General features: G+C 35.8%; 3 protein-coding genes and 1 long non-coding RNA gene across 6 annotated transcripts in view; all 4 read right to left on the bottom strand.

Annotated features, from left to right (window-relative positions):
- Positions 1–30040: 30040 nt before the first annotated feature.
- On the bottom strand, positions 30041–30784 carry LOC131601556 (non-specific lipid-transfer protein 4-like). The gene is made up of 2 exons (XM_058873409.1): positions 30377–30784; positions 30041–30277 (listed from the first exon to the last, which is right to left on the bottom strand). The coding sequence occupies exons 1-2, from the start codon at positions 30718–30720 to the stop codon at positions 30265–30267; spliced, it is 357 nt and encodes a 118-aa protein (XP_058729392.1). The 5' UTR covers positions 30721–30784; the 3' UTR covers positions 30041–30264.
- A 20322-nt stretch (positions 30785–51106) lies between these two features.
- On the bottom strand, positions 51107–51866 carry LOC131601557 (non-specific lipid-transfer protein 3). The gene is made up of 2 exons (XM_058873411.1): positions 51463–51866; positions 51107–51358 (listed from the first exon to the last, which is right to left on the bottom strand). The coding sequence occupies exons 1-2, from the start codon at positions 51804–51806 to the stop codon at positions 51346–51348; spliced, it is 357 nt and encodes a 118-aa protein (XP_058729394.1). The 5' UTR covers positions 51807–51866; the 3' UTR covers positions 51107–51345.
- Positions 51867–57858: 5992 nt separating this feature from the next.
- Positions 57859–59960, bottom strand: LOC131601559 (uncharacterized). 2 transcript variants are annotated; one of them, XR_009283693.1, is made up of 4 exons: positions 59909–59960; positions 59724–59794; positions 59193–59606; positions 57859–58504 (listed from the first exon to the last, which is right to left on the bottom strand). It is a non-coding gene; the product is annotated as an uncharacterized LOC131601559 (long non-coding RNA). The 2 variants fall into 2 exon arrangements; XR_009283694.1 differs by having other exon boundaries at positions 59193–59502; positions 59909–59956.
- A 421-nt stretch (positions 59961–60381) lies between these two features.
- The window catches only part of LOC131601558 (uncharacterized), a 15658-nt gene continuing 3950 nt past the window's right edge, over positions 60382–72089 (bottom strand). The window contains exons 5-17 of one of the 2 annotated variants that reach the window (XM_058873412.1): positions 70995–72089; positions 70605–70916; positions 69802–70518; positions 67705–68550; positions 65556–67628; positions 65175–65293; positions 62853–62927; positions 62559–62628; positions 62133–62249; positions 61727–61834; positions 61487–61599; positions 60786–61322; positions 60382–60424 (exon numbers count right to left, since the gene is read on the bottom strand). The exon at positions 70995–72089 is cut by the window's right edge and continues 1205 nt beyond it. In XM_058873412.1, the coding sequence (XP_058729395.1) occupies positions 70314–70518; positions 70605–70916; positions 70995–72089 (1612 nt within the window). In that variant the 3' untranslated portion in view covers positions 60382–60424; positions 60786–61322; positions 61487–61599; ... (6 more) ...; positions 67705–68550; positions 69802–70313. Of the gene's footprint in view, positions 60425–60785; positions 61323–61486; positions 61600–61726; positions 61835–62132; positions 62250–62558; positions 62629–62852; positions 62928–63065; positions 63581–65174; positions 65294–65555; positions 67629–67704; positions 68551–69801; positions 70519–70604; positions 70917–70994 lie in introns of those variants that run through there. The other variant, XR_009283692.1, reaches the window with a different exon arrangement.

Consider the following 72089-nt stretch of genomic DNA (forward strand, 5'->3'; position numbering starts at 1 on the left):
GACGAAAGGAAGACGAACATATCTGCCACCTGCTGTTTACACTCTATCTAGAAAGGAGAAGAAAACATTGTGTAAGTTCCTCAGTGAAGTTAAAGTTCCAGAAGGCTACTCTTCAGATATTAGAAGACTTGTGTCCATGAAAGACCTCAAGTTAAAGAGTTTGAAGACGCATGATTGTCATGTTATAATGGAACATTTTTTACCAATAGGTATACGTTCTATTCTACCAGAAAAAGTAAGAAGCGCAATAACTAAGCTGTGTTTCTTCTTCAGGTCAATTTGCAGTAAGGTGGTCGATCCCGCGATCTTACCAACATTGCAAAAAGAGATAGTTGTTACTTTATGTGATCTTGAAATGTATTTTCCTCCCTCGATTTTTGACATAATGGTTCATCTAGTCGTTCATCTTGTGAAAGAGACACAATTGTGCGGACCAGCTTATATGAGATGGATGTACCCTGCTGAACGTTATATGAAAATATTAAAAGGGTACGTGAAAAACAGAAGTCGACCGGAGGGTTGTATTGCCGAACGATACGTTGTTGAAGAAGCGGTTGAGTTTTGTACTGAATATCTGTCAAATGTTCAATCAATTGGACTCCCCAAATCTCATATTGTCGAAAAAAAAGAAGGAAAGAGGCTAATTGGAAATAAAGTTGTGACAGTATCAATGGTCGAACGGGATCAAGCGCATTTGTATGTTCTGCACAATGAGATTGAGGTTGAGCCGTATGTTAAAATGCACAAGGTTGTTCTCCGAGATTTAAATCCAAATAGAAATGAGAGCTGGATAGTACGAGAGCACAATCGAAGTTTCATACCGTGGTTTAGGGTCATGGTGTGACTCCAACCTCTTTTTACAAGAGTCCTAGGAGAAGAAATCCTTCAAATGAAGAAGTGTTGCAAAAGTTGGCGGAATTGCAAGCACAAGTCTCTGAATTGCAAAGAGATAAAGAAGTGTATATGAGAGAAAAGTGCAACACTTCATCGGTGAAAGAAACTAGTGATAAGGCTAGTATCAACTATCAAAGGAAATTTCCCGAGGTAATTATAATTTTTTTTCCTTTTAAATTGTTCTATTTTATTAATGATAACGACTTTATATTTACTATTGGTTTAGGGCATTTCATCTTGCCAACTATACTTATCGGAACCGAATTATCGACTAGTTGGCAAGGGAAAAGTGCACAACACTTTGGGAGATTTACTTCACCATATACCGCTCCCGGATGGACACCTGAAAGTATCGGTGGATGTTGTAGTAGATCATGATGCGATGCTACCGGTACCTGACATGGTCTCAGAGACGACATTGCTGCGAGATGCAATAGGATCATTTGTTGCATGGCCCTCGGAGCTCATTACCATTAGTGATGAGGTATATTGAAAACGATTATGAATCATTTAGTTTTCGAATGTCAATTCTAAACCGTTTATTAATTATTTTTTACATTTTAATTTTAGACTGCTCCTATAAAACCCACAGTTAAGGGTAAAGGGATTTTACAGGAGGAGGAGTCCGTTGCATCACTAAAAGAGGTACATTTAAAGTGTTCATAATTAATCTGAATCTAAATCTGCATGATTTTATATTTTACCTAATACTTATATGATTTTTAGGCATCCGCTCGGGAGTCACAACAAGTGACGCAGCAAGTTCGTACCGTACCACCCACTGGTCCTCCGAAGCCAGCGGGAAAAAAAGGCGGTGCTTTTGTGCCTCGATACCGGTCGACGCTCGCAACAATGGTTGATATGTCCGATTTGAAAGATGGGGCTTTACGTGAAATCGATATGGATGAAAGTGTCTTCGGTATTGAATTCAAGTCACATATTACAATTGATGACTTGGAGGAGATTTTTAGGCATGATCAACTAGGCGTCACTAACATGCACTCATACATCCGGTAATATTCACTCATCCGATATATTATTTAATTAGTCCCACAATATAATTTATTTACACATTTCAATGAAAATAATCTAATGTTTATTATGTTTTTATTTAAGGTTGTTGTATGACAGAGTGTTGCGCGGGAATCCATTGTCTAACAGATTCCGTTTCGTGTCTTCCGCCCATTGCAGCGGAATGGCAATTGCTTCGGAACCGGAATCAGTTAGACAGCACTTAGTCGATAGATTCATGTCCACCGGCAATACAGAAAGTCTGCATCTTTTGGCATATAATACCCGACCAGTAGGGTTAGTTTCTCATTCTTTGTTCACTTAATCTCTGTTTCTTTTGTGTATAGCAAAGTTTTCATATAACCTATTGTTTTAATTTATAGAGCACACTGGTTGCTGCTTGCTATCAACCCTATAAGGGAAGTCGTGTATTATCTGAATTCGGTAAATGGTGAATGGACCAATTATCCGGCCATGAAGGAAATCGTTGATTTGTAAGTGGGATCGTTCTAAATATATATTCGTGTATATTTATATATTTACTTATTTGTGGGATTGATCTAAACATATGCTTTTATATATTTGTTAATTAGATCAATACAAGTGTTCCGAAGTCAACGGGACGCACAGGTATCCCGAACTAAATCTAACAACATTACTTGGATCCAAGTGCAGGTACATTATTTTTCACAATGTTGCTTATAATATATTTATGCTACTTGATAAAACAAGACAACTATAGAATCTTATTTGTTTTTCTATGTAGTGTCCGCAACAGCGAAACAGTTACGATTGCGGATACTTTGTTTTGAGGTATATGAAAGAAATCCTTCAGGCGAATCAATTAGAGATTCCGCTCACGGTATGAATATATAACTTAAGATAATTTCATATAATTTATTACATTTAACTAAATATATCATTCATATTATGTTTTTGTTTTGTAGTACCTTGACGAATTCCGTGCTGCTGCGTACCCGAAGCTTAAGTTGGAAGAAATCAAAGAAGATTTGTGTCAATTTTATATTAAGCGCTTTTTCATGTAGGATTTGTGTCGATTTGAACTATAATATTATTGATGTTGTAATGATGTATATATATAATTTTGGATATTATAATGGTATTATATTAGTATATATATTGTCTTACTGATGGCTGAAATAATATCGTCGAAAATAAATTACAGGTCGAAAATATTACAGGTTGAAAACATATTACAGGTCGAAAATATTACAGGTCGACTGGGAGGATTAAATTACAGGCTGCACATTAAAATACCTCATTTAGCAACGAAAGCGCTTTTGAAAAGCACTCTTAAAGGCCCACCTACTAAAGCGCTTCTTTGTAAAAGCGCTGCCAAAGATTAATAAAAAAGCAAAAAAAAAAAAAAAAAAGCAACATACTAAAGCGCTTTTGGAAAAGCGCTCTTATAGGGGGGGCTATCAGAGCGCTTTTTCCAGAAAAAGCGCTCTTAAAGCCCACCCTATAAGAGCGCTTTTCCAAAAGCGCTTTAGTATGTTGCATTTTTTTTATTTTTTACTCTCACAGGGGGGACTATCACAGCGCTTTTCTGGAAAAAGCGCACTTAAAGGGGGGCCTATCACAGCGCTTTTCTGGAAAAAGCGCACTTAAAGGGGGGCCTACAAGAGCGCTTTTTCCAGAAAAGCGCTCTTAAAGGGGGGCCTACAAGAGCGCTTTTTCCAGAAAAGCGCTCTTATAGGGGGGGCCTACCAGAGCGCTTTCTTAAGCGCTTTTGTTACCTTTGCCAGCGCTGCCTTTCACAGCGCTTTTAAGCGCTTTTAAAGCCCAGAAAAAGCGCTTTTATTGCCCTTCCGTGTTGTAGTGACCGTTCGTGATGATGGAATTAGATCTCGTTCGTGATGATAGAATTAGATCTTTGAGCGTCGACCGTGTTAGTATCGTTCGTAGTAACTGAATTAGATCTTTGAAAGTTGGAGATTTTGTTTATCTGCTTGTACCTGTATCTTGGAAAAGTAAAGTTAGTCTTTATGCGATGTCATGATGCATGTATTATATGAGAAGCCTGTATGTTTATCATGAAGTAATGTATATAATGTATGAACGTATGTGATATATATGATGTATGAATATGATTTATCCTGTCTTGATTGTGAAAATAAATCTCTGTGTCATTGTGATTTTGATGTCTGATCTTGTTTTGAAGATGCTCAGCTGGGGATTTATGATTTCTGCTTGGGGATGAAAGCGATTTGGATGATTGATCTTGATGTACCCTGATCGGGGATAAGAGAGATGAATAACCCTCTTTAGAGGAGAGAATAGTATCGGGGAACTGGCAGTGTAGAAGATGTAAACTCAGTTGAGGAACTAAATCTTTGTGGGACGAGAACATTTGGAGATGATTACTCTGTGGGGATATGATCCTGTGAAACCGGGTTTGTGGGAAAGCAATGGATGTCTTGGACGTTGCCCCCAGTATTATAGTAACTACCATTCCTGGATTTGTATTGATTAGGACACACCACTGAGTATTGATCAAGATGTCAAACTAGACTTGCATAGATTTGCCCCTGCTAGTAGGGACTTTGGAAAGATTCGTCTCGCGAGGACTTCATGAGACGTGCACTATGGGCGTCATGCCCCTAGTAATCATAGGCCCAGGACAATGCCCCATGTTGATTGGGAAGTAGCTTCAGATCTACTTGGATGCATGCCCCTAATTGTTTTAGCATCCTTGAGAGATTCTCGGAATCTTGACTTGGTTGCCCCTGATTGATTGAGCAAAACGTGTTATGCCCCTTGTATACATAATAGACTTTGCTTCTGAAGTGATTTTGTCTGTCGGGATAACTTTGAGTCGTTAGTCATACCCTATGCAAGTTCCTTCTGATGCTAACATTTGAAATTATGTAGCAGAATATGTTTAATAATGAATTCATGAGATGCAATGCATACGTTTGTCTTGAGTTTTTTGAAAAAGTTTAAAACTGGAGATGTAAAAGCATGATGTTTATAAAAACGTGATGTTTGTAAAAAAATATAGGATATCAACTCAGCATTCTTGATAAACCTTTAAGGAGTCAGGATACCTTTGTTGTGACAGTACGCTTTCGAACTAACCATGCTTCAGTTAGGACTTTCAAGGGTTGTAACGTGGCTTGGTTCACGGTTTAAGAAACAAAGGATAATGGCTCAAAGTTTATTTGTACCCATCCCAATCTTCGTGATGTTCTTCGATCCTATGCTCAGTTAACCTTGCATTTAAGTTCTAGCAGCGCTTGAAGTCGTAACTTTGACATTTGATGATGGTTAAAACAACGGGAGTTCATTTGGACAGGCAGTCATCCTTGTCGGTAATACTTTCTTTTTGTCGAGGATTCGCATTGACCTCTTTTGAAATGTTTTCTTTTGTCGAGGATCTTTTAGCAACCTCCTTTTTGACTTTGTTCTCCTTAACTTTTGCCTAAACTGTTTATTTTGAGGTTACAGTCAACGGGATGTTTGATTCTCGATAAGTCTCCTTCATAGGTTTTGACTTAATTTTTATTTTTCTTTTGATAGATGTTGACTGCCTGACTTAAATGTCACAGGAACCCATCATTATTTGTGAAAACAACAGCTAGTATAATTGAGCTAACTGAGTAACTACCCTGCCCCAGGTTATGATTAGGGGTTTTAAATTGTACAAGAAAGAAAACTCCTATGCCTTAGGCTCAAAGGGGTTGACGAGGGATTAACATCCTTATATCTCCACTATTTAGGAATTGAAACAATGCCTGTACATCGTCAGCATAGTCTGTTCAAAAGCATACTGTATGAGATTGCGGTATCATTTTCGTCATCCTCCCTCAAAAGGCATACAACTTTAGCAGGGGTCCAGTATCACAAAACATATGCAAAGTAAAGACGCAATTTAAAGTGAGTGATAGCGAAATGAATTGTTCAAGAAAAACATATGCAATGCACTGACGATGATTATTAAAACAGATAATGTCTATCATGAGTCAAATGTTTAAACAAACAAAAAAGAAACTTGCAAATGAAAGTAGATCTAATGATCCAAAAGTTCGTCCGTCTAGACGTCAATCAGTCTTGTCATGACTAAGCATAGGAGCGGTGATCACCACAAGATTTTCAGGAGGGTTGAATTTAATTTCTCCGTCATTGATCAGATCTTGAATCTTATTCTTCAATGTCCAGCAATTGTTTGTGTAATGTCCAGGACTGTTGGAGTGGTATGCGCACCTCACATTGGGTTTATATCCAGGAGTGGTGGTGGTAAAATTCTTAGGAACATCCCTCAGAGTAATCAATTTGATCTTCAACAGATGTCCTAATGCTTGAGCCAGTGCCATATTAATCTGGGTGAATTGACGCTTAAGGGTGTCTAGCTTGCGTCGTTGTTATGGAACTGGTGTAGAGATTCAGAGTATCCGGGGTTCGAGCTTCCAGAATGTTCATCTGATTGGAACTTTCAGAATGTTCGGGGTTCGAGCTTCCGGAATGTATATCTGATTGGAATGTTTCAGAAGTCTGGGATTCGAGCTTCCAGAATGTTCATATGATTGGAACTTTCAGAATGTCCGTGGTTCGAGCTTCCAGAATGTATATCTGATTGGAATGTTTCAGAAGTCTGGGGGTCAAGCTTCCAGAATGTTCATCTGATTATGATTGATTTGTTGATGGTATTTGTCTGACCAGTTGGTCGACATTAAAAATGGTTTGGTCGCGTCTTTGTCTGAAGAATTCTGAATTTTGTCTTTGAATGTCTTTCTTTGAGAATCAAGCTCACCATATCCAGTGGGTCATAGCCTCTGATTCGGGATATCTCTGAATTTGAAGGTATATCGCTAGAGGAAAATAAATCCTCTTACCCCTTGATAGGTATGATGTCTCTGAACTGGAAGGCATGTGGCCAGAGGAAAATAAATCCTCTTACCCATTGATAGGTATGATGTCTCTGAACTGGAAGGCACTTGGCCAAAGGAAAATAAATCCTCTTGCCCCTTGATAGGTACTGAGTCTCTGAATTGGAAGGTATGTGGCCAGAGAAAATAAATCCTCTTGCCCCTTGATGGGAATTTAGTCCTTGATAATTAGCATCTGAAATTGGGCGCCCTAAATTCCTGAGATCCTTGAAAGGGTTAGTTAACATACGATGTTACGATGCCATGATGTCATGCAGATGCAATGCATTAAATAAGGCATAAGGTAATAAGGACGAAATATCCTACAAGCAAATCCTGCAAGGAAATAGAAAGGTTAGTAGCACACACAAGCAAGTCACACAAATGTCCTTAGGTTTAAAGGCTTGCATGGAGTTTGACTAGGTAACTACCCTTCCCCAAAGGTACTTCTACGGATAAGGGTGATATCTGCAACGGGTTCTACCGAGTTACCCGGAATTGTCATCCCCCTCTAAAGCACCCTCGAACATGGTACATGCATACCACACAATGATACTTTAGGAAGAAACCTATCTGAGCTGTAGTATCGGGTCGCGACCATAACTTGGCATGCACCAAGAATAGCCCTCCCACTACGTTCCTAAAAGTCATGATGGGTTAAAGGTGACTAAAGGTCCTTGAGCTCCGACGCACCCAAAGATACATGCGTAAACCTCTCTCATGCAAAAGAGGTACACAATAACCAGTGGAGGCCTAACTCAAGCGCGGACTTCATTTTGACCAATCCCAAGCATGCACAAGGGAGGTCTCCATGACTATGCCGCTCCTATATTAAGGTGCACTCGAATCCGGGTGTAGGATTCATCTTCCATTCAATACCCAAAACAACTTTGAAAAATAAAGCAAGCAAACAAACAATTATGTGATCCTAAACTTTAAGGTAACCCCTCTTTTAATTCGAAAGAATCCCCAGCAGAGTCGCCAGTTCTGTAATACGGTGAACTGACTTTCTTTGAAATGTGCGGATAGCAAGAGTCGCCACCGACTTTTATTTTATCCAATTGGAAAGGCTAAAAGAACAAGAAAGACCTTTTGAAATATTTTGAGTTCGGGGGGTAGGTTATACAAAGGGAAGGTGTAAGGCACCCTTTGCATCCATGGTTATCCATGGGCTCTTAATTGCTTAGCTCACTTTGTTTTCAAAATGTTTGAATTGTTTGAAAAGTATGGTGTAAATAGGAATAAGAACTTTAGCTTGTAAATAAGCGTAGTCTTTTGAAAAGTTTCTTTGAAAAGAAGTGGGAAAAGATTTTGAATCTTGAATTTGAATTCGAATAGAGCAAGCAATCAGGAGCACGTACCCTAAGTTTGAAAAATCTTTCTTTTAGCCTTTCGGGCGAAAGGATCTATCCATGCCATAAGAGGGCAGGAAGTCTTTCAATTGGATGTTTAAGGGTCATCGAGATATCGTTCGCCATAAGACTGTCCCTTGCCATAAAGAAGTCAGGTAGTCTAAGGGAATGATATAATAGTCATTAATCTGTATAGGCATCATTCGAGGATACCTTAGCAATTGGAACAAATCATTTTTATAAGGCAACATCGAGGGAGTTTCAATAACTTTGAAGGAAACACTTGCTTTAGGTATCCTCGGAATCGACGGACTTGACTATTTTTAGGCAATAAAATAAAGGCAACAAGGCAACTATATAAGGCAACAAGGCAACCAGAGGGATTACCCTAAAGGTGTGTGGGTGCAACAATCACGTGGTTAAATTCATATATATTATCTTGTAATTAGTGATCTAATTCATTTAACGAAGCTTGCACTCCCTAGGATTACTAACCACAGCAGAAAAATAAAGGCAGAATTAAAACCCTACGCTATTACAATAAACACCTGCGGGGATGGGGGAAATTAAAAGGCGAAAGAATAAGAGAAATCAATAATTAGTTTTATCATCTTGATCTTGAACCTTGATCTTCTTCGAACCCTTGATTGACTCTGATCATCTGAGAATTAACAGAAAATAATGGGGATGAGTGTAGGAGGAATTCATTAACATATGAAGTAAATCCTAATTTAACCTATAAGACACAAATTAAAAATAAAATGATGTTTAAATAAAAAGAATTAGAACTTAGCTTTTCTATTGGTATGGCGCGTGGTCGGAGGATTTTTAATTAACCCTGAAAAGTCGAACACAAAGAAGAGAAGTGTTAGTCCATTAACTGATTTAAACCCTAATTGATTACAAACCCTAAAAAGTTTACAAACCCTAAAGGGTTATTTAAGAAAACTTATTGTGACCCAAAAGGTTTATAAGGCTTAAAAATGCGTTAGTGGAGAACACCTACCTGAGGATTCTAGGGTTTATAAATGAATCAAGGTTAACAAAAAATTAATTATTAATTTTCAATTAATTAATTAATTAAAAGTATATACAAAAATAACAATTTTTATTGTTTAAAAAATGATTATTGATAAAATTAAAAAAACAAGTTTTCGATTAAAATAAATAACTATGAAATTATTATATATAAAAACTAATTTGGTTAAATAAATAAAAGAAAGAAATTAAATAAATAAAAATAAATAAAAGAAAGAAATTATAATAATAATAAAAAAAAGAAAAGAATATATATAAAAAGTTTCATGCAATTAAAAATAAAAACAAAAAAAGAAACTTAGCTCAGATTGGGTGTTGTGCGCTCATGAGAGTACATGGTGTGGTGGCTTAAGGAGGTACCTGCAAAAATAAGATAATAATAATAATAATAATAATAATAATAGTATGATAGTAATAATAACAATAATATAATAATAATAAAAGTAATTAACAAAAATGATTAGTAATAATAATAATAAAAAAGTTAGTAATAATAATAGTTACAATAATAAAATAAAAAATATTATAAAATGGGTTTGACCTCGTATCTAAATTTTCTCAAGAAAGGTTCAGAAAGTTAGATTATGGCTAAAAGGGCAAAAATTCCCAAGAGTTAAAAAAAGATTATGATTGTAAAAACATAAATTTAAACTAAAATGTAGCAACAATGACCAAAGCAATGATTTAAAAAAAAGGCCTCAGGTATCATCATTGGCCAAAACAAGGTTTTTTAAAAAGATTAGAAAAACTTTTGAAAAGGGGGCTCATGTTAAATCATTGGCCAAAACCTTTTGAAAGATTTAAAATTGAGAAAAACTTTTGTAAAGGGAGGCCTCATATGAAATCATTGGCCATGAACCAAGAAAAAAACAACAAAAAATTATTAAAGAGACTCTTGAAAGAAAAGAGATTGAAGAACAGTGTGTAAAAAAGGAATGTAAGTATAATGTAGAAATTAGGAATGGAGAATCAGGTTGAAGGTGTTAAAAAAAGGTTTAGTTGTGAGAGTGTGAATTGAAAAGTTGGTAATTGTTAGTTTTTAAAAGTGTAGAACCTAGTGCTATTTATACATAAAAATTAGGTTAACAAAAATATTAAAAGAATCAATTAATTAATTAATAAATCATAACTCTAAATCAAATATAATTTGATTTTGATTTTTGAAATATTTAACTAATTATGTTGATTCTTTCCTAAACTATACAATTATACAATATTTAGAAATATGAACAAAATCTTTGTAAATCTTTTTTTTTCTAATGATTTTTGGACTAGAAATACAAAAAATAAAGATTTTTATGAAAAAATAATATTTTAAAAATTCCTAATAACTAAATACGAAAATAATAATTAAATGATGAAAAAAATACTATTTTTGATTTTTTTTAATATTTTATGATTTTTGGTGATTTTTTTTGACTAAAAAATACATAAAAGTGAAAATTGACTATTTTAAAAATGCCTATTTAATTAGTGCGAAAATTAAAATGATAAAAAATGCAATTTTTGTGATTTTTGAATAAATGGAAATAAAGTTAGAACTAAAATTAAAAAGAAAGTAAAAGGGAAAATGTTAGAAGTGGGATTTGAACTCGGGACCTCGCGCTAATGTAGCTTTCACGCTCAAATTCTTACCAATTGTGCCAATTCATTTATTCGAAATAAAACGGCGTTCGTAAATATATGAGGGCAAATTTTGGGGTATGACAGCCACCGTCTCTTTATGCAATGGATGTGACTCACTAAATGCAACATCCATACAAACACGATATTCACAAATGCATCACAAATACCGACTAACAACATTACTTTTATAGTAATACACCACTTCCCAATCACGTCGCTACGTTGCATTATCATACAACAACACACCACTTCACCACACAAATCATAACATCAAACGAATTCATTTAAAGGAAGATTCAAAAATGTTTACAAGCATTCTTAGATCATATTCATCAGAAAGGTCTCAATTATAGCTTCACATAGGTTCAAACGACACTTAAAAAGGAGTTACGGTTCAAAAGTTACATCATTTCAAAGTTTGGAAAAGATTCTGCAAAACAGGGTTTGCGGCGCCAACAGGGGTCGCGGCGCGAACTGAGCGAATCCAAAAATCCCTAACTTTCTACCAAGCAGTTCGCGGCGCCAACAAGGGGTCGCGGCGCGAGCTGAGCAAATCCAGTTTTTCCCAAGTTTCTGCAAAGAGGTTCGCGGCGCCAACAAGGGGTCGCGGCGCGAACTGGCGATTTTCAGAAAACCCCAAACACAGAAAACAGCATACGAAACCCATCCAAAAATCCACAAACTCAACCCAATCAAGTTGGAAAACACCAAGCATCACGAATATCAATAAAATACATGTTATAGACACAATCATAACACCTATTATGGGTCTTCTAACATCATAACATCTTCAATCATACTTAAATCCACAATTTCATAGAAGTCTAACATAAACCCTAACAATCTCTATTCAACTTCTACACAATCATGGATAACAACATACAATCAAAACCCCACCCAAAACATCATCATACATCCCTTTAGCATGAACGAATCCCACCCTTACCTTAGGTTTTGGATTGAAGCCAACTCTATCTTCAACATTGAGATTCTCCTCTTCTCTCCTCTATTCTCTCTTCTTTCACCAAAAACCCCAAAATGAACTTCTAACTTCTATTTCCTCTAAAACCCTTGTTTTAGTTAAACCTTTACTATCTTAAATTACTAATGGGCTCTAATTAACACCCCTCACTTACTAATACCATCTTAGGCCCAATAATCGACAACACTTACTATCTTATATTATATACTAATAATTCCCAAACAAAACAACATAAAATCAATTAAGTATATAATGAACACATAGTTCACAATTAATTCACATAAATCACATAAATAAATAATTAAAGAAAAACGGTCGTTACAGAACTTCTGTTTGCTACAGCGAACTCAAACAGAACCAAAACCTTCTTCAACACAGGTAAGTTTGCTACAGTGAAATGCCAGCGAAACTCCGATTCGCTATAGGGAACGGTAGCGAGCTCCAGCGAATAAATCAAGTCAACTCTCAGACTTATTCGCTACTTAGTTCGCTAAAGTAAACCATTCGCTACCACGAACTAAAGTTTTCTATAGCGAACTCTGCTGCACTCAGTAAAATCAGAAACGCAGTTTGGGTCCCCAAGCCCCAAAATTCTATATGCATCCACTAATGATCAAATAACCAGTTATGGTAAACATACATATACCAACTACTACTAAAATGGAGAGTTAAACATGCATTTGTAAGGATCATTGAAGCATTTACTCTCAAAACCCTTAACCCTAAAGTATCATAAACCCTTAAAATACCCCAAGGTCTCTATCTATGAGACTCACCTTAGAGATGAAGAGCTTGCTGTCAGGAACAAGAATGATTGATGAATCAAAGCTGGAGATCAGATTGTGCATGCAAGAGATGAAGAATCTAGCAGTTGAACAATGTCTTATCTTGCTCCCTCCGTGTTTTACGTTTTCTTCTTCTTCTTCTTCTTCTTCTTCTTCTTCTACTCCACAAAATTCTATTTTTGGTCCAAAAAATGAAATGAGTCTCTAGCCAAACTATTCCTTAAGTCTTAGTATTAGGTGAAATGACCAAAACACCCCCAACTAGACTTTATTTACCATAGTGCCACTTAATTCCAACTAAACTAAATGAAATTCCTAATATTTAATCTCTTGAAATAAAATTTGGATATTACATTCTCCCCCCCTTAAATAGAATTCGTCCTAGAATTCAAAAACTTACCAAAATAGGTGAGGATACAACTCCCGCATCTCTGATTCAAGCTCCCAAGTAGCCTTGTCAGGACGCGACTCTTCCCACAATACCTTGGCAAGAGGTATCTCCTTGATTCTCAAAGATTTACTAACATATTTATGTCACATTTGCTAAAAATCGAGGGAAAAGATTGATTGTTTTTTAAATAAAACATGGAGCTCCAAGTAACTATACCCTCGTTTTTTTATTGTTCGAGGTCAAAGCTTCATCATAAAATATAATATTTGTAGTAGTCACTACTACTAAAAGAGATTCTAACATCGGACGTGAAATGCATCTTACATCGGCAAAAGAATCGAGGTAACGAAGGACGTGATGAAAAGTAGTGACTTAACACCTCAATTTTTAAATTACCGAGGTAAAGGGTTAAATATGGCATGGGTTCGAAACCCAACTTCTGCACTTTTATTATTTACAAAAACTAGCGCCTTTTTTATCTCAGTCTATTATAAAAACCGATGGGTCATTAGTTTTTTTTATAAATCTCATTACAGTGTTTACACAGAACATTAATAAAATAATTTTTTTAAAAACTACAGTGTTTACCTAGAATAAAAAATTAATTGTCCATGAAGATCATATGTTGGATCTTCAATCCTTTAATATTCTGCAAATCAAAAAAGGGTATTCTCTATGGCTTTTGTTTGCATTTGTTTCTGATGTGAACAAAAAAAGGGTTAGAGAAAAAAATGGTTAGAAAAATAAATAATTTTCTGCTCAAATAAGAGCACAAATTTTATACCCAAATAATCTGCTGCTCTAGCAATCCATCGTAGAGAACTATTCATGGCAAACACTCTTGCAAACCTTAAACTCTTCATCATGTTGGATCTTCAAATCCTTGACATTCTGGAGAATATAAAATGATGGGTGCATAATATTCTGGAGAACAAAAAATGGTTAGATAAATAAATAAAATGGTGTTGCAAATCTTAAAGTGGAAGATAGTTTGGGCTTTATGATGTTTCAGAATGCTTTTATAATTGAAGTTATTTTTGTTTCACGCAGATCACTAATGGTAATGTCTTGAGCGTTGATAGTTATGAAATGGACGACAAGGATTTGATTACGGATGGATTAGAATATTTATTTACAAATTAAAAATACAATTAAAATAGAGGTTCCAATGTTTCATCGGTTTTTTGGAAAATGGACGGGTTAGAATATTTATTTACAAATAAAAAATACAATTAAAAAAGTGGTTCCAATGTTCCCTCTATTTTTTCTAAAACCGACAGATTTGAACATTTATTTACAATTAAAAAATGTAATTAAAAGAGAGGTTATAAAATCGACGTGGCGCACATGGATTAGAATCATATGATTCATATCACTAGAATAGCAATGATCAGCTATATTCTAGTTGTAGCGTCTCTTTTGGATTATTAAGGAGGCTTTTGAGCTATTTAAATGTCTCGTTGTGATCTTAAACATTGTTTCGAAATCTTTTCCTATTTTCAACGTCTCATTATCAACTATTTGTTTCTTGCTTCCTTGTTTCAAAGTCTTATTATTTCAAAAATGGATGCAAATCTGTTGTTCGTTATCAATGAGAAGTATGTAGATTTCAATGATTTCGATCGTTTTGAACTAAAGAGAGCTGTTAACAAACAGAGGTTGAATGGTTACTTTCAAATTCTTCATGGCCCCATATACACTAATCTCGTTAAAGAGTTATGGATGAATGTCTCCATTGTGCCAGCTGGTCATGATGAAATCATCCAGTCCTATATCAAGGGCTCTCATTTCTTTATACTCCATCACTGATTGCTATGACAATTAATTGTCAAGAGTCATGTAGTTGTGTTGAACACTTTGAAAATAACAATGTCCACTCAACCCAAGTTCACCGAATTAATGCCAAAACAAAATAACCTCTATAGTATCGCTTCTCTACTCCGTATTGCAAAACTTTGGTTTCAACTTCTAGTGGAAAATCTCTGCCCAAGAGAGAAAGACCTAGAAACGTTTACTTGGTATGACAAGCATCTCTTGTTATTCCTCATCTACAACATGAGAGTTAATCTTTCTCTTACCATTTTCAACTTCTTGAAGAAAATAATAAATACTTCTCGGGAGGAAACGACTTTTTCTCATACCTTATGGAAGAGTTCTTTCTAAACTTTTCAATAAGTTAGGGATATCTAGAGCTAATGTTGAAGTTGAGTGAACTGAGAAGTTTGAATTTGTTCAGTAGTTTTCTTTGTTGTGTTTTTTTTTATTATTATCAATGAAATACTTCGTTTTTCTATTATTGCCTATTCATGTTTATTGATAACAAAGTTTTAAATGCAGAAACGGGAATTTGAAGCGAGGTTCTTTTAGCTATATTATCTCGGTTCTCAAGAAAATCGAGATAACAAGTTTATTAATTTTTTTAGGGAAAATACCTTTTTTTTGTCCCTTATCTATGCCTCTGAGTCCATTATAGTCCCTTAAAAAAATTTAGATTTAATCCTTTATCTCTTCAAATAGAGTCACGTTAGTCCTTTTTGTTAGATTTGTTAGTCAAAGTCAAAATCAGGATCCAATTGGCATACATGTGGTGCTGATATGGATAAAACATTATATTTATTTCAAAATAACAAAAAAAAAATTACTCAAACCCAGAAAATTCAATTTTCATGATTTACCATTCATCTTCATCCACTTCAATACATTCCTTAATCCAAACCCATAAAATTCAATCACCCTAACTAAAAAAAAATCACTTAACTATTTATTTTTTTTAATTAAATATGCTAATGTTTATTAGTGTATAATCATAGCATAACATGCTGTGTTGTTGATTTTGATTTTAATATGATTTTGCTTTTAATTCAACGAACAACACAAAAGCATCCCTACATTTTCCAACTTGTTGTAACCATAAACAACAACTCCATCGCTTGTTCAACTTTCCTTCTTACAAAATTAATTCAACAGGGTAATATGAGTAACAATCTATGTTACTAATAATTGTAGGCTTAATCCCACAATCAACAACTACATTATTAATTTCTTTAGCATAGAATAAAATCCCAGCATAAAAAAAAAATTGAGAAGCTTAACATATATTATCTCAGTACCGTCGTCCTCGCAGCTACAAACTAAAACATCCAAAACAACACCGTCGACTTTATCTCCATCCTTCTTCTCCATAACCCATATCGGTTGAAGTCAGGTTGCTTCTTCTTCCAACAGAAGAACCACAACTCGATCCGAGTAACCATTGAATGTAAAGGGCTCTTACTAGCTTTGTATTGAGAGATGATGGTGTGTTTCATTCCACCCTAATGGGGGAGACCACAAATCCGACAGATTTGTTGGATTCAATTTACAAGGACATCCTGGATGCCAAGTATGTTGGGAGATGTATAAGACATATTCAGTTTCAGTTATTATTGTTGTTTTGATTTCAGCTTTTATTGTTGATTTCGATTTTAGTTGTTATTGTTGATTTCAGTTTCAGTTGTTGTTGTTGATTTCAGTTTCAATTGCTGTTGTTGATTTTAGTTTTAGTTGATGTAAAAGATAACGAGGTTTTCATATTGTTGTTGACAAAAGAATCATGTTTTGGGACGATGAATGTGTTAATGGGATGTTTATGAATTTAATCATGTTTCTGGATTTTTATGGGTTGATGAATCTCATGAATTTGTTAATGAATGTGAGTTTTTGAGATTTTTCTAGGTTTGGAAATTTTGGATTTTTTGGATTTAAAAAAATGGAAAAAAGAAAGGGACGAGTCATGTCATCTCCAGACTCAAACGTCTGTTTGCAGTAAATAGACGGAAAAGATCTACATGCTTCATTTTTATAACTTAAATGATTGATTTGAAATTTTTTAAAGTTAAGGGACCATAATGGAACCTCAGGTAAAGTTAAAGGACGAAAAAAAGTATTTTCCCAATTTTTTTATGGATAAATAAAGGCGCTAACTTATAGTTGTGTTACCTTGGTTTTGTATAACATCGACATAACATATTATTTATCTGATTAAAAAATTAAAATAAAACATTGCACACCCAAGAAATATTCTCTCGATTTTTAGTATGTTGGAGATGAAAGTTTAGCCATAAAAAGTGTTATTCGTTGTAGTGAGTGCACCTTTCATGCAAATGATATATCTACTACTAAGGTTTAAATTACAAGAAATTCTAGAAATGCCATGATGATGGCCAAGTTGTTAAAGTCCATAACCCGCATGTTAGGATGCCGATCCATTTTGATTTAAAAAATAGGAAGTGATATGGGATTACTTCGTAGAAATAAAGAAAACATTGCTCTTTGTCTCACATATCTTTGTAGCAACCTGCCCTTAAAATTAATGTTTAGAGTCGCCACCTATTCTACCAAGGCGAATAGGAAACCTACGCAGTTAAGAGATCAGGGTAAGATACTATATTCAGGTCGAGGGAAGGTGTTAGGTACCCTCAACCCTTTCCTATGGCTTTGAATCTAAGGTCAACAATTTTATGGCTAAGAGTGTTAAGGTAAGGTTTATGCTTTCGAGGGTTAAATAATTAAAGGGAACGAATCGGGAAAAAATGAGATTTAGAGGGAAGGGGACTCGCCTTGGTTACCCAAGTGCCTACGTATCTCCTTAGGGAGAATCAGAGTCAACGTAGTTCGGGAGATGGGTTGTACGCCCTTTGAGTTTGACATTTGATTTGATTTGGTTTTGGAGGCCTTTGAGTAACCTATCGTAGTTTGAATGAGGATGAAAATCCGTAGTTTGATATTAAGGTTTTGAAAGGTTTGAAGAGTGATTTTGAGGTTTGGGCGTACAACCCTGATTTAATTTTGCACTATTAACCGCAACGATCAATAGATTCGATCGACATAGTTAACAGATTTGAAATTGTATCGTTACCAATTTTAATCAATTGATCTGATTATTACTAATAACGAATTAGGATATTTTTTATAATTTTTTAATAATTAGTTTGTATCGTTACCCCTCGTAATCGATTGATTCGATTAAAAAGAATGACGAATTAAAGTTAGAAAAAGAAAAGTTAATCATCACAACTAATAAAAATAGTTGCAACCATTTAACCGAATATGATTTAATTGCATTTTAATTAAATAGCATTTTAATTAAAATTATTGTTGACCATAGCGATTAATCGATTTAATCGGCACGAACAACAAATTAGAGTTTTTAATATAAATATCATATACTAATTTATTTATAAAAAAAAAACAATTATTAGTATATAAATAATATATTTAAAAGTATTTTAATTTAAACAACTAGATAATTAAAATTATTTAGTTTATTAGGGTTAGGATTTAGTGTGGCTAGTTTGAGGGTACATGATATAAGGATGAATCTGGATGCTTTGGATCTTGGCTGAGGGTGGATTGGAGGGTCAGATTTGGAAGGTGCATGATATACCATAGGGCTATAGGCGCATGTGATCATAGAGGGAATTTCAGAAAAAATATATGAAAGGGCCAGGGGTCGAACCCTGGACCCTTGGGCTAAACCAAACTCACGCACGCCAACTCAGCTGCGTTGCTAGCGTGTCAACCAAACACCCTGGACTAAACAAATAATGAAATCACACAGATATAGCACAACGCGCGCGAAATTCAAAAACAACCAACCAGGCGTTTACACGCCATCGTCTTCCCCGATGAACCTGTTTACTTTCTGGGGATTTGCTACGAAATAGCTACGCGTTTGTTCGTAGCAAACAAACCTATCAAAATAACGAACAGCACCCTATCACAAATAAATATGGCGCGACCCTCTCTTTCTCCTCGTCCTCATCATGCGAATCTAACCATGTTATTATTTTAGCCTAATTTAACCTCAAGAGAAAACCCCCAATCATAAACCCTAGGGCTCGAAACGGCCTCTAATGGCAGAACAAGATTAAGGCACGCAAACTCCACACAATTAATCCAGAAACAACCAGTGCATCAAGACAAACCAGAATATACGATCAAAGCATCATGAGAGTGCCTATAATATGCTAATCGAATCCAAGTTTGAAGTGACTTACTTTGACAAAATTGAGGTAATTCTGGGGGTGGTGATGCTATGCTATTATCCAGACCCGTTCAGAATCTTCCAGTGAACCTTTTGCAACCTTCAATTCTTGTTGAAAGCCACGAATTCTTTGAAAACGATTTTGAGTTCTTGGAGCCTTTTTGTGTTCTTGCAAGTCTCTCTCTGGGCAGAATTTGTAACCCTTATTCGTGTGCACCAGGTTCTCTACTTATAGGGAGTGGATTAGGTTTAAAGAATAGCCCAAAACTCCCTTGAATCCAATCTTGCCATGTTTGTGAAAATTGATCTTATTCTTGAATAGAAACTTTCTATTTTTTGCCAAATCTCCTGCCAATCTTTTCCAACCATTTATGCACGAAAATTATTCTATATTTTGACATCAATGTTGATTGGATTTGATCTATATGCATCTTGTAACAAAATATTTGATCTTTCCCTTTAATTAAATTATTTTAAATCATTTAAAAATGAAATAAAATTATATATAAATTAAATAAAAGGTAAAAATTCGTGGCATATGGTTTGGGTAACTTGTGGACCAAGTTTGAGTCATAAAATATAGGCCCATTTGCAAAATTTTCCACTTTGAACCTTCTTATTTCACATTTTGCCTCCAAAAATAACCCAACTTTGACCAAGCATATCTCACTCAATTTTTAAGCTATGAGGGAGTTCTAGGACTTTTTGGAAACCAATAGATGTCCTCTATAACCCACTTTGGATTATATTTTTCATTTGGAGCTTTTATCTTGATCATATCCTCCTTGACAAAAAACTGCTTTTGAAGGATGCCTGAAAATGACCTGTAATCTTTTGCATCATACCTCTCAAATGAAGCATTTCTGGCCTTGGCTTGTGAGAGACAAAGTTGTAGAGGATCCAATTTCCTTCAAGATAGGCTTTGAGTGGGGAATTTTTGATGTTCCATGCGAAAGTTATGGCCAGTCAAAGTTGAGTTGACTTTCTCCTAGAGAAACCCTAATTTGATTCTTTTTATATTTATTCATCTCTGAGTTTCTACTGATAAATCATGATCAAATTTTGATCAAATGATGGATATACTCTTCCATACTTGATGTTTGACCAAATTTTAGAGCTTTTGACTATGCTTTGACCATGGTTAACTTTTAGGTCAAACCAGTTGACTGTGGATCATATGAGTTTTTTGAACAAGTAACCTTTGGATTTGGGCTTTGACTTTTGATATGGAGATACCTTGGATCATAATGGGTCATGGAGAACTTCATTAGAGGCCTTGTTTTGCTAATCCCTTCAGGAGAGTACCAAACCCTATCTTTAGAAAGACTCTTGCTCAGGAGAATGACTGGATGAATCTCTTGAACTTTGAATCATTGTGAATGGAGTATGGAAGGCAAATTTTGGGGTATGACAGCTGCCCCTGTTCAATCTTATTAAACCTGAAGAGGTAGATTGGCTTGTTTGCCTATCGCGATCTGATGGTGGAAGAGGATTGAACACTAGAATACCAAGAAATTTGCGATTGCCGGTGTAGGAAATAGTTTTTTTTTTAGATGGGCTTAAAGATGCCATCCATTTGCCTGGCAAGATACTTGTCTAAAGCATATGCTTTTCGGACACGGATCATTTGATTGCATCTTAGGAGATACGGAGTAACGTCTTACATAAAACTACCTGAAGAGGTTCCTGAATAGGGTATATCAAAGGTTGATGCGAAGAAGCTTAGGCTTTGAACAATGTTTAGGAAGAATGTCTTGGAGAAGACTGACTGAGGAGTTCTTTAAAAGAACTAAATAGGTCTTAGAAAAGATTGGATAAGCATTTTAAGAAGGCTACCTAGAGAGGCATGATACGTCTGAAACAGGACTACCTACACAGGTTCCTATAAAGGATGTGTACGTCTTAACAAGACTATCTAGAGAGATTAGGATACGTCTTACACAAGACTAACCTAGAAAGGTTCTCGGGAATGATACGATACGCCTTAAATAATACTATAAGGGTAGCTTAGATATGTCTTACACAAGACTGACCTAGAAAGGCTCTTAGACAGGATATGGGATACCTTAAACAAGTTTTTCCTAGAAAGGCTCCTAGACATGTCACGATACGTTTTAAACAAAACTACCTAGAAAGGTTCCTATAAAGGGCACGATACGTTTTAAACAAAACTACTTAGAAAAGGTTCCTATAAAGGACACGATACGTTTTAAACAAAACTACCTAGAAAAGGTTCCTATAAAGGGCACGATACGTTTTGAACAAAACTACCTCGAAAGGTTCCTATAAAGGCCGTAAGACGTTTTAAACAAAACTACCTAGAAAGGTTAGGATATGTCTTAAACAAGACTGCTTGGGAAGGTTGTTAACCGTTTTGGACAAGACTACCTGGAGAGGTAAGAAATTCTTTGATTGCTTCTGGATTGTCTTTGAAGAAAGACTTGGAATGAGGTATTAGAATTGTATATGTTAAGAGTGAATCGTTGATACGATCGTATTTGCACTGTAATTGGATGATAACATCCTTTTGATTATGAAGTGACCTGAAAAGGCAGCGTTAGTCTTATGCAATGTCATGGTGCATGTGTCATGTAATGAGATTCTCAAAATAAATGAGAATTATGCATGTATGCCGATCCCACACTGCGGGACGTAAATAGTACAGGCGTGGGAAGATCAATTACGCAACAATGCTCCTTGTGTGATACTAGTGTGACTTCCTGAATATCAGAAATTTTGAGACATGCCCCTTAATCTGAATGAAGGACCTTTAGAGAGAACTCGAGTTTCACCATGTCTTGCCTGATATGCATTGCCCCAGTATTTGAATTCTTGAAAGATATGCCCCTAGTCAATAGGATCCTTGATTGTATGCCCCTGTTTTAGGAAAACCCTCTGAACGTGGTTTCCACATTCAAGGGTCTTTGTCAGGAATGATCGTCTTTGATTAGACCAATTTCGAGGTCTCCTTGATGCTAAGTGTTGATTTGAATGTGAAGTAGATGCTTTTCGGTTGCGCCTGACGGACAGTGATTCGCTGAGTACTCAGAATGAGATGATGTCTTCTATAAGATTACCTGAAGAGGTCCTTAGAAAGAATGGGAAATTATCTTAAACAAGACTGTGCTTTAAACAAAGCTCAAAGGGATATGTTCGTGCAGAGGGTCAAAGATACTCCTATAGAGGATAAAGACTGTTTTAAGGAATGTGGGGTTTTAAACAAAACTTAGGAAAAAACATCTTGAAGAAGATCACCCTAGAAAGGATGGTGAACTTTCTTAGAGAAGACTCTGTACTTTAAACAAAGTTTGACACGGTTCTTGGAAGCATAAGAGAAGTTTGAATATGTCTTAAAAGACTAACTGAAAAAGTTAAGAGATGTCTTACAGAAGACTACCTAGAAAAGGTTCTTAGAAAGGAATATGTCTTAGAGAAGACTGTCTGAAAGGGTTTGAAAATAGAAAGGATAAGAAGGTGAGTCTTTAAAAGACTGTCTGAAAAAGGCTCCCAGAAAGGGTAAGAAGTATTTGAACATATCTTAAAGAAGACTACATGGACAGATTGAGAAATATCCTATAAAGGCTCCTGGAAAGGATGTGAGAGTGGCATTGACGCCATCTGATACTGAGTGACCTTTGCAACGTGCCCCCAGGTAATGGACTTGCCCCATGGGCTGTTCAGCGTCCTTGAGAGATTCTACGGATCTTGATTAGATTGCCCCATGCAAACGGTATAATGACGAGTTGTGCCATGTGTACACATTATCCATCCCAGTCATGCGTAAGAGATGTTTCTTCTTTGACAAGCTTTTAAAGCTACTTCGTCAGCTAGTAGGATTTTTAGCCATTAGCCATGCCCCATGCAACTTCTCCCTGATGTTTAAACATTTGAATCCACATAGATAAGTGTACTCTATAATGAAATTCATAAGATGCGAATGCATATGTCTGTCTTGAAAGTTTAAAAACGTTTTTTTTTAGTAAAACGAAGTTTTTTTTTAAAGAAAGTGATATCAACTCAAGAGTTATAGTAGACCTTAAGGAGTCGGGATACCTTTGGTAACGATATGCTTTCGAACTAACCATGCTTCAGTTAGGACTTTTAAGGGTTGTAACGTGGCCTGGTTCACGGTTTAAAGAAACAAAGGATAGAGGCTCAAAGTTTATTTGCACCCATCCCCATCTTCGCGATGTTCTCCAGTCCTATGCTCAGTTAACTATGCATTTAGTCTCCAAAAGAATTTGGGAATTATGACGTTGACATTTATGATGGTTCAAAACCAAAGGTTTTTCTGCAAAGGCAGTCATTCTCCTTTTTTGTAATATCTTCCTTTTGTCGAGGGTATATGGTGACCTCTCTTTTTTTACTTTATTATCCCTACATTTTGCCTGCACTGCTTATTTACAACTACAGTCAGCGGGATGCCCCAATTTCGCCTAAGTCTCCTTAATAGGTTTTGACTTAGCAGGCCTTGCGTTGTTTTTTCTTTTTCTTTGCGGACATTGACTGCCAATCTTAATTATGACGGAGAACCATCAGTGATTATGCTCAAAGGAACAACTTGGGATAATCAAGTTAACTGAACAGCTACCCCACCCCAGGTTATACTTTGAGGGTTTTTATTTTGTACGTGAAGGAAAACTCCTACTTCTTTTAGGCTCAAAGGGGTTGACGAGGGATTAACATCTTTATATCTCTGTTATTTAGGAATCGAAACAATTCCTGTACATCGTCAACACGGTCTGTTCGAAAGCATAATGTATGAAATCGTGGTATCGTTTTCGTCATTCTCCCTCTAAAGGTGTATGACTCTCAACGAGAGTTGAATATCACAAATGAGAAAACCGAGTAAAAACACAGTTTTAAATATAGTGAGAACACTAGCAATAAATTAAGACAAACGTACGCAATGCATTAATGATTATTGTAAAGTACACAGCATATGTCGTAAGACTAATGTTTAAACAAGCGGAAAGAAATTGCAAATGAAAACAAAACTAATGATCTAAGAAATCCTCCTTCTAGACACCTATGGCATTAGACTTGCGAGGATCTTCGAACTCAATGAGCCCTTCTTCAATCAAATCTTGGATCTTGTTCTTCAATGGCCCACAATCCTCTGTATCATGGCCAGGACTATCTGAATGATAAGCGCACCTAGCATGATGCTTGTACCCAGGAGCGGGATTAGCTTGAGCTGAGTATGGAGGTAGCAGAGTTACCAAGTTCTGACTGAGCAGACGTTGCAAAGCTTGAGACAATGGCATGTACAACGGGGTGAATGACCGTTTTGGCTTGGACCTCCAGGTGCGTTGGCCACCCTGTTGCTTTTGCTGATCCCTTTGTTGTACTACTGGGGTCTGATTACCCAGGATTGCCCCCACAGTGTTGGATTCCTTTTTTCCGTCATATGACTTCTTCGTGTGATAGGAACCTGAGGGTGCCCCTTGTATCTTCCCATTTTTGATTTCATCTTCAATTCTCTCACCAATGACTACCAAGTCCGAGAATCCTGAAGATATGCTTCCAACCATCTTGTCGTTGTATGGTCCTTGCAAAGTGCTCATAAATATGTCCACCAGTTCTTTTTCCATTAGGGGAGGTTGGACTCGAGAAGCCATTTCCCTCCACCTTTGGGCATACTCCTTGAATGATTCATCCTTCTTCTGTGACATGTTTTGTAATTGCATCCGATTGGGTGCCATGTCCAAGTTGTACTTGTATTGCTTCAAGAATGTGTTAGCCAGATCATTCCACCTTCTGATATAGGATTTCTCCAGTTGCATATACTAGTCAATAGATGCTCCGCTTAAACTCTCTTGGAAGAAGTGTATCATCAGCTTTTGATCGTGAGCATAAGCAGCCATTTTTCGCACATACATGCGCAAGTGATTCCTCGGACACGTGAGCCCTTTGTATTTCTCGAAATCGGGAATCTTGAATTTGTGCGGGATAGTCAAGTTTGAGACTAAGCTCATTTCGAAGGTATCCACGTCAAAGACATCGTATCCTTCTACCACTTTTAGTCTCTCTTCTAGCGCCTTGATTTGTTCATTATCCTTGGAGTCTTCCCTAGAGTTGGGATTAGACTGTTGCGTCTGAGGTGCTTGGTCTGTGTTGTCCTCCTCTTGCACTCCGTACTGTAGATCCAGGTAATCATCATCCTTAGGGACATTGCTAGCAGGAATGCGAACTGTGCGGGTTGTCCCTTTCGTTTGTGGAGTGGGGACAAATCCTTCTTGGGAGGTTTCTCCTTTCTCTTGGAATTGGATAGCTCTCCTAACCGAGCGGGCCTGAGGTCTGTCCTTAGTCGGGCCAAAGCCTGAAACAAATCCTAGCGGCGGGTTTTCGTCATTGGGGATCTCATCCTGAACCAGGGTATCCCTAGACTGAACCTCTTTTGCTTTTTCTTGTTTATCCAGGAGGGCCTTCATGAATCCTAGCATCTGAGTCATACCTCCTTTAACTTCTTCCATACTAACCTTTAGTTGATCCACCTCCTCACGAAGAGCGGCTTGATTCTGTTCTAGTTGATCCATTGATTTCTTCTGCTGAAATCTTGTTTGATAATATGGTCGGGACGTTAAGTTATCCTTCCCAATGGTCCCTTGTTCTGGAGATAGAAGAGAAATCTTCTCTTAATGCCATGAAAATGATATGTATGCCATGCATGATATGCATGATATCCTTTTTTTTCTTTTTTTTTTGAATAAGATATGATGCAAGAATGCACATGATGTATGATGAATGGAAAAGGAAATAATAAAAAAAATAATGATCAACACATATATATACATATAGCACATAATCACATAGGCTATAGGTTCATAAGTTCATAGGTTCGACGTAGCGGCTCTAGGGAGCCTACCCTTTTGTGGGGGGTTCTAGACACGGGTCTCATGGGGTCGTTCGTAGCCTCCGAGACTTTTTGTCTCTTCGGATTTTAGAACAACTCATTTTATCCAATGAGGTTCGAGTTTTTGGGGTAGGTTCTCGGAGATATCAGCTGACTACCAAGTCCTGCCCTTAACAAGGTCAAGCCTCGTATTGGACATTTCCGGATATTCAACCCACTCCGAGTGGAGTTATCAATGAGACTCGTAGGCGATTCAAGTCCCCCCTGATCTCAAGGATAACTCCCCCACTTAGGTTTTAACATTACATAATATACCCAGCAGTGCATATAAAAATATAACAGCAGGTAATAAAATATAAATATATTCCCATAAATAAATAAATATAAGCATATTAACATAAACAATTAAATATTTTTAGATAAAAATAAACAAATAAACAAATTTTTTTAAAAATAATTACAAACCCTAAAAAAAGCAAATTACCCAAACCCTAAAAAGTTGTCAAACCTAAACCCTGCCAAGACCTAAAACCTATAGGAGCATAGTATTCACCATTATAGTTATCCCCAGCAGAGTCGCCAACTGTAGCAACCTGCCCTAAAAATTAATGTTTAGAGTCGCCACCTATTCTACCAAGGCGAATAGGAAGCCTACGCAATTAAGAGATCAGGGTAAGATACTATATTCAGGTCGAGGGAAGGTGTTAGGCACCCTCAACCCTTTCCTGTGGCTTTGAATCTAAGGTCAACAGTTTTATGGCTAAGAGTGTTAAGGTAAGGTTTATGCTTTCGAGGGTTAAATAATTAAAGGGAATGAATCGGGAAAAAATGAGATTTAGAGGGAAGGGGACTCGCCTTGGTTACCCAAGTGCCTACGTATCTCCTTAGGGAGAATTAGAGTCAACGTAGTTCGGGAGACGGGTTGTACGCCCTTTCAGTTTGACATTTGATTTGATTTGGTTTTGGAGGCCTTTGAGTAGCCTATCGTAGTTTGAATGAGGATGAAAATCCGTGGTTTGATATTGAGGTTTTGAAAGGTTTGAAGAGTGTTTTTGAGGTTTGGGCGTACAACCCTGATTTAATTTTGCACTATTAACCGCAACGATCAATAGATTCGATCGCCATAGTTAACAGATTTGAAATTGTATCGTTACCAATTTTAATCAATTGATCTGATTATTACTAATAACGAATTAGGATATTTTTTATAATTTTTTAATAATTAGTTTGTATAGTTACCCCTCGTAATCGATTGATTCGATTAAAAAGAATGACGAATTAAAGTTAGAAAAAGAAAAGTTAATCATCACAACTAATAAAAATAGTTGCAACCATTTAACCAAATATGATTTAATTGCATTTTAATTAAATAGCATTTTAATTAAAATTATTGTTGACCATAGCGATTAATCGATTTAATCGGCACGAACAACAAATTAGAGTTTTTAATATAAATATCATATACTAATTTATTTTAAAAAAAACAATTATTAGTATATGAATAATATATTAAAAAGTATTTTAATTTAAACAAATAGATAATTAAAATTATTTAGTTTATTAGGGTTAGGATTTAGTGTGGCTAGTTTGAGGGTACATGATATAAGGATGAATCTGGATGCGTTGGATCTTGGCTGAGGGTGGATTGGAGGGTCAGATTTGGAAGGTGCATGATATACCATAGGGCTATAGGCGCATGTGATCATAGAGGGAATTTCAGAAAAAATATGTGAAAGGGCCAGGGATCGAACCCTGGACCCTTGGGCTAAACCAAACTCACGCACGCCAACTCAGCTGCGTTGCTAGCGTGTCAACCAAACACCCTGAATTAAACAAATAATGAAATCACACAGATATAGCACAACGCGCGCGAAATTCAAAAACAACCAACCACGCGTTGACACGCCATCGTCTTCCCCAATGAACCTGTTTACTTTCTGGGGAGTTGCTACGAAATAGCTACGCGTTTGTTCGTAGCAAACAAACCTATCAAAATAACGAACATCACCCTAGCACAAATAAGTATGGCGCGACCCTCTCTTTCTCCTCGTCCTCATCATGCGAATCTAACCATGTTATTATTTTAGCCTAATTTAACCTCAAGAGAAAACCCCCAATCATAAACCCTAGGGCTCGAAACGGCCTCTAATGGCAGAACAAGATTAAGGCACGCAAACTCCACACAATTAATCCAGAAACAACCAGTGCATCAAGACAAACCAGAATATACGATCAAAGCATCATGAGAGTGCCTATAATATGCTAATCGAATCCAAGTTTGAAGTGACTTACTTTGACAAAATTGAGGTAATTCTGGGGGTGTTGATGCTATGCTATTATCCAAACCCGTTCAGAATCCTCCAGTGAACCTTTTGCAACCTTCAATTCTTGTTGAAAGCCACAAATTCTTTGAAAACGATTTTGAGTTCTTGGAGCCTTTTTGTGTTCTTGCAAGTCTCTCTCTGGGCAGAATTTGTAACCCTTATTCGTGTGCACCAGGTTCTCTACTTATAGGGAGTGGATTAGGTTTAAAGAATAGCCCAAAACTCCCTTGAATCCAATCTTGCCATGTTTGTGAAAATTGATCTTATTCTTGAATAGAAACTTTCTATTTTTTGCCAAATCTCATGCCAATCTTTTCCAACCATTTATGCACGAAAATTATACTATATTTTGACATCAATGCTGATTGGATTTGATCTATATGCATCTTGTAACAAAATATTTGATCTTTCCCTTTAATTAAATTATTTTAAATCATTTAAAAATGAAATAAAATTATATATAAATTAAATAAAAGGTAAAAATTCGTGGCATATGGTTTGGGTAACTTGTGGATCAAGTTTGAGTCATAAAATATAGGCCCATTTGCAAAATTTTCCACTTTGAACCTTCTTATTTCACATTTTGCCTCCAAAAATAACCCAACTTTGACCAAGCATATCTCACTCAATTTTTAAGCTATGAGGGAGTTCTAGGACTTTTTAGAAACCAATAGATGTCCTCTATAACCCACTTTGGAACATATTTTTCATTTGGTGCTTTTATCTTGATCATATCCTCCTTGACAAAAAACTGCTTTTGAAGGATGCATGAAAATGACCTGTAATCTTTTGCATCATACCTCTCAAATGAAGCATTTCTGGCCTTGGCTTGTGAGAGACAAAGTTGTAGAGGATCCAATTTCCTTCAAGATAGGCTTTGAGTGGGGAATTTTTGATGTTCCATGTGAAAGTTATGGCCAGTCAAAGTTGAGTTGACTTTCTCCTAGAGAAACCCTAATTTTAACCTTTTTGTATTTGTTCATCTCTGAGTTTCTACTGATAAATCATGATCAAATTTTGATCAAATGATGGATATACTCTTCCATACTTGATGTTTGACCAAATTTTAGAGCTTTTGACTATGCTTTGACCATGGTTGACTTTTAGGTCAAACCAGTTGACTGTGAATCATATGAGTTTTTTGAACAAGTAACCTTTGGATTTGGGCTTTGACTTTTGATATGGAGATACCTTGGATCATAATGGGTCATGGAGAACTTCATTAGAGGCCTTGTTTTGCTAATCCCTTCAGGAGAGTACCAAACCCTATCTTTAGAAAGACTCTTGCTCAGGAGAATGACTGGATGAATCTCTTGAACTTTGAATCATTGTGAATGGAATATGGAAGGCAAATTTTGAGGTATGACAATCTTATTATCACACACTCCCTGTGTCCCAATTTTTAAATCACTTCACATGAAAATTTTGTCTCAAATAATCACTTTACAATTTCACAACAACATTAAAGATTTTTTTCCCTAATACACACTCTACTATTTATTACTATTCTTTCTTCCAATACTATTAATTTATCTTTCCTATATAATTAATAAAAGATAATATTATAAAGTTATACATAATTTTTATTTTTCTTACTAAATTAATTAGATTTCTTAATTCGCCTAAATATCACAACACGTCTTATAATTTAGGGAAAAAGTATTAATTTTTCTTTCAAGTCTTGTGTTTGTCATATGTCAAGCAAGAATTCATCTATTTACCAAATAAATTTTTGGCTCTTTTTAAGTTTTAAGATTTTATTGATAATTTATTTTTTAGTTAATAATCTGATGATTGTTTTTTTAACGATAGAGTGATAAATATTCAAATATTATAATAAATTTCTTTTATCTAATAACCAGGAAAATAAAACTCAATTAAAAGACTTCAATATAGATAGATTGATTCAACAACACATGAAGTAAGAGACAATTCGATATAGTCTAGGTACAACAAGGATAGATATGACCACATATAAGATGAGTCTCCATCACTCTCATTACATATTATTCTTAATAATACTATTAAATGGCACTCTCATATACTAGTGACAAGTTTCCATATGATACCCTTGAAACCGCAACATCATCTTCAAAACTTAATGCTGTCAATATAACAAATAATAAAACTAGTCAGTAATTAATGCTTCAAAATAAACCAACACAAAAATAAGAGTGAGAGTGAAAGTTATAGTAAGACATACGTATTACAGTTGGTAGAGGTACTGATTTTGTAAGGAATGTTGACACCACATTTGCCAGGGAGGGCAGCAGCATTGTTAGTATTCAATTTTGAAATAGAACCGGCAGCTGATTTCAAGCAGTTACATGCAGCCTGTTTATCAGGCACGGTGGTGGCGGCAGCAAGAAGCTTCTTCACTCCTCCACAGCATTGTGGTGAAGGGCCAGGACCACCTGTAAGATAAGTAAGGCATGGACCAAGATCACTAGTTACAGCTCCACATGAGATTGCACCTTCTGCCATAGGCGCAATAACAACCATGCACATCACCAAAACAACACATGCTAACTTCATGCTTTTTGCCATTTTTGTTTTCTTTCTTTTCAATTCTTTTTCTTGGTTTGTTTGATTGGTGTGTATAACACCTTAATGGGTGTGGGTTTATATAGAAAATAAGATAAGGTGGGAGGATAAGTAGAATGATGAATTTTTGGTGAATGTACATAAAAATTTGGTGGAAGTTGTGGGTTGAATTAATGATGCATGGACACTTGTCTCACTATCATAAGTTTTTTATTTAATGATTTGGTACACCGTTATATATAATATACTATATATAACAATGATTTTACAAATATTTTTAGAGATTTTGAACTTTGCTACTTAATTAATATAGAGTTACTGTTGACAATATATCAAAATCAACTTAATTAATATATGTGACATTTTTCAAAGGCAAATATATATAGAATAAGAGTGTGGGTTTAATAGGTTCAATTTTTATTTTACACTAGTGCAAAAATAACAATAAAATAATAAGAATTACACTTTTTTTAAGAAAAACGGGGTTAAAAGCACACACGATATCAATTTAAGTTTTAGTTTATAGTAATATATATATCCTATTATTGAAAAACGGGTGTAAATTCAAAAGAATATTTAACATAAAAAGTATACTACTCCTGTTCTAAAAAATGGGTGTAAAAAGAACAAATGTTGTCAGTTTTGTAAAAAAAAGTTATCTTAAGTTTTAGGATGTAAAATTAGACACCCTAGTTTTAGAAAAAGGGTGTAATTACTTCAAATCTTATTTTTTAATTTAATGATTCATGTTTCAAACATAGACTTTTTATGCCAAATTTCATTTTCATTTATTTTTTCACTCAACAATTATACACTTAGAATATTTGTGACAACTATTTCTTTATCCTAAATATAGAAACAAACTCGATCCTATCTAAAACCACATTCACAAGAATAAAAAAATATTATAAAAAAAAATTAAAATTAACAATCCACAAGAATAAAAATTAATATTAATTTTATAATATAAAAGTTAACAATCTACAAAGAATATACATTATTATTGAAAAATATGAAAATCAATTTATTTTTATAAAAAAATAATTTACCATTTTTACATAGATCATTTCATCATTTTTGTATAAGTAATTTAATTTTTGAAATTTTTATCGGATATAATAATATATATAATTTAATTTTATCGGATGCACATCAAACATATGAAAAAAAATAATTATGCTCATTTTCTATAATACTCCATTATCGTAAAATAAATATTATGATTTTCAGGCAACAATCTTATAATATTTTTTATTGAATTTTTTTTTATTTTCTAAGCAAATGAGAATGGTGAATGAATGCTAACAAACTCTATTGATGGAGAAGAACAAAGCTCTATAACTGCAGAGAAGAAAACGAGAAAACGAGAAAGAAGAAAGAGAAACTTGGCTTTGCATTCATTGATCAGTTACAAAAGACGTTACAAAGTTTATATACAAGTGTAACTAACTAATGCTAACTGTAACTAACTTTCAGTTAGTTATCTTCAGCCAATCTCCACGTGAGAAATCTCATGCACATGTTAATCATTCTTCCACGTCAGCTTTATGCACGTACTTTGTCACCCCCCCATAAGCTTGAGGTTGATAGATGTTAATCAAGCCAAGCTTGGACAGACAAGAGTGGAACGGTTGCGGACCAAGAGCCTTAGTGAACACATCTGCAGCCTGATCTTGAGAAGAAACTGGCAACAAACGCATCATTCCAGCTTGCAATTTCTCAGGAACTAAATGACAGTCAATATCAAGGTGTTTCGTACGCTCATGAAAGACTGGGTTTGCAGAGATGTGGAGGGCACTTTGGCTGTCGCAGTAAAGCACTGGCAATCGAGATGGATGCTGATGCAAATCATGCAACAAGAAACATAGCCACTGAAGCTCACGAGTAGCGGATGCGAGAGCACGATATTCTGCCTCAGCAGATGAACAGCTAACCGTGAGCTGCTTCTTAGCCTTCCAAGACACAAGTGATTGCCCAATAAAGAAGCAATATCCAGAGATGGAACGACGCGTGTCAACACATCCACCCCAGTCAGCATCACTAAACCTGAGAGCTGCCGATCTGAAGCCTGAGACAGAAATATGCCACGAGCTGGAGATTGTTTAAGGTAACGAAGCACTCTTAATGCAGCCTTGTAGTGAGCCTCCGTAGGTGAACTCATGAATTGGCTCAGTTGTTGAGTAGCAAAAGCAATATCTGGCCGTGTGGTGGTGAGATAAAGGAGCCTTCCTACCAATCTTCTATAAGCCGTTACATCAGAAAAAATGGAGCCATCATCCTGATGCAAACGAGAAGAAGCATCCAAAGGAGTTGAAACCGGTTTACAACCAGCTAAGCCAGCATCGTGGAGCAATTCAAGGCAATATTTCCTTTGACATAGGGAGATACCTTTAGAAGAACGTGCAACCTCAAGGCCCAAGAAAAACTTCAAATGCCCTAGGTCTTTGATATGAAACGTAGCATCCAAAGATTTCTTTAACGAATTGATCATAGAGAGAGATGTCCCAGCTAAGATAATGTCATCAACATACACAAGGATGGCTGTGAATGAAGAAGAATCGGTCTTAGTAAAGAGAGTATGATCAGCATGAGCGTGAAGGAAACCTTGAGCTTGGAGAAAAGTAGTTAACTTTTCAAACCATTGTCTACTTGCTTGTTTCAAGCCATACAATGATTTGTTAAGTTTACATACTTGGCCAGCTTTGGAGGAGTGTACACCTTGTGGAAGCTTCATATAGACATCCTCATGCAAATCCCCATGCAAGAAAGCATTGTTCACGTCGAGCTGGTGAAGATGCCATCCATGAATAGCCGCAAGTGCCAATAGCACACGAATTGTGGACATTTTGGCCATAGGTGAAAATGTCTCAAAATAGTCAAGGCCTTCTGTCTGTGTGAAGCCTTGAGCTACAAGTCTCGCTTTGAACCGTTCAACAGAACCATCAGCATGCCTCTTGATCTTATACACCCATTTGCTTCCAATGGGGGAAGCCTCGGGTGGCAAATCTACCAAGTCCCATGTGTGATTACGTTTCAAAGCTTCCAGCTCAAGTTGCATGGCCTGAACCCATCGAGGATCCTTGCTAGCACACTTGTAATTTGAAGGTTCAGTGTCAGAGGAGAGGGCCATGACATAAGCTTGATACGAAGGAGATAACTGGGCATAAGAGAGATATTTGGAAATAGGATATTGGCTGGTAGATGCAGTGATGGAATTACAGACATAGTCCTTCAAATGAGAAGGAGGTTTAGAGATACGAGCAGACCTCCTATGATCATTAGATGAAGGATTAGATGATGGATGAGATGTGTCTTGATCCTGAACAATAAGATCAGCAGTATGATCTTCCAAATCATCTTGAGGAGCTGACTCAATGATAGGAGATAAGGAGGTAGATTCAGCAAGCTCAGTGGGGGCAATCTGAACATTAGAATCAGAGGAAACCATTGTTCCACTTGATTGGACACCTAACACACCTTCAGACATAGAAGAATCATATGAAGTTCTAGACTGATCAAAAGAGGTGCAAGTGGAATCATTGGTACTGGATTTAGCAAGAAAAGGAAACTCCATGTCAAAGAATTTAACATTTCTAGATATAACAATCTCAAAATTGCTGGTATCGAGGAGAATATAACCCTTCATACCTTGCTTGAATCCTAAGAAAGCACACTTCCTAGCTCTTGGATCAAATTTATGTCTATTGGTAGGCAAGGTGGATCCATAGCATAAGCATCCAAACACCTTAAGAGAACTCAACTCAGGTAACTTGCCATATAAAACTTCATAAGAAGATTTGTTCTTCAGGAGCTTAGTAGGAATCCGGTTCATAAGAAAAACAGCATGAAGAACAGCATAGGACCAAAACTTCTTAGGCAATTTAGATTGAATCATTAATGCTCTACTAATGTTCAATATGTGTTGGTGCCTTCTTTCAACTCTCCCATTTTGCTGGGGTGTGTACACACAACTTCTTTGATGAAGAATGCCCTTTGAAGCATAATAAGCTGGCATATGTAACTCAGTCCCATTATCACTTCTCACCATCTTAACTTTCTTGTCAAACTGAGTCTCTACCATAGCTACAAATTCTTGAACCCTTTGGCATACTTCAGATTTGGATTTTAACATGATCACCCAAACATGTCTGCTATGATCATCAAGTATAGTCAAGAAATATCTAAAACCATGGACAGAAATTGTACTAAAGGGGCCCCATACATCAAGATGAATAAGATCAAACACATCATGTGCATTATTATTGCTAATAGGAAATGGTAAACATTTTTGTCTTGCCATTTGACACACATCACAAGCTGTATGTACATACTTAGGAATAAAGCTATACATCTTGCTCATACTTTCCATTCTATCATAAGCTAAGTGCCCTAGCCTTAGATGCCACAAAATGGCAGGAGCTAACTCTGCAGCTCTATTATTACATGTGAAAATACTTGAAACAAAGCCTGCCTCCTTATCTTTACTGACTTCACCATTGCCAGCTTCCAAATGATACAAGCCATCAATGACTCTAGCTGAACCAATATTCCTCAAGTCCTTCTTTGCCTGTACAACACACTTATCAGTTTCAAAGCTTAAGACACACTCCTGTTCCTTACATAACTTTGAAATAGATATTAGATTCACTTCAAATTGAGGCAAATATAGGACATTATCAATAGTCAGTTCATTAGTCAACTGCACACTACCACATACAGAGGATGTAATTGAATTTCCATTAGGCAGATTAACAACCATAGGGCTTATCTTCTCATATTTAAGAAAGCATGTTAAATCATGACTGATATGATGCGTTGCTCCTGTGTCTAAGATCCATTCCACACTACTTCGAATATTGAAACTAGCAACATAAGCATAAGAATTGAATTTACCTCCCTTAGTGAGATTCACAGAACTTGTACTCTTCTCTAAGAGTGCCATCAAGTTTGAGTACTGCTCTTTGGTCAATGTCATGCTACCATTGTCACCTGAAGAAGTAGCAGCTCCTCCTTTTGCCTCTGAATCTTCAACTTCAACTTGATTAGCATATGAAGTAGATGAGTTACCCCTACCAAAACTAGGTGGATAACCATGCTTCCTATAGCAATTTTCAATGGTATGTCCTGTCTTCCCACAAAATGTGCAAACCTTTCCATTACCTCTACCTCTACCTGATGAAAAACCTCCATTACCTCTACCTCTACCAAATTGTTTTCCTCCATCCACAGCATTAACCATGCCAGATCCCTCTTCCACCATATTACCAGCAGAAAATGATATGCCACAGATCTTTCTCTCTTGTTGCATGATCATGGAGAAAACCTTATTGATTTGTGGTAAGGGATCCATCAACAATACGTGTGATACAACACTAAGATACTCTTCATTCAAACCTATCAAGAACTGTATGATTCTGTCTTCAGCTCTAAAGCTTCTGCTATTCCTCATGGCTAAACAACCACACGCGATACGACACGTACAATTTGGCATAGGTCTATATTGATCAAGCTCTTCCCATAAACTTCTCAAATCAGTAAAATAGTCAGAAATTTTCTTCGTACCTTGCTTCAGATTTGATATTTCTTGATACAGTTGTGCCACACGAATGCGATCTCCTCTCATGAATCGATCCTTAAGATCATTCCACATATCCACAGCATTATCTATGAACACCACGCTTTGAGCAATCGAAGGTGTTATAGAATTGATAATCCACGTATGAACGAGATTGTTGCATCTTTGCCACGCAACGTAGTTCAGATCGTCTTCATTAGGTATCTCTATGGATCCATCCACAAATCTGAACTTGTTCTTCATAGCAAGTGCACGCCTCATCTTCATCGACCAAGCATGGTAGTTATCACCACTCAACACCGGTGATACACACACCGTCGATGGATTCTCCGATGGATGAATATAGTATGGATCAAGTTGATCCTGATTATTGTTGTTATTATTTCTCGTCATTGATCGAATGCGATAACGCAACAACGAACAAGAAACGCAAAGCAAGAACAAAAACACAGAACGAATCACTTCTCAAGAACGAGATATGCGCAACAAAAGCAGAGTAGGAAGGACCTTCTCTGATACCATCTAAGCAAATGAGAATGGTGAATGAATGCTAACAAACTCCATTGATGGAGAAGAACAAAGCTCTATAACTGCAGAGAAGAAAACGAGAAAACGAGAAAGAAGAAAGAGAAACTTGGCTTTGCATTCATTGATCAGTTACAAAAGACGTTACAAAGTTTATATACAAGTGTAACTAACTAATGCTAACTGTAACTAACTTTCAGTTAGTTATCTTCAGCCAATCTCCACGTGAGAAATCTCATGCACATGTTAATCATTCTTCCACGTCAGCTTTATGCACGTACTTTGTCATATTTCCCCCAAAAATTTGATCCACCATTTTTTTTTTATTTTCCTCAAAAGCTAAAGTTAAAATCAATTGAATTTATCCTTAAAAAAAATCAATTGAATTTAGCAAAATTTAAGAAAGAAAAATCCAACATTCATTCATCAGGAAACTCAAATTTTCTATGCACACTAGTATAGATTAAAATAATACTTTTATATTTTTTTTATTATCAAGATTAAATTTAAAGTAAATTAGAGTTCATTATTTTTTAACACAATTTAATTCTAACAATTTTCTTAACTTTATGATGACAAATATATTTATTTTGGTGAATATATGTATTTCCATAATAGACATATATGAAGTGTGGCAATTTCGCATGTTTATTAAAATTGTGGGAGCGGTGGTGAAAGAGTCATTCATACAATGAAGAATTTTACTACGCAATTCCAATTTTGTACAGTGTAAAATTCTTGAATGATTAGAAAAAAAAAAATATTATAACCATATATTTATTTAAAATTCATTTTAGAGACAAAGAAAAATTAAAATATATAAATAGTTTTTTTTTAAAAAAAGGTATTTAAAATGGGTAGGTTAATAAATATGTGAATAATATTTTCCACCAATATAAATTAAAATATGAACTTAATCATAACTATAAACTCAAATGATGAAAAAAGAGTTTGAACACCACTTATTTTTTAAAATCACCTTCTAGGTCTAATAATAAAAAAACAGGCACCGTAATGTGGAAGGTTGCCGACCATACTGTGTGTCGGCAAAGCTAATAAATTTCACCATAGGTGTTTCTTAATCATTCCTAATGCCAGGGTTGGGGAGACTTACCATGTTGTGTTAACGATTCATATTTAAACTAATACTATTTTGCATACTAAATTGCAGTTTTTGTTTGGCAATACAGTTTACTCAACCAAATATCCATTAAATTGTAATAATTGACGGGAACATAGTTAGCTATTAAAATTATTTTCATTAAAACTATATTAAAAATTGCTATTTCTATATATCTTAAAATTGAAAACACATGAACATTTAAAAATTATTGTTTTTCTTTATGTTCTTGTAATTAATTTGTACACATCTAAAACACAATTATGAAAGAAAATCTATTTTTAAGGTTGTGAGAGACTTGTGTGATTTTTTTGGATTTAGTAAATATCATCTTGATTTTGGGATAAGACCTTTATATTAATTCTTTATTTGAGAACGTTTTTTTTCAGAGTTCTCGTATGACTTAAGATATGAGTAAATTGTGTATGTATTTGATTTATGTTCTTTTAAGATTTCTTCCTAAAGAGTTCTTACTCATAGGTTAATAAGTCCAACCATGTCCTCTTCACCTTAGTAGCACCTTTATGGGTGATTTGGAGGATGTCCCACATTTCTTTTGCAGTTTCGCAGAGAGAAACTTGCAAGAATTCATCTAACCGAGTGCAGTGGTGATAATATTTTTAACTTTCAAACCATGTTGCACATTCTATTTATCCTTTTTGCACCAATCCTTTTCAGGTTTGTTTGCTACAACACCATCGACATCGTGTGTAGGAACCAATGGTCATTCTTTCACGGCATTCCGAATACCAAGATACATTCCCTCTATGAAAAATTTCATTTTCTCTTTCCACAGTCCATACCCTTCCCCAATGAAGGGTGGAGGTTTGTTTAGCGAATAGCTTGAAGTCATCCTTCCTCCTAAGACAATTAGTCCTTAACAAGAGTTAGACTTTGGCCATTTGTTGAACAAGTGACCTTAAGCACAAGAGGGGGAGGGGTTGAATTGCAGTATTTAAAAAACGTGATTAATTTTAACATTTCTCAATTAAGATCGTATTAGTAAGTTTATAAGTGAGTAAGCATCGTGGAAGTAAAGTAAGATAAAGTAAATTGCTGAAAATAAAGAAGATAAGGATAGAAAGATTGTGTAACATCCGTAATTTCCTTAAATTAATTTAATTAGAATTTAAATTATTTTATTGGAATTATTTTGGCTTTTCTCTAAAAATTATGGAAAATGATAGAACTGGGCCGAGGTAGTGTTTAGTAAAAGGAGGGGTGTTAGTCACAAGGCCTTTTTACTAAAGTTATATTGTTTTTCATAAAAGAAGGAAAAGAGGAAAATTGGAAAGAGGAACGTGAAAAGAGCAAAAGAGGAGAAGAGAGCAAGAACGTGAAAGCGCAGAAGCAGAGAAAGAGGAAGAGTTCAAGAATTTGGCTAAGGTAAGGGGGGCTTATCTGATTAGCATCTATTATCGGGTTAGGGGTTGATAATACTGAATAGATGTAGAATTCGTATCAATTGAATCATATGATAGGTTTAGGGATTTGGTTGAATTGTGTGATGTTTGATCCCTTTGTTGAATCCATGATGTGTATGGTGTTAATTGATTCTTGAATTGTGTATTCTAATGTGCAATTTGTGTTGTATGTGTGGTTCATTTTCTGAAACTCGTACTGGTATGATTTTGAGGGCATTTGGGAGGTATAGAATGTTGTTTTCTGCAGGTTGGGGTTTTTGAAAATTACAGGTTCGCGCCGCGCACCTGGGATGGCGCCGCGAACAGATGGGCAGAAATCCAGGAAGTTGTAATACGCACAGGTCGCGCCGCGTACCAGTGTTGGCGCCGCGAAGGCGTAACTTTTTCTCGTTTCGCGCCGCGTGCATATGTTTGCGCCGCGAACAGCTTGGCAGAGAGCCAAGGATTTTTGAGACGCTCAGTTCGCGCCGCGAACTAAGATGGCGCCGCGTGCTGTTAGTGTTTGGGATATTTTAAAACGTTCAAAGATGCATAACTTTTTAACCGTTGGTCCGTTTGATGTGCCGTTTCGAGCTAAACGAACCTTATAAAATGATCTATTTGATGATTGATTTGTTTTGGAATGATGTGGATACATGTACGTTAATTATTATTGATGATGATGATTGATGCGAATACATATATATTCTTTAATGATGATGATGATGATTGGGTTGTAATTGAATGATGCTAATATATATGAACATACTTGATGATGATGATGATATTGATGATGGTGATGATGGTATAAGTATGTTAATGTATGTTGCATTCATTCATATTCATTGATGAGGCTGTATCCATGATGATGTGTTGGATCAGTGAAGGGCATGATTCCCATTGTGTGGAATCTGTGCTGGCAAGGCCGTATCTTGATGATGTTGGATCGCTCATGGGTTATTCCCATTTGATGATGTTGGTACCACATGCATAGTGTCAGTTCATACATATGCATATCTTTATAACATGGTTGGATGTATTCCAGTGTTGAAAATATTGATGATGTGTTGGTTGTTTGTTGTGATGGTGAATCTTGTTTGAATGTCTGTTTATGAAACAATTGGGTGGACGATGCAACTGTGATGTGTTATTGCTTTATAACCTTATAACATTTGTTAATTATGATGAGACTCACCCTTACATGTTGTCATTTTCAGATTGAGGATAGCGGTTGTTCGACTCGGTGAGGATTAGCTCATGAGTCAGTTATTTAGTTAGCGTCAAGTGTCATGCTCTGATAGTTGTAGCACTGGGGACGCGATGTTTAGAGTTTATGTTTTATGACTCTAGTTATGTTTTGATGTGTAGAAGGATAAGTTTTAAAGGTGTTAAACTTAGTCCGTTTGATTTAATTTCCGCTGTGTTAACATGAAACGTTTTTAATTAATGATGATTACCTCAGTGAATGCATGACATGACTGAATCATGTTTATCTTATTATAAATTGTGGCACCCTTATTTCATGTACTCTGAATGATTTTGTTTAAATTGCCGCGGGGTTAGTAAGGGGTGTTACAATAGTGGTATCAGAGCATAGTCGGTCGTTATGACCAGAGTCTTAGTGTCAGTTTTGTTTCCTGTGTATGCGACTAGTACGAGTTAACTGTCGATACTTCTGTTCTGATTAAATTGGTTGTGATTTAAGCAGAGCAATGGCTGGAAGAGGAGGAAGAAACGACGATGCTATCGCTGAGGCTATGGGCATGATTGCTGGTGTGCTGGGAGGGAATGCAAATGGAGCTGTGATTGGTGCTGACAGACAGTTAAATAGTTTTCAGAGGAACAATCCTCCGTTGTTCAAAGGCACGCATGATCCCGAAGGTGCTCAGAAGTGGATTAAGGAAATTGAGAGGATCTTCAGAGTCATCGATTGTGCTGAGAATCTGAAGGTGAGATATGGTACTCACATGTTGTCAGAAGAGGCTGATGACTGGTGGATGGCTACCAGGGCTGAACTGGAAACTGATGGTGTAGCTATTTCTTGGGCTGTGTTCAAGAGAGAATTTTTTAGAAGGTACTTTCCTGAAGACATACGAGGTCGAAAGGAAATTGAATTTCTGGAACTAGTTCCAGGTAGTATGACAGTACCAGAGTATGCTTCGAAGTTTGTTGAGTTGGCGAAGTACTACGTTCACTACAACAATGATGAAGCTAGTGAATTCTCGAAATGCGTTAAATTTGAGAACGGTCTCCGTGATGAGATTAAGCAAGGAATCAGGTACCAGAGGATTCGGAGATTTGTAGATTTGGTGGACTGTAGTAGCATCTTCGAAGAAGATAATCTTAAGCTGAAGTCATCTCACTCTCGCGAGTTAGTTGACAGAAAAGGGAAGAAGCCTATGGATAAGGGCAAGCCATATGGTAGAGGTAATTCAAAGACTGGTAGTTGGAAGAAGCCTAGTGGGGGAGACTCCAGTGCTTTTGTCAGGTGCTATAACTGTGGTGAGGTCGGGCACCGTAGGAATGAATGTAAACTGAACCAAAAGAAGTGCTTCAAGTGTGAAGAAGTGGGTCATGTTGCCGCTGATTGTAAGAAGAAGGTTGTGACTTGTTACAATTGTGGTGAAGAAGGTCACATTAGCCCACAATTTCCTAAACCGAAGAAGAACCAAGCGGGAGGAAAGGTTTTTGCTTTGTCTGGATCAGAGACTACTCTAGAGGATAGGCTAATTAGAGGTACGTGTTTTATTCATGGCACACCTTTAGTTGCGATTATTGATACTAGAGCAACTCATTCTTTTATTTCTTTGGATTGTGCTAAGAGGTTGAATTTAGAAATATCTGAAATAAATGGAAGTATGGTTATTGATACTCCTGCGTCGGGTTCAGTAACTACTTCCTCTGCATGCTTGAATTGTCCGGTTGAAATTTTTGGTAGAGAATTCGGGATGGACTTAGTGTGCCTTTCGTTGAAACAACTCGACGTAATCCTAGGAATGAACTGGTTAGAATTTAACCGTGTTCACATCAACTGTTTTGCGAAGACTGTAATTTTTCCTGAAGAAGTTAATTCTGATGATTTGGAAATGACAGCTAGACAGGCGGATGAAGCTATCAAAGGTGGTGCAACATTGTTTATGTTGTTTGCATTGGTGAATTCGAAGGAAAAAGTAGTGAGTAGCGAACTACCAGTGGTATGTGACTTTCCAGAAGTTTTTCCGGAAGAAGTGAATGAATTACCAGCAGAAAGGGAAGTAGAGTTTTCCATTGAATTGATTCCGGGAACTAGTCTAGTGTCAATGGCACCGTATCGTATGTCGCTGTCCGAGTTGACTGAACTGAAGAAGCAGTTAGAAGAATTACTTGAGAAGAAATTCTTTCGTCCTAGTGTTTCTCCGTGGGGTGCGCCTGTGTTGCTAGTGAAGAAGAAAGAGGGTTCAATGAGGTTGTGTGTGGATTACAGACAATTGAACAAGGTTACTATCAAGAATCGGCATCCCTTGCCGAGGATTGATGATTTGATGGATCAACTGATTGGAGCATGTGTGTTTAGTAAGATTGATTTGAGGTCTGGGTATCACCAAATTCGTGTGAAAGATGAAGATATTCAGAAGACTGCTTTTCAGGACAAGGTATGGGCATTATGAGTATTCAGTAATGCCGTTTGGAGTTACTAATGCACCTGGTGTCTTTATGGAGTATATGAACAAGATCTTTCATCCTTATCTCGATAAGTTCGTGGTGGTGTTTATAGATGATATCCTAATATATTCTAAGAGCGAGGAAGAACATGCGGAACATCTCAAAACTGTGTTAGAGCTGTTAAAGGAGAAGCAACTTTTTGCCAAACTGTCAAAGTGTGAATTTTGGTTAGAGGAAGTCAGTTTTCTGGGACACGTGATTTCTAAGAATGGTATTGTTGTTGATCCTACGAAGGTAGAAGCTGTGTCTCAGTGGGAAGCTCCGAAGTCAGTTTCCGAAATCCGTAGTTTTCTTGGTCTTGCGGGTTATTACAGGAAGTTCATTGAAGGTTTTTCAAAGTTAGCATTGATGTTAACTAAGTTGACTAGGAAGGGTCAAGCGTTCATGTGAGGAAGGATTCCAAGAGCTGAAGAAGAGGTTGACTAGCACTCCTATTTTGATTTTGCCGAATTCGACAGAATCATTTGTAGTTTATTGTGATGCTTCGTTGATGGGTCTGGGTGGTGTCTTGATGAAAAATCAACAAGTGGTTGCGTATGCGTCGAGATAACTCAAAGTGCATGAAAGGAATTATCCGACTCATGATTTAGAGTTGGCAGCGGTGGTTTTTGTTTTGAAGTTGTGGTAACATTATTTGTATGGTTCGAGATTTGAGGTGTTCAGTGATCATAAGAGTCTGGAGTATCTCTTTGATCAGAAAGAACTGAATATAAGGCAGAGAAGGTGGTTGGAATTCCTTAAAGACTATGATTTTAGTTTGAATTACCATCCGGGTAAGGCAAACGTGGTTGTTGATGCTTTAAGTAGGAAGACTTTGCATATGTCTATGTTAATGGTGAAGGAATTGGATTTGATTGAACAATTCAGAGACTTGAGTTTGGTATGTGAAGGTACTCCTACTAGTGTTAAGTTGGGTATGCTGAAGCTGACCAGCGGTATTCTTGAAGAGATCAGAGAGGGTCAGAAGGCTGATGTCGAATTGGTTGACAAGTTGACTTTGATTAACCAAAACAAGAGTGGTGAATTCAGAGTTGACGAGAATGGTATACTAAGGTTTGGTGACAGAGTTTGTGTTCCTGATGTTGCTGAACTTCGAAGAAGCATTTTGGAAGAAGGACACCGTAGTGGATTAAGTATTCATCCTGGTGCTACCAAGATGTATCATGATTTGAGGAAGCTGTTTTGGTGGCCTGGAATGAAGAAATAGCTGAGTTTGTGTATTCTTGTTTGACGTGTCAAAAGTCAAAGGTTGGACATCAGAAGCCATCTGGGTTTATGCAACCGATGTTTATTCCTGAATGGAGGATAGCATATCAATGGATTTTGTTTCTGGTTTGCCAAGGACGGTTAAGAATTGTGAAGCTATCTGGGTTGTTGTGGACAGGTTAACAAAGTCTGCTCATTTTATACCGGTAAGGATGGATTATCCGATGGAAAAGCTGGCTCAATTGTACATTGAGAAGATAGTTAGTCTACATGGTATTCCTTCAAGTATCGTGTCAGACAGAGATCCGAGATTTACGTCTAAGTTCTGGGAAGGTTTGCAGAAGGCTTTGGGTACTAAGCTGAGATTGAGTTCTGCTTATCATCCGCAGACGGATGGACAGACTGAGAGGACGATTCAGTCGTTGGAAGATTTGTTACGTGCTTGTGTGTTGGAAAAAGGAGGTGCTTGGGATAGTTATCTGCCTTTGATTGAATTTACCTACAACAACAGTTTTCATTCGAGTATCGGTATGTCCCCGTTTGAGGCATTGTATGGTAGGAGATGTAGAACTCCATTATGTTGGTATGAAGCTGGTGAGAGTGCTGTGATTGGACCAGAAATTGTACAACAGACTACAGAGAAGATTAAGATGATCCAAGAGAAGATGAAATCTTCTTCGAGTCGTCAGAAGAGTTATTATGACAAAAGGAGGAAGACACTTGAGTTTCAAGAGGGAGATCATGTGTTTATGAAGGTTACTCCTATGACAGGTAATGGTCGAGCCTTGAAGTCAAAGAAGTTGACTCCGCGCTTTATTAGGCCGTTTCAAATTTCTGGAAGAGTGGGAGAAGTGGCATACCGTGTCGCTTTACCGCCGATGCTTGCAAATTTGCATGATGTATTTCATGTGTCTCAATTGAGGAAATACATTTCGGATCCGTCCCACGTGATCCAAGTGGATGATGTGCAAGTGAAAGACAACTTAACGGTGGAAACGTTGCCTATGAGGATTGAAGATAGAAGACTAAAGCAATTGCGGGGCAAGGAAATAACTTTAGTCAGAGTAGTTTGGGGAGGACCGGCTGAAGGGAACGTTACCTGGGAGTTAGAAAGCCAGATGAAAGATTCCTATCCGGAACTATTTGCTTGAGGTATGTTTTCGAGGACGAAAACTCTTTTAGTGGGGGAGAGTTGTAACATCCGTAATTTTCTTAAATTAATTTAATTAGAATTTAAATTATTTTATTGGAATTATTTTGGCTTTTCTCTAAAAATTATGGAAAATGATAGAATTGGGCCGATGTAGTGTTTAGTAAAAGGAGGGGTGTTAGTCACAAGGCCTTTTTACTAAAGTTATATTGTTTTTCATAAAAGAAGGAAAAGAGGAAAATTGGAAAGAGGAACGTGAAAAGAGCAAAAGAGGAGAGGAGAGTAAGAACGTGAAAGCGCAGAAGCAGAGAAAGAGGAAGAGTTCAAAAATTTGGCTAAGGTAAGGGGGGACTTATCTGATTAGCATCTATTATCGGGTTAGGGGTTGATAATACTGAATAGATGTAGAATTCGTATCAATTGAATCATATGATAGGTTTAGGGATTGGGTTGAATTGTGTGATGTTTGATCCCTTTGTTGAATCCATGATGTGTATGGTGTTATGGTGTTAATTGATGCTTGAATTGTGTATTCTAATGTGTAATTTGTGTTGTATGTGTGGTTCATTTTCTGAAACTCGTATTGGTATGATTTTGAGGGCATTTGGGAGGTATAGAATGCTGTTTTCTGCAGGTTGGGATTTCTGAAAATTACAGGTTCGTGCCGCGCACCTGGGATGGCGCCGCGAACGAATGGGCAGAAAGCTAGGAAGTTGTGATACGCACAGGTTGCGCCGCGTACCAGTGTTGGCACCACGAAGGCGTAACTTTTTCTCGTTTCGCGCCGCGTGCATATGTTTGCGCCGCGAATAGCTTGGCAGAGAGCCAAGGATTTTTGAGACGCTCAGTTCGCGCCGCGAACTAAGATGGCGCCGCGTGCTGTTAGTGTTTGGGATATTTTAAAAAGTTCAAAGATGCATAACTTTTTAACCGTTGGTCTGTTTGATGTGTCGTTTCGAGCTAAACGAACCTTATAAAATGATCTATTTGATGATTGATTTGTTTTGGAATGATGTGGATACATGTACGTTAATTCTTATTGATGATGATGATTGATGCGAATACATGTATATTCTTTAATGATGATGATGATTGGGTTGTAATTGAATGATGCTAATATATATGAACATACTTGATGATGATGATGATATTGATGATGGTGATGATGGTATAAGTATGTTAATGTATGTTGCATTCATTCATATTCATTGATGAGGCTGTATCCATGATGATGTGTTGGATCAGTGAAGGGCATGATTCCCATTGTGTGGAATTTGTGCTGGCAGGGCCGTATCTTGATGATGTTGGATCGATCATGGGTTATTCCCATTTGATGATGTTGGTACCACATGCATAGTGTCAGTTCATACATATGCATATCTTTATAACATGGTTGGATGTATTCCAGTGTTGTAAATATTGATGATGTGTTGGTTGTTTGTTGTGATGGTGAATCTTGTTTGAATGTCTGTTTATGAAACAATTGGGTGGACGATGCAACTGTGATGTGTTATTGCTTTATAACCTTATAACATTTGTTAATTATTATGAGACTCACCCTTTCATGTTGTCATTTTCAGATTGAGGATAGCGGATGTTCGACTCGGTGAGGATTAGCTCATGAGTCAGTTATTTAGTTAGCGTCAGGTGTCATGCTCTGATAGTTGTAGCACTGGGGACGCGATGTTTAGAGTTTATGTTTTATGACTCTAGTTATGTTTTGATGTGTAGAAGGATAAGTTTTAAAGGTTTTAAACTTAGTCCGTTTGATTTAATTTCCGCTGTGTTAACATGAAACGTTTTTAATTAATGATGATTACCTCAGTGAATGCATGACATGACTGAATGGTGTTTATCTTATTATGAATTGTGGCACCCTTATTTCATGTACTCTGAATGATATTGTTTAAATTGCCGCTGGGTTAGTAAGGGGTGTTACAGATTGCACCAGAGAGTTATACAGGTTTGACTGAACGTTGGCCTAGTCCTATCCCCAAGAGTTCTTCTTGAGATTTTTCACTATAGATTTTTGAGCTTTTAAAGGTTATGAACGCGAAGCTTAATACAATATGATCTTGAGATTTTGAATAGGCTTATCCCCAACCTAAAGAGGGCTTTTACCCCAACTTATTTTATCGAGACAATTAGAGATTTATGGCTGATCTCTTTTACCGAAGCGAAGATTTTTTCGGCAAAGCTTAATAAACCAATAACAGAGATTTATGGTTGATCTTAATAACCAATAATCAATATCTTAAAGGTATTACACCCTTAGACTATAAATGACGAGCACGATTACTTACAAAAATATTCACCTCACAGATAGAGCTTAGCCTAATATCACTTAGGCAACAAACTGTGAATTAGAAAAACTTAGGGGAGAAAAAGAATAAATTCCAAAGAAATAGAAATTTTTTGGAAAGTGACGTGATTTCAAGTGAGGGGGACCTCCCTTTATATAGTAGTTGGGATCACCCAAAAAGGAAAATATACATGGGCCTTGATTATCTAATCGATTAGCCTAATCAATTAGATACTCTAAATATGACAGGTGAGATGCTCAAAAAGGAAGGTTTTGTATAGAGTCGTTACATATCTTTAAGGCGTTGTCTAAGTGACTTGGGGCACAAGTTTGAGTAGATATAATCGATTAGATCAAATTCCTAATCAATTAGATAATACCAAACTTTTCCTCTAGCCATTTCCAAAGCTCTTAAGCCATATGGCATAATTTCAAGGAATTTTTTAAATGTTTTCTTTTGATAAAAAATGTTTTTTAGTGTGTGTGTGAGTTGCCTTAGTACTCTTAAGCTACAACCTTTATCTGTACAATATTCATTTCTCTCAGACAAACATACATGACTTAGCGAGCTTTCATACTTTCCATCTGGGAAGCTTCAAGGCTTTTGCTGAATATTTTCTGATCATAAAAGTACTTTGGTCTTGACTCCTTCTAATTAGATGATTTATTTAGTGTTTTCAGTATACTATCGTCATGCATTGTTGTCATCAAAACTCCAGATGCTGATTTTTCACTACCTGCCAACACATAGATCCATAATATTAGACATTCACACGAGACACCCACCATAGGATCCGGGCTCACCAAAACGAATCAAAGTTTAGACACCATGATGCATGACTTTCAACATGGAAATCCAATTAAACATAACCATTACAACATAGTATGCCTATATTTAAATATGCAACATCAATGAAAATATTATTACGAAAATAACACAATTCATCATTCTACATATCCATATAACAGCACACCAACATCAACGCACACAACAATAAACACAACATCATCACATTCTCACATATTCATCATTCATCAACTAATTCATAATTTTTAGTAAACTCAGGTTTAATCAATGAGTTATACCAAAACTTCACCTAATAGTTACTAATAGTGGGCCAACAATTGACAAAAGATCACTGAACCTCAATCTTCTAGCCTCCCTTTGTCTCTAGCCTCTTTATCTATTTTTCAAAGTTTCTACGTATTGACAAAAGACCCCTGAACCTAGATTACGCTTAAACTTAAATAGTTAACGTATTAATCTATTTGGAATTATAATTCCTCCCCTCAATTAACCTTCGCTTACTCCTTCCTCCTTTCTATTTTTCTTATTTCCATTTTTGTCCCAAAGTCTCTACTTTTCATCATAATTAAATAAATTAAAGTAAAATATTATTATTTTAAATTATTAGAATAATTCCTAATAATTTTAGCCAAATTTCTAGCTACAAAATTTTGCACAAGCCCTAAATGGAGTTTATGATATCCCCTCTTCTCAACTCCCTCAAGCCATTATACAATGAGATAGGCTTTTCATAACCGTTCCTGAAGATGAATATAGTTGGTCCTCAAGATTTCAAAAACAACCTCGATGGTAGAATCATTTGGCCAAAAGGCTTCACTTCCCTTACGATGTTTGCTCTGTATACCAAGATATCTGGTTTATAGTCGGATATTAAAGGCAGGGATGTTCAATCGCTTGACAAAGGTTTTTATGAATTCACATTCTTGTGTGTAGAAGAATTGAGAAGAGTTAGAGCTCATGGATCTCTGAACTTAAGCCCAGGTACTCTGAACTTGTTTGCCTAGACTAAATATTTTAACCCCTCCTATCAACAAAACACATCAGCACAAGTTTGGGTAAGATTTTTTAGTTTGTCCCAAAAATATTTGAGACCCAGAATCTTGTTTGCTATTGCGAGTAGTGTGGGAAATCTAATATGTATTGATATGGCTGTTTCCAAAGCTAGGATTTCTTCTACGTGTATACCTCATTGATCTAGGTTTTGGGGGTGCTTATCCCGTTTACCATGTTTGAGTGTAAGGTGTTTAGAACTATAAACATTGAATCTTCTCAACAGATGGCCTTCATTAACACATTTGAAATCCTCTGGAAGAATTTAGAGGTCGCCCTACCATGAAATTTGTTTTCCTTCTATGGAAAAGAGATTACAAACAAGGGCGCCTGATCACTACGTGCACCTTTTCCCAGAGGGTCCTCTTATTCACCCCATTCAAACAATTACATGAATTGGAATGTTAGATTGGTGAGGGTGAGAAGAGGAGATCGCCGCTCCATGATAATATTTGATGAGAACAGTTAGGATCGGTTCCTTTTTTATTAGACGAAGGAGGCCGTAAGTACGATAAATGGATTTAATTATAATTTCATCAATGTTCCTTATTTTTTTAATGAAAAATGATATTTTGACACTCAATTCCTACACTACACCGTATGACACTATTCACAAATACGGTGAACAGTGACATACCTAATTTTGACATTTTCTTTATATATTTTTCTCTCTCCAAAACAACTTTGGTTAATACGGTATAAAAACTTGGTTAATACAATTTGTAGTTTGGTTATCAGATATTTTGGCAATACAAAGTAGTCTTAACTGGAAAATAAAAGTTAGTTAATTGATTGTTATAAGTTGGTTAATATAGTTCATAGTTTGATTATTAGTGTCTTGACTGGGAAATACATGTTTGTTAATTGAATGTTATAACTTGGTTAATACAAGTCAGAGTTTGATTAATATATATCTTCCCTTAAAAAGATAATCTTACGTGATAAATAACTTTGGTTAATACTATGTATAAAATTGGTTAATACTCTTCATAAACTAGTTAATTAATTCTCAAACATAAAATAAATTAAATAGTAAAATAAAGTTGGTTAATGGAATGTAAAAGTTGGTTAATATATTTATAAATTACTGTCGAATATGGTTAATAGCATGTATTTTATTGGTTAATGAAGTAGTGAAATTGGTTAATAAATTATAAGTAAAATAGTTTATTAATAACATACATTTTTGTGGTTAATTCAATTGTGAAATTGGTTAATGATATAATCATATATTTGTGTTATAAAATAAATTTTAAAAATATTTTTTTTAAATAAAAATTAATTTTTTTAAAAATATTATTATTTTATTAAAAAAAACACTGTTTACCATATAGCGTGAAGAGTGTATACAGTGTATACAGTATAAGAAATGGCGTCGAGATACACTGTGTATTTGTCAAACAATAATTCATCTATTTACAAAATAAATTTTGTATCTATTTTAATTTTAAGATTTTATTTAAAATATTTTTTAGATAATAATCTAATAAATATTTTTTGACGATAGTATTTAAAATTCAAAATAAAAATCAAAGGAAGATTTATCAATTAACAAAGAAATGAAACCCAACAATAAGATTTGATTACATGTAGATTGATACAACGACACAAGAACTTAGAGAGAATCCAAAATAGTCCAGTACAACAAGAGGATAGGTAGGACCACATATAAGATGAGCCTGTATCACTCTCATTATATATTATTCTTAATAATTGTACTAAATGGCACTCTCATATAGTACTATGAGAAGTTTCCATATGATAATCTTGAAACCGCACCATCATCTTCAAAACTTAATGCTGTCAATATAACAAATAAAAAAAAAAAACTAGTCAGTAACTAAAGCTTCAAAAGAATCCAACACAAAAATAAGAGTGAGAGTGAAATTTATGATAAGACATACGTATTACAGTTGGTGGAGGTACTGATCTTGTAAGGAATGTTGACACCACATTTGCCTGGGAGAGCAGCAGCATTGTTAGTATTCAAATTATTAATAGAACCGGCAGCTGATTTCAAGCAGTTACAGGCAGCCTGACGATCCGCCGTGGTGGCGGCGGCAGCAAGAAGCTTCTTCACTCCTGCACAGCATGGTACTGAAGGTCCAGCACCACCTTCAAGATAAGTAAGGCATGGACCAAGATCACCGGTTACAGTTCCACATGAGACTGCAGCTTCAGCCATAGGCGCAATAGCTACCATGCACATCACCAAAGCAACACATGCTAACTTCATGCTTCTTGCCATTTTTGTTTTCTTTCTTTTGAATTCTTTTTCTTGGTTTATTTGATTGGTGAGTATAATATCCTAATGTGTGTGAGTTTATATAGAAAATATGATAAGGTGTGAAGATGAGAAGATTGGTGAATTTCTGGTGAATGTGCATTCTAATTAGGTGGAAGTTGTGGGTTGAATTAATGATGTATGGTACATGCTTTGAAATTATTGGACCCTTGTCTCACTATGGTACAGTTTTTATTTAATGATTTCTTACACCATTAGATTCAATGATAATGACTGTGGACCCGAATATGAAATCTCCACCGTCCATCTTTCTCTTCTCTAGTTGTATTTTTGTTGTTGTTTTTCTCACTCTAATTTAACACTTCAATTTTTCTCACTATCTATTTATTACTACTAATTAACATAAAATCCATGACAGGAAGACAACCAAAAAATCACCAAAATGCAGTAGATCTCAATATATCACCATGAGAAAAAAAAGTGTTTGTTTCTTTTTCTGTTTTGATTTCATATTTTAAACTAATGAACTCAAGTAGTGTCGAAGTATAATTTTTTGAAATTTCTTCTTCCCAAAACCATCATTTAGAAAATAAATTCACATATACCACTAGACCATTAAAAATGACATACAGGTGCACACATAAAATAAAGACATAGCCTCAATGAGGTTTCGTCTGGAAAAATGAAGGAAATACTCTAACAAATAAAGCTTACCATTCCCTATAGAGAAAGGTTAAAATCCAAACAAACCACCATGGTTTTAAATTGCGGTTGCGGCTGCGGATGCGGTTGCGGTTGCAGTCACTGCGGTTGCGGCTATTGCGGTTGTTGCGATGCGGAATGCGGTCGTTGCGGCGTGAATTCATATTTATGAACATAAAATATTATATTTTATTATTTATTTTCGATTTCATATATCTTCCATTTCCTCTCTAAATTTTCATCTATAACTCATTAATAATTCGTCACCCTTTTGAATATCGTTAATCCTTTTAAAATATATCTTAAATCTACGATATAATTAAAAAAGAAGGTAAACCAAATAATTTTATAGAGCATTGCATAATCTCTTGCGACCTGATGCGGTCTGATGCAGCTTGATGCAGCCAATGCGGTGTTATGATGCGGCCGATGCGGTGTTATGATGCGGTTTTTATCGTGATTTGCAATCACACCGCAATTGCGGTCTGATGCGGATGCGGACGCTACCGCAACCGCAATATTGCGGCCGCATCAGGTGATGCGGTCCGCAATTTAAAACCATGCAAACCACCCAAGATAAAAAGGGAAGATCTTGTAGTTAAACGTGTTTTAATGGTTAAAGTTTTATGTGATTTTGATAATGACGACTAATTAAAGAAAGTTTAATCATAAGAATCATTAGGAAAAAGGTTATCAAAAACAAAGTTGATCAAGTTCAAATAATGAGATCAACCAATTCAAGTAAAATTTAAATATCAACATCGAAAGAAACAAAATACGTGAATGATCGCATGATCGCATGATCTTGTTGTGCTAAGTCCATTAATTTTTATAATCAATTATATGTAAAAGAAGAATGAGTTAGTCTTGATGTGCTAAGGCAGTGCACACACACTAAAACCTTTTCATTCTCGTTATCTAAATCTTGTTTCTTCTAAAAAAATTTTTTTTTTTTTATAAACAGAACGGATATATTAACAAGCACTAGGGGTGCTTAATCCAAACAAGATTACACAAAGGAAAAAAAAGAAAAAATGGGCATGACCTCCACCCCGGATGCAACCAGCCAAAGAACAACCAAAGCACCCTATCTAAAAAAATGTCTCGGATCGACACACAAATTCGGCCACATTAAATTGTCATTCACCTTAAAGAAAGTCATAAACCATTCCCAAGAAATAAATTTGATAAACCCCATCCCATCAAAATTAGATAAAATAGTTCCTTTAAAAATAACTTCATTCCTACACATCCAAATAGCCTAACAGAAAATCAAGCCAAAAAACCAACTCACATCCAAGCGAAAGAGTAGCTTACAAAAAATATCCAAACAAGCAAGCCGCTCCAAAATAGTTCCCATCCAAACAAAGCCATCTTCTAATAAATTTTAATGTCTAGTAGTTTATCGATTAAGAATCAACTCTAACCAATTAGGAAAGCTAAACTCCCTATCTAATAGATTATAGCTATCTTTTAATCGAATAAGGAGCAAGTTCGCCTCCTAATTGACTAGAAAGACAATGAATCCATTAAGAATCAAACCTTAATTAAGATTTCCTTTTCTAAGTTAGTCTAATCAAAGAAATTGCCATTTATAATTTAAGAGAGAGTGATCAAGCCCATGGATTGTAGCCTTTTTGGCTAAATAGTTTTTCTAAAAAAAAGAGTGATGTTCTTACTTCAAAATCACGAATTTTTTGAATTATCTATTCTCATATATCACTCATTCTCCTTTTAAAATTATATTTATTAGTTATACACTGTATTAGTGCTAAGAGAGAGAAAATGTTATTTTAGAATTGTGTAAATTTGTTGTTGTGCTTAATTTGTTTATACAAGAGCTAAAGTATCTTAGGAATTTATAATTGAATTGAAGGTTGAAAGAAAAACTAGTAAAATGCTTGGTGTAAGGAAGATTGTTAGATTGAACCTATGTAAAAGCTTAAATTATTAATAATTGAAATCTTCAGACGAAACTCTTGAGGACTGGATTAGGCAGCATGGTCTAAGGCGAACCAAGCATAATTTGCTGCTTAATATTCGCTTCTTACTTTCTCTTAAATTTCAAATATTACAATTTACCCCCTCCCCTCTCCCTTGTGTGTTGGAGTCGTTTGTTTGATAATTGGCATCATAGCTTAACTATTGTTTTGAAGTCTAATCGTCTTTGGAGATAGAACTATGACTTCAAACACTGCTTTTAATTGAATTGTTCCTAGAACAAATCCCCACCGTTTGATGATGAAGAGTACATCATACAAAAGAAAGAATTGATTTCTTTTAGATGTTGGACTATGTTATATGGTCCTTTTGTTCTCATTCATTTCATAAATAAAAAAGTGGTGAACAAACCCAATGATGTATGGACTAAAAACGAAAAAGAAAAAGTGCACTAGGGTTTTAAAGTCAAGTACTTGATAATTAGTGAATTAATAAATAGATAGTACATATATGTTTCTTTTTTTTTATAAGCAAGGATTTCACTAAAACGAGTACCAGGGGTACTCGAACCCGCTTACAAAAGCGCAAAACAGCTCAAAGACAAAATTACAAACCAAGTGACATCTACTTGAAATAAAACAACGGATTTCTACTGAACTCGTAGAAGTTACACTTGGATTCACAATTTTATCGGTAACCAACCATTTCCACGCCGTGAATTTAATATTCCACAAAAGATCGTCCATGTTACAAATCCCTTCCTTGAATATCACTTCATTCCTTAACTTCCAAATACCCCACACCACCGCCACCCAAATAATCCCCTCCTTTCTCCTGCTGTTACAGAACCTCCTAACACTATTCCCCCACAATAAAAAATTATTCCAAACGCTTGAATCGAACCCCGGTGTCCACCCCAACCATTGGAACATGTTTCTCCAAACCATAACAGAAAACGAACAGTAGAAAAGGAGATGATCAAGAGACTCAAGAGCATTCAAACAAAAAACACAATTATAATCAGAATTGGGGACCGAAGTACCTCGCCTAAGAAGCTGATCTTTAGTTGCAACTCTATCAAGAAAGCACCTCCATATGAAAGCTCTAACTTTGAAAGGCACATCGGTAGTCCACAAAATTCTAAGAGCTCTCTCTATATCGTCGTCCAATTCCTCCACTTCCGCACTACCTGCCATCATCTCGTACCCTCCTTTCGAAGTATAACCTGAGACCAAATCATATCTCCAAACAAGTCTATCCGGTAAGTCTCTAATCGGCGCAGTCGACTCTAAAAGCGATTACAAAAGATGCTGACCAATAACAGTATTACCACCCTGAAAATTATTAACGAAACCCACATCTCCCCAAACCCAATTTAAACTGTCCCACCTCCCCATCTCTGACAACTTCTTACCCTTCATGTTGTTGTTGGCATAAATATCCGGAAAAGCGTCCGTAAGGCTAGAATCGCCCAGCCAAACCGATTCCCAGAACAAATATATGCTTCTAATTATATTATATCACTATAATAAAAATATGGGACACCCTTAAAATGATCTACGAAGATTTTACTCAGATTAAAAGGAAAAGGATGAACACACAAGTCCAATAATTAGAGATATCAAACAATAATGAAGAAAATATTCAAATGTGCTTCTTAATGTTAAAACTCTATAAAACTTTTTAAAACTAGTAGTTCTAACAAGTATCTTAGATTTAAAGACAAGTGATGAAAACCTAACCCGGTATTGAAATCCGAAGATACAAATGAAAGAAACACTGAATGAAACTCAAAGAAGATGAATAAATTCAAAATGGGATTGGAGAAAACAAGAAGGATATCACATTGGAAAACATTGACCCTAATTAATTTAATGAACCAAAAGAATAGACAAATCTGTGTCTTATAACAAGAGACGGATATGATGAAGTAAACATAACTAATGTTTCCTTTCAACAATTATATGATCTAAATATAAATGTTAGAAAAGAAAATGATAAGTTAGAAAATATAATTTTCACATATTAAATCATTTTACTTCTCTAAGAAGAAAATGAGAAAATTATAGATGAAATGTTCCAACCATAATTTTGATGATCTCATTCAGATTCATATTTTTCGCAGTGGACTTTGTACTGTCCAAGAAAATATAGGTCTGTGCGTGTTTAGGTGTAGAAAAACAGGTCGCTGTGCCGCCTCACCCCGCCTTAAGCCCGCATAAAAAAGGGACAGGCGGGCAAGACTGCTAAGTTAAATTGGACTTTAAAATCTTGTCCACCCGCCAAGGTGACCGGGTGGCGAGTGGCAGGCTTGTTCACCGAAATTTTTATTTAGCCTGCCTATTTTTTTCTTTCATTTTTTCCTATTTTTTATATTATATTATTAGACTTTTTTTTACATTTCACTTAGTTTTGAGGAAACGAAGATGAAGGCGTATAAAAGAGCCTTTCATTTAATGTTATAAAGAAGTTGAAAGCATGTAAAGATATGAGTTAATATTATGGTTAACTAGTGTCTTACCCGTGCGTTCGCACGGGTACCCGTCGTTTTCGCGCATTTGGATTGAGGCAAATAAAAGGTATTAATAAAAGATTATATTTTGGTTCAAATTGGAAGTTATAAAAATACTAATAGTTATTGAATATTAAAAATAAAAAATAATTAATAGAATAAAATTTATATTGTTTTAAATTGAATAATACAATTAAGGATGCACTTATCTCATATTAGAGTTTCCATCGAGAAATAATATATGTAAAGATAATGTATGTAATTGAAAAATAAATAGTAATATAAATAAGTATATTAATGGTATTTAAAACAAATAATAGATTAAAAAAAGTAGATGTGATTTTAACTTTTAAAAAGAAACAATGTAGATTTCATTTAAAGAAAAAGTCCAACGGTCAATAATAATATAAATAATTATGAAATAGTGAATATAATAAAATGATGAAAGTATAACGAAACAATAATTGGGTATGAAGCTATGACACACTTATTTTGTTTAATATTAAATTTATAATACACTTTTCCCGTAAAATAATATAGTTTATAAAAAGGTCAAGAATTCATCAAAAAAGAAAAATAATTAAAAACTTGTATAAGAAGATTAAGTTGTAATAGAAAGAAATTATGTAACAGAAAAATAGATTGATTTTCCTTGATCCTCCCTTAAAACATAAATCAATTGCATACAATGACAAAATAAAATGTTAATCAACTTTTATAATAAGCTATATGGTCAATTATCATATCTCAGTATTATTGACAATTCAATTCAGAATAATACATTTGTTTCTAAAAATTTGGCCTTTACATACTTCTTCTAGATCATAAGCCTCAAAAGTAGGAATTCCAAATGAAACAAAAGTGTTGGTGTATATAATGCCAAAAAACAATCTAATGAAATCTGATCAAATATATCAAAATCTGATCAAATAACTAACTAATTTAAGCCACGGTACATGGAGATAGACTTTTCATAACATAAAATCAAATGACTAAACTAATTTTTGCAGTGGATTCCATGAGAATGGTGATTAAAATATTTTTATATACACTTTAGAGACCAAAATTGAACATTAACATATGCTGCAAGACTAAAAGCATAATCTTCTTCCTAAAAAAAAGCTGTCCCCTTTGAAGTGTGAAAGTATCATTTTCTTTTACATGAGAATCCAGTTCCTTTCCACTGTAACCTTCTTTCTACGATTACTGGTGAAGATTATTCATAGTAAGTTACCGTCATAGAATTCGTTCGCTGCAAGTCCTGCACAATATCAAGAGCTTTAGATTCAGAACTAAAGACAGACTGAATTGTTAACCAATGAGCAAAGAGAGTCACTTATCTTTCGTCGACGGTACCACAGTTGTGATACAATTAAGGTTTTCTTTGGATGAATTGATCGCTTCTTGGCAAATTCGTGGTTCGACAAAACAGTTTGACATCATCGCTCGAAGCGGCCCTCTAACGATGGGGCAACCTGTATGCTGCATTTGCTAGTCGAAGGCCTCTCCCGTATCAATGATCATCCTAAAGCATGAGAACCACGTTCTGTCAGGCAAATGAACATTTTAACATTTTATAAGATTGAAAACAAACAAATAAAAAATTGATGCATTTTATATGATTCTGTTTAAAGCAAATTATGTTCATTATCTAGTATATCGATGTCAATCTCTTAATCACCTACTGCCAATTCAATTTGTTCTCATTATAAGGGCCTTTATGGATATTATCCACAGATGCTTGAATCATCTAACCCGAGATACTACTATCTTTTCCAAAATAGTGCTAACTTACTATATCTAATGCATTCATGCATAATTGGTTTTTGGTCTTGTGCACCCACTCATTGGTAATATACTCATTTCTACAACACCAAACTTACTTCTAGTTAGACCAAACATTTGATTATATACAAAGTCATATAGAGGTAAAAAACGTATGCTTGAATAATTTTTTTTATCAAACGTATGACACTCATCCATTTCATCCAACTCACTTTAATAAAAGCTTTCAGGGATACTATGCTACATAAGAGATTTACCCAAAGTAGAGCTTATACACATAAGCACCCTCTCCTAAGTACCATATATTATGACAGCCTACAGGGGATTAGTTGAGTTGATAGAATTTCAGAAACTAATAAGGCAGGTTAAAACCATTCAAACGTTTATCAAATTTGTCTATCAGTATTATATCTAGATTATAGAGTAAAAAGCTTGTGTGTTTTGTTGACCTGTATTAATAGAAACCTCCTTGTGCTAGCAAAAGCAATGGTAACAGCAGGATTGAAATGAGCACCAAAGATATGACCGAGAGAGTAAATCAACACCAACAAAGTAAGTCCCCAGACAATCACAATACCAGCAAGTGTGACAACGTTGTCATGGTTGTTGTTCACAATAATCGAAGCACATCCAGCAAATATCAAGAAATATGTTCCCACAATCCCTGCTATCAATTGTACCATCACAAAGCTATTATGGGTTGTACGTACAGCCTTGCTGTTATTGATAGCCAAACCTTTGAGTTCAGGAGAAAAGTTCCTGGTAAATTCTTTCAGTTTTGTCAACTCTGAACCGATATCAATATCAGGTGAATTAATAAGAATAGATAAGATTGCTTGAGTTGCACAAGCATTATTAATCACCTACAAATGAATCGATAAGATTAGTTAGACCGTAAAAGTACACAGCAAAAATGATATTGGTTTTAGCTTTTAAAAGAAAATTAACTTGGCTAGCAAAAAATAAGTTAGGGTTGGGACCTTTGATTACAGCACGTTCATCCTTTTCTTCTGGAAGCCAATTGAAAAGAAAAACCAACCCGTATACATGGCTGTAATCGAGTATGGAATCCCCATAGATAGAGAGATCAATCAAATGTTCACTAATTAAATGTCACAATTAATAACCATCAATAAGTTCAAGATAGATTGAGAAGTACACTTACCTAAGCCTATTGAGAGAGTCGTGGTCGAGTGAATACAGTTCCTCAACCTGCCAAGACATATTTAGCATGAGGGTAGCATATAAAAGAAATTCTAACTGGACTTAGATAAAGAAAAACAAAATTCACATAACCCTGGTTTTTACAGGGGCATTCTGGATGACAAATCGTAATATTACCGCCATCCGATGGACTAATCCTATCCACATTTCCAGTAGATGAAGGGGATGAATTCACATTAGTAGTTCCAGATGATACAGTTGTAGGCCCATTGGCAATAGCTGGAACAGAGCTGCAAATGACAGATAATTATGTAGTCTGATCGAAATGTATCATAACTTAATTTGTGTCTATGTAAGAAAGAAATGACAGTCAATATGCTAACTACTTACCTTGTTCCAGAACTTTTTTCTCTAGATTTTGTCTCTTGTGAACCTGGCAAAGGAGGCACACCCTTTGCAGTTTCTTCGTTGGACCTGTTATCTTTGCTTGGTACAGAACTCTTGCCACCTCGAGCATCTGAGAGAAGGCCCGTGGAATATTATTTTAGTTAAGCAAATTCTACTGCCAAACACAATATCTAATAGTAATTGCACATTAGAAATACAGCATCATCTACTACTTTTCATTCAAGTGACCAGTTGAACATGTTAATAAGGGCATGGTAACCAACAACTTGCAAGATGAAAAGTAGCCAAATGCTCCTACATTGTGTTTCAAACATGTTATAAATATAGAGAACTTAAGTTAGCAATGCAAAACTGTTCTAGCAGGGAAATTAGAGGGTTGTAAGCAGGAAAGAGAGAAATAGGGAATAATCAAAGAGCACATGGGTGGGGCAAAAACATACACAGGCTGAGATTCAGAATAGCTATTTCACCGTGCACTATGCGATGAGGTGTAAAATTTCCCCGACCACCTCTAACCCCACGTCCTTGGGTGCCAGGTCTTGGATGTGACTCCAAAGTCTCTCTATTGTTAACATTCTGCAGAATCATAAATAAATGAAAGGAAAAACATGAACAGAATTAGCCAGCTAAAACATGGAAGAGCATTAACAAAATATAAAAATCATATTATATAAACAAATAAAACACATTTTCTAAAACTCCTAAAAATCCCCCATTGGCCTCCAGTGAGCAATTGAAACCCTTCTCCTACCAATCATTGATACATGTACACCTAACAAAATGGCAAAATGGCGTAGTCATGCTTTTAGGTTAAAATTTTCATTGTAGACCCGCACCATGATTATGAGCCCTTGAAAGAAAAAATAAACACAAGTTTTTTATTAATAGTGTTAGAATTAATTATGAGTGTAGATATTCATAAGTAGGTAGTGAGTAATTGCTTACAAATTTTGGTATTATTTCTGAAGAAGTTCTGACTGTGAGTACACAATACTCACAATACTTACCTGCATAAATTCGACAGATAAAAATGCATTTCATTACAAACAAACAACCAAAATTAAATAATCGATCAAACCATTATAAGTTTATAACTATAAAAAATACAAAGAAATAAAATGATCGGATTTGTTAGGAATGTGGGAGATCATTGATGAAGAAAGTGGCGTACCGTTTGAGAATCAAGTATGAGAACCTTCATGCCGGAGATGTCCTGCAAGATGCGGTTGAAGTAATCGCGTGCAGACGATGTGAGCACCATGTTGTTGTGTGTATGAATTGAATCTGTAGAAGAAAGTGAGTCGATGAGGAAGATGAATGGAAGAGGTTGCGACAGAGACGAAGAAAGGTTTAGAGTTCAGAATTCAGATAACTTTAGAATTCAGCAACATTTAACACCACAAATTCATACCTAACAGTTCAAAACAATCATTGAGCCATCAAAACGTGCTTTCTGAGCAGCTTCAGGTACGTCAAATCGAATGAATCCTGACTCAGCTCCCATTTTGAAATCTATGTACTGAGCATGGAAACATAAATCTAAAATTAATATGCAAGTCATAAGCAAAACAATTCAGAAAAGCAGTTAAGCAAATTCAGCAAACTTGATAATTTAGTAAGGATGAGAGTGAGACACAATGGTCTAGTATCTAAATCAACATTAGGGTATTCAAACAAAAGAAGGAAACTAAATCCTTTTAACAGTGCTAAAAAAATCCAAATAAAAAGGTAAAAGTTATAAACAATAGATGAAGAGTCTAAGAAAAATATCACAGAAGTAATAAAGTTCCAACAGCTGAAGAGCAAAGGAAATTTACCTTAACATCACTAAACTTCTCAAAGATAACCTTCAGTTTCCTGATCCGTTTTTTCACCTTCAGTGGCTTTTTTTCACCTTCTGCGCTGGCTCTGTGCCGTATAGGATAACATAGTGTCTAAGATAAAAAAATATATATTATGATTACCATACATATACACTTGCTCTAACTCTGTGCCGTATACGATTTCAGGTTTCGCACAAAATACAGCTAATTCGCACCATATCACGGATCAAAGCTGGACATACCGACGAAGCATCACACATAACGTGACGCCAACATCAAAATATGAGAAGAAAATGTAACATATGATTACATTATGCTTAACGATGTAGCGCTGCTATAGTGGCTATTTAACAACATCGATCAAAATAACGAAACCTCACATAATTTGGCTTACCAAATAAATGACCGTACATTCATTACCTTGAAGAAGTATGTTCCAAGTCTCTGCTGTATAGAAAATCTACATCCTGGCTTTTCAGCTTCAAATACACTGCATTAAGCAAGCGAGTAGAAAATTAGAAGAAAAAAAATCAAAATCTGCGTAGAAATTTAGACCATTTAATTTTGATCCAACGACTGTCGATGTGTTGACTGCACGAATGTGTGGGAATGAGATTTCAGCAAATCCAAATCCATACATATACATAAGAAACATAATATAAAATATATTGGTCAGTCAAAAGCAAATATTCTTTTAATATTGTGATGAGTAACCTGCTATGCAAAGCTGCATAGGCGAACACTTTGCAGGCACCGCCGGCGAATCTCCCCCCTTCCACACCACCATACCTGAAAGAATAAACACTAAATTAAAATCAAAATCAAATTTGTCTGATACTCTATTATAACAATGAAAAAAGAGAGGGAGAAGGAAGAAGGAAGAGGGAGAAGGAAGAAGAAACAATTATGCAAGTGAGGGGGTGGTACACAATTAGTGTATAGTGAATCTGATGTCGCAACCGTGATTTTCTGATGATGTCGTTGTATATCAGATTACAATCGTTGCTGCTGAAGATTTGTTACCGATAATTGTGCTCCGCACGTTGTGAATCTGTTGCGGTGCAATGATGAATTTGTGGTGATGGTTGTGATGAGGGTTGATGAAAGGTTGTGTGAAATACTGAGTATTTGATTTAGGGTTAGAATTTGGGGAAGATGAATGTGGAGAGTAGTAACCGCTGGAAGTTTGTAACGTGAAATGAATTGATGAAGAGAATTTGGAGGAAGTTTGGAACGTGAAATGAATAGGAGAAAGAGGATTAACTGCAATTTGAGAAGTATAACCGTCATAGCATGAGCATAAAATTGAGAAAAGTGACGTGGAAAATTGAGAGAAGAGTTGCTGATGTGGATAGGCTAAGAAAGTCCCAAATGGTAGACTTTTCTTATATGATAGATTGTGAATCATAGTGAAAGTTAGTTCATTATTTGTAGATGAATGGTTATAAATACACTGCTAGATTACTACCAGTTGGCTTTATTTTTCATGTTCAGAGACAACTATACTATTGCAATTAGGAAATGTGAAAAAATTTCACTTTTTCATAGGTCATTACTTCATGATATTTAGCAGAGTGATTTGTTACTTTAGTTGATCATACTAATGACATATTTTCTGTCATGGTTTAATTAAATTAAACGTGTGAATTATTTTGAAGACATTAAAACTCTAACAGAATTGTGAGATGTACATATGAATAAATATTATTAAAAGATGTGGGAGAATATTATTTTAAAACCATGAATCCTAATTTATTGCTACTATAAGGTTCCTAAAGTCCATGAGAAAATGAGTCAAATAATGAATAATTGTTTAGCACTATGATTGAAAGTTCTCAAGTTTGAATGAGATTTGTAAATTTTTAATCTAAATTGTTAAATGAAAAATTACACAAGAAGTTCATAGTGTTACAAATGAGAAAACAATGGAAGAATTTTTAACATTAGGGAAATAATTGAGCAAGTTATTTAAATCTGTCATTTAAAGCATTTTATAGAAGTCAACATTAATGAGAAGTGACCTTCAGTAAAAAACATTTTGAAATATTTTCCAAACACTGTCTAGTTAAAATTGCCTACAGGCGGGCTCGACGGGTGCGTGGGGCGGGATGCGGAGGGTGCGTGGGTGGGTTGCGGCGGCTAGGCGAGCCCAAAATCTCAAACCCGTCATTTTTTGCGGATGTGCAGGCCGGCCTTGCGGGCCATTAGCTATTTTGCTACCCCTATGTGTGTACCCCCTTCAAGGGTAGGGAGACTTAGAGGCCATAGTAGGTAAATTACGCGTTTGGAGGTGAGGGCTAGCCCACTGTGTAACACCCGTATAATTTTAATTTTAATTTAATTGGAATATTTGTCATACCCCAAATTTGTCCTACCCTTTAATTTCTAACTGGCTTTAGACTCGTGTTTCATCTGCATACCTCCACTAGGTCATTTAACACATCATGCATCATTAATCAATAAACATGGCAAGGGATCGAGTTTGTATATGGAGCTGAGGTTTCACGTTGTTTGAAATTCATACCTTGTACAAGCTTGTTTCTATTGAGGTTTTCAATTGGTCATGGATTGAGGTTCATTTCACTATGGTTGTGTCAATTGGTGGATTTTCAGGGTTGTTCCTATGATCATTCGAAGTTTTTCATCCGATTATTTGGAATACAAGCTATTCGGTTGAGGCTTCGTTAAAAGGGTGTGGATTCATTCATTTAAAGGTTTGTATTGGGCCACCTTCAATTTTTGAAGACATCTGATGGAATTTTGACTGTGACCAAAGTCCACAATGGATTATTTTAGACTTTTACCTTATGATGCTTCGTCATGTTGCAAATTGAAGAGCTGGAAATTTGAAAATATAGCAAAGGGAGAAAAGAGTTGAAATTCAAAAGTGATATTGGAGGGAATTCTTTTTAGACACAAAATCACCGGTCGAATACATATAGCCATTAATAGTGAACAAATAATAGACAGCGATATACAGTTATAATCCATGGCATCCTATTTAGAAGTCAGAACAAATAAATATTAATGACAAACCTTCCATAATTTAGCTCCAACTCATAATCAACTATAACATCATGCTTGAATTTACCTAAGCATCCTCTGTCACTCTGAACAGATGCATCTAAGACTCCGACCAATCAACCTCTTGGCATCTGTAAAAATAAAAAATCCTTTTAGCATCACAGACTCAGCATCTCACAATTCACTATACACTTAAACCAACTAATTGGTTGCATAATAGAAAATTTCCAATTCATCTCAAAGTAGTGCCTATGTATGCTAACATGATACTTTATTTGCAAGGGATGCTATAGAAAACTGTCATATAAATTTCAAGAATAATATACTGATATGAATTATCACTATAACAGAAAATCATGCATGCTTTGTATTTCCATGAAATTAAATATATACCTTTCAAAAGTAGTTACCAATCAATAGGTAAATGCAAAAGTTATCAAATAGTTATGTGTCTTAGGAATTCAGCTAGAACAACACAAAGAAGGTTAAACATATTTGACAAGTTATAGTAGCTCAAATGAACACTCATCCTCAACAATGTCTCAGCACCATCATTTGCAATCTTCCCTGGTCGAATAAGAGGTCTCAGCTCAGCAAACTCCCTTGCATTCTTGAACTTTCCCGTGCCTCCTATTATCGATAATCGCGACATTCTGCTTCCTATCTTATACAAACCATAAAAGTTCAAGCTATCTTCATATTTTTCTCCTTCAAACAAATTTGTGGATACCATCATCTGTCTACTCCCATCTGCTGAACATGCCACATAAACACCTTGAGCTTTTCCAACTATTTGAGAAACTAACTTAGGCTGAGCTATAAGTATATCATCAAAACAATCTAACTTATAGTATACTCGTAATTATTATTCACAACATAAATGAAGAAAAAGAGAGTAAAGAACATGACATATTTACTCTTTTATTAAAAACAGTACCATGAAACACTTTATGTTATTTGCAATGACTGATGAGGGGAAGGCTCTGTAACACAGACTGCAACAACACATAAATATCAAACATGCTTTGAAGAACAAATTAGGTAAAATGTTCTCATTCCTTGTGAACAACACCAAAGAATTGGCTTGATCAGCCAAAGATTTATTGACAGATTAAGTATCCAATGAGCTAAAACGTAATTCTGAATGGCATAAGAACTTTCACCCTACATTATTTTCAATATCCCTTTTCAGAATAACTTTTCAATAGATCAATTAAATAATAATGATTCACAAAAGGACAAATGGGTTCTAAACAAAACCTCCCTGACTAATTCAGTGGTCGAATTTACTGTTGTGCTGTGTGCATTAGGTTCGCATTATAAGTGATTCTAATGACTTAAGCTGTTTCCCTTAAATAGTATTTATTTTAATGCAAAAACATAAACTTTTATCTGTTTCCCTTAAGTTGTTGAACTCTTTTCATTTTCTCAGCTCTCGATCCTTTCCATTGCTGTCCTTAGCCTTATCCAAGGCAATTGGAGTCTACAAAAGCAGATAGAAAACTAAGACAACAAACTTTCAAAAGTAAAACTCTAAATAAGTAAACATTGATAGCAAATAGAAATGGTGGCCGTTGTATAAGATCCAACTCAGGACATGATCTGCTCAATAAGTCACAAACTAAAGGTCCATTTCCCTGAAGGAAAATTGAGAGTCACTAACTATAGGCAGATATGGTAGTTAATGACACAAACACAAACCTCTGTGACAAAAAAAACATGTAAACCATATTGAAACCTTTGAGGCAATTCTACAACTGCAAGATGTTCTGCTGACTTTGTTTTCGCATTTCTGACATATACAAATGAATTCCTAAGGTATTCAACTTAAGCAGAAGATTAAGAAAAACAAAAACCAAACCATCAGAGCAGCCCGTCTACGTTTGTCGTCAGATATATTATCCTCTTCAACAGAGTTCCATCTTTTACAACTCTTCTTCTGTTGCTTCAACATGTAGTGCTCCATTTGATTTCAACATCCACAATCACAAGGATGCAGTGAAACACAATCACAAACTTAAACAAACCTGCAAAACAAAACAAAAAATACCAACAACAAATATGCAGTGAAATAACACAAGTTTGACAAAATCACTATTTATAAAACCAGATGTTCTATGTTATATTGGAAGATATTGAGAAATTTCAACAGTGAGATTTGAGCAATTTTTCAACAAATATTGAGTATATGTTTTTCTCTGCCCACTCAAAATCATTTTCCAACTCCTCGAATCCGATTCCATTCTTCTTTCTGCGAGATTCACAATTCTGCACAGATTTATAACCCACATATAATTGTGAAACGATAACAAAAACGAAAACAAAAAGCAATATGTGAGGAAGAAATATGTCTCTGATGAACAAAACCAAATTTACAAATCCATTTGCAAAAAACCGAAAAATGAAAATGAGAGGAAGAAATAATCTTACTTCGGCGCTTCCAAAAATGATCATAGCAGCATAGATCTAAGAATACGAAGGAGTGAGAAAATGAAGGAGTACAAAGCGAAGAAGAAAAATGGGAAACGATGCTCGTTCTTACCGAATCGGCCGGAGATGGAGAAACGGTGGTCGCCGCCAAATTGATCAACCAAATGACATAGACCGTGAGATTGGAGTGGTTGGCGACGTTGCTAGGGTTTATGGCTGCCGCTTGGGTTTGTAGAAAAAGAGAAGAGAGAAGACCATAGAAAGAGAGAAGGTTGAGAGATGAATAGATCGAATATGTGATTGGTTTTTCATTCGGAATTGGTTTTGATCCGGAGAATGGGCGGCGGCGGCTAGGGTTGGGAGAGGAAAAGGAGACGAGAAGAGGCTGTAAGAGAGAAATAAATTTGAACCGTGAAATTGAAATGAGAGAGAAAAAAAAGAAAGTAGTACAATGTGGGAAATAAGGACCAATAATAGTGCAACACTTGGTGCAACAATTCAGAAAAGTAGAAATGTAAATGGTAATGACCAATGAGAAGAGAACAATTGGCATGGATGAATTTCAATTTTGTTAATTACCTGAATAACCTTTTGGCTTTGGAATTGTTTTATTGTGGAAGGGTAGAAAGGTCAGTTTGGGCAATTCTTTAGTAATGGGTAGATAGTTGATTACAAACATATGCAGATCCATATTCTGGTATAATCATACACTCATTCAAATTTCAACTATTATTGCCATGTACATAAAAAAGGGCCATGTTACATTCGGTACAAAATTACACAGTGTAGAATACACATTAAATTTTCTTCATCTTCCTTTACCAAGTCTCCTTCGGTTTCACTTTGCTCGCCTGTCTTCGAGTCTCGCCTTCCATGGTCCTACCTCTGAGTCATGCTTCAAAACATAGGAAAACTCACCAAGCTCGGTATCTAAACTAACTGCATATACCGAACAGCCCTGCATCAATAAGAAAAAAACTAGTTCAGATACTCAAGCTAATTCAAATTGTGCACGTTTCAAAGGTAAATCGAACCGGTTCAACTACACAATGTTATCATCCAGAACAGTCCCATATTGCATCAAGAGATCCCTGCATATACACACTAAAATCATAACAGAATCCCTACACAATTACCATTCAAACCTGCCGCCATACACATATTCATGATCAGTTCAAGACAACTTCAAATCAACTCATACAGTTCCAAAACCAATACAAAAGCAGAGGAAGCAACTAACTGTTTTCATAATTTACAACAGAAAAACAATCTTGAAACTAACATTTCTCCTACACAGTCCCTACATCAATTAACCAATTACCTTCAAGCTTTCTGCACCTGATCAAAACCTACCACACCATTCAAAATATCAGAGCCTGTCACATTCAAACTTCACACTTCAAAAAGCCAAAAATTCAGAACAAATACAAAGGCAGTCCCACACTTTCATTCATAACAAAAAATAAACAACTCCATACATTCATACAAGTTCATTCCTATCAAACAGACCCAACTTTCATAACTACCTCCTAACAAACTTTCAAACATCTCTAACAGAATTCCCAAACTAATCATAACTACCTAAGACAATCCAAACCTCTTTTAACAAATTCCTAACAGATTCTTTACAACACCCTAACTGTTCTAACTAACCTAACAGTTTTGAAAACAGAATTCATAACCAACTCCTAACCCTCATAATCAACTCTCAATCTCACCCTTCAATCTCATAACCGAAAAATTCAATCCAAGGGCTCTCATCCTTCTCACTCTAACTAACATTCATCTTCACTTCAACTATATAAACTGAACACCATCATCTTCATCAAGGACTCACGCCATTTCCTCCATTCTCTCTCCACCTTCATCTCTTCTCTCTGCTCCACATACGCCATTTTCACCCTCCATAATTCACACACGCCATTTTCTGATACCATCACCTTCACTATACGCTCAAATATCACCATTGTTGCTAGAGTTTCAACCTCTGAAGCTCTAACAACTGAGCTGAACCTTCATCCTTAACTCCATATCTCAATAGCACACTCCTTCGATTCAACTCACAACAAACTCACACTCTCCCAATTTCACTCATTCTCACGCAATAACACGACAACGCAGAAGAGAAATCGCACACAAAAAGAAGAATCGAAGAAGAGAAGAATGAGAAGCAAGAGGAATAAACAGTAAAGGAATTCGAAGCCGGTACCTGTTCGGAGTAGCCTCTGGTATTTTCTTCTCCATTTAAGCGTCTTCAAGAATCGTCACCACCGGTAAGTTTTCTGATTGATCACTCTCGCACATTACCTGCTAGATTCTTGGCACCATTGCGTAGATTAAGCCTCCACAGTTATTTTCCCCAAGGTCTTGATGTCTTCTCGGTCGCCGTCGTCACGTAATTCGAATTTCTAGAACCTAGGGTTTCGGGAGGGAATTCATCGGTCCGGCCAAATGAAGGATTTTCTGGGCAATCTACGGACATAATTGATCTCAGGGCTTAATTTTAGGTTAGGTTTACGTTTAGGTTGAGTTGATTGAGGGAGATTAGAGACGGCGGCGAAGGCGGTGGTGTTTCCGCCGGAAATCGCAAGGGAAGAGAGATACGAAAGCGAGAGATAAGAAGGAACATGAAGAGTCACAACTTTGACTCTGGACTCCGACTTCATGAAACGCACTGTTTCCCTTGAAACCTCTTCTTTTTATTTATTTATTTATTTATTTTTAATTCGTTTTTTTCATTAAACCAAAGTCTAATAAAAATCTGAAAACAATCAACTTGGACCTTACACGAGACAAGGCGATTATATCTTGGTTAGTAACCCCATTTTTCTCCTCATTTACATATTTCTTCAGCCATATGGGAAACTCTGTATGTATGCGTCCAGATGAATCTTCTATATTTATAGAGTGGTTCTCTAAAAATATGCTGAAATCAATCACACGATTCATAAGTAAATATCTATTATGATGTCTATCAAGAATTTGATTGAATATATTATGATGCATACTTACTCAAGATATGGTTTAATCTCCTCACAATTTATCAAGACATGCACATGTGAAGACTTCCATTCTTTATCTGATAGAAAATACTTTCCCGACTTCCCACTTGGTCGACCGCCACTTTGTAGGATTGACATTGTAGGTGGAATGTCATCATTGTCCGAACGAGGATTGTTACTAATATTTGTAGTTGGCAACAAATGGAAAGAGTTGAAATAATGAGAACAAAAGTAATTTGTCTCGCGATGTATATAATCAGTGCATATGGAACCTTCAACTCTTGCCTTATTTGTCACTGCCCTCTTTGAGACTCCCATAAATCTGCACATTCAACCATTCCATGTTTATTAAATTATGATAAACATGCAATCACTTAATAAAATCAACCACAACATTTACCTTTCGAATGGATACATCCATCGGTACTGTACAGGACCACCTAGAATTGCTTCTTTGGCAAGATGGATTGGAAGATGCTCCATTGAGTCAAAGAAACCCGGTGGAAAAATCCTTTCTAACTTGCATATGATAATTGGAATGTTCTCATCCAACTTAACTAAGTCGTCCATCCTCAATGTGTTGCAACAAAGATCTTTAAAGAATCGACTTAGCTCAGTTAATGGTTTCCAAACCAAATCCGGCAGTGAATGGAATGCAATTGGGAGTAAACACTCCATGAAAACATGGCAATCATGGCTCTTCATCCCATGCACCGTACCCTTTTCGACATTGGCACACCTACTAAGGTTTGAAGCATATCCATCTGGCATTCTCAATTCTTTAAGCCATTTGCAAACCAACTTGGCTTCAGATTTGGAGAGAGTGTAGCTAGCCTTGGGTTTACCATTCTTTCCGTTTTCTAAGGGTTGGAGCTCCAAGTCCCCGCGAAAGCATAATTTAGCCAAGTCTTCTCTCGCCTTTTCGTTATCCTTTGTTTTGTCCTTAACATTCATGACTGTGTTAAATATATTATCAAAGACATTTTTTTCTATGTGCATCACATCAAGGTTATGCCTTAACAAGTTATCCTTCCAATATGGAAGATCCCAAAAAATACTTCGCTTTTTCCAATTATGATCCACTCCATACCCTTCGAACTCTTTCCATTTTGCTTCCCATCCAATTTCAGTCACTTTTGGAAAATTACTTATTACCGACCATATATCTTCTCCTGTGGTAATGGGAGGTGGCTCATCTGTCACAACCCTATTTTTTAGAAAACTTCTTTTACTCCTCCTGAAGGAGTGATTAGCTGGCAAGAAACGACGATGACAGTCAAACCAAGAATTCTTACGGCCACGTTTCAAGGTGAAAGCATTGGTGTGTTCCATACAATGAGGGCATGCCAATTTACCTTGTGTACTCCATCCAGATAACATACCATAGGCCGGAAAATCATTGATTGTCCACATCAAGCAAGCTTTCATGATGAAGTTTTGTTTTGTAGATATATCATAGGTCAATATTCCATTGGACCATAATCGACGTAGATCA

This window comes from Vicia villosa, linkage group LG5 (assembly GCF_029867415.1).
Source record: "Vicia villosa cultivar HV-30 ecotype Madison, WI linkage group LG5, Vvil1.0, whole genome shotgun sequence".
Classification (NCBI taxonomy): Eukaryota; Viridiplantae; Streptophyta; class Magnoliopsida; order Fabales; family Fabaceae; genus Vicia; species Vicia villosa.

Bases quoted from the DNA above. Each gene is read 5' to 3' on its own strand.
- LOC131601557 (XM_058873411.1), bottom strand. From the start codon at position 51,806: ATGGCAAGAAGCATGAAGTTAGCATGTGTTGCTTTGGTGATGTGCATG.
- LOC131601556 (XM_058873409.1), bottom strand. From the start codon at position 30,720: ATGGCAAAAAGCATGAAGTTAGCATGTGTTGTTTTGGTGATGTGCATG.